The sequence below is a fragment of the Pinus tabuliformis genome, chromosome 3_1, assembly GCF_031772625.1.
Source record: "Pinus tabuliformis cultivar Carrire ecotype Pingquan chromosome 3_1, CPIR1, whole genome shotgun sequence".
In the NCBI taxonomy this organism is placed as follows: domain Eukaryota; kingdom Viridiplantae; phylum Streptophyta; class Pinopsida; order Pinales; family Pinaceae; genus Pinus; species Pinus tabuliformis.
In genome coordinates this window covers 91,581,893-91,653,981 of record NC_142301.1, presented here as the reverse complement: position 1 = coordinate 91,653,981, position 72,089 = coordinate 91,581,893, and positions in this window count along the sequence as shown.

The window sequence follows — 72,089 nt, the reverse complement described above, 5'->3', positions numbered from 1 at the left end:
ATGTCATGAAGTTCACCCAATGCCGGGATGAGCTGGGAAGTGTGGGGGTGACTATCAATGATGAGGACTTGGTGAGCTTGGCTCTCCTTGGTCTTCCGAAGAGTTGGCATTCCTATCAGGACTCTATCAATGGTCGGGAGAAATTGCCAGGATGGGAGAGACTTTGGTTAGATCTTGTGCAAGAGGAGATTAGGCGGAATACCAGGGATGGATCTTCATCAAAGGCATCTGATGAATAAAATTGCGCTTTGGTTGCCAAAGAAAAGACGGGGAAGGAGAAGGTTTCTCTTTCCAAATCCAGTTCTTCCAATGATGGGAAGAAGGTGGACAAATCGAAAGTGCGATGCTTTCGTTGTCATGAGGTGGGCCGTTATGTTGTAAATTGTCCACGGAGGAAATCCAAGAAGGGATCCGGGGAAGGATCTGAAGGTGAGGCACTTACTTCACAGTTTGAGTTGGATTTCACACTCTTTGCATGCATGGTTTCATCCATGGTGGGAAGTGATTGGTTTCTTAACAGTGGAGCTTCTTTCCACATGATACGTGACAAGAGTTTGTTCAGTACTTTGGAGGAGAAAGATCTCTAGATACTCATAGTGATGGGTAATGATGAGAAGTATAGTGTCTCAGGTGTAGGCACGATTATTTTTTAGAGGGAGCATGAAGCTCACCTTACCTTGACTGGTGTCAAGTATGTACCAGGATTGAAGAGAAACTTGGTGTCGATCATGATGCTGGAAGACAGAGGCTATGATGCAGTCTTCAGTAAGGGAAAGGTTTTCCTTAGACACATCATCACTAGACAGGTGAAGCAGATTGGTTCACGGGTCAAGAACCTGTATGCTCTTGAGGTCCAAGATGCATGCAAAGCCTTGAGTAGCGAGGCAACTGATGGAGACTTGGTGATTGAGAGGGAGCATATATTACCTCTCAACATGCAGAGCCAGAAGAAGTCTCAAACGATTGTGGAGGAGCCACGATTGGTGCAGCAACTTCAGGAGGTTGTGGAGCAGCCACAACAAGGGAAGCTGAGAGGAGATCATGTAGAGACATCTACTCATGCAGAGACCTCCAGTAGGGGAAATTTCGAGCTAGGTGGGCTGAGGGATCACATGCTGCCATACCTCCAGGTAGGAGGTGGGGCGATATAGAGTGATCGTTCCAAGGAGGAGGGGCAGGATCCTTGAGGTACCCAACCTCTTGGATGAGAGCTTGCTACGGGAGCCCCGATGTGGAGTAGCAGGAACTGACTGATTGGGTAGAGACAGATGCAGATGGAGCGGCAGAGAGAGCGACAGTGTAGGGAATCCTAGGACAACGCATAGCTAGCAGGCTGCAGCAATGCGAGAGGCACAAGTGTTTTGCATAGTGCTAGGTGGCACAGAGAGGTGTGCAATGGTGCGAGATGCATGGAGATGTTGCAGCAGCGCAGATGTCAGAGAGGGAGCACTTGTCAGTAGTAGGTAGAGCTTCAGCATCAGAGTGTGTTCCTAGCCCAACACAGTGGTCAGTTGGGAGTGTTTTTGTTCCAAGTGTTGTTGGAGCAAGTGGACCAAGCAAATGTGTTGCATGCAGAACATTCCAGACTTGCAGGATAGGGGTTGCAGATAATCCATATCTTATTGAGAGGGAGTGTTGAAAATGCAACAAGATGATGGAGCTTAGTGAAAAGAAGTCGCCTTCACTAAGTGGGCCTGCAGGCTATTTTTGGCGCAAAGTCTATTTTTAGACATATGGATCATGGTCTATGAGTTGCAGGATGTTGTTTATGGATGATTGGTCATGTTGGTAAAAATAGATGGACTTCTATTTTTAGACATATGGGTGGAGTCTATTTTTAGACTGCCAGGCTAAAAATAGAACAGTCAAATATTATTAGCTCTTAATAATATTTGGACTATAAACATTATCTTATCCTCTTGGAGCACTTCAGTTCGAGCTACGAATGTGGCACATGAAACTGTGAGAAGGAAATACACTTTTCTTATGGTTCAGTTGATATATTGCATGATGGACTTCAATTAGAACTCAAGTGATTGAATTTGGTGGAGTTGATTGAGGAGTTGATGGAGTTGTGTTTAGTTTGACTTAGTTGAACTAGTTGTATTTAGTCTAACTACAGAATACACTAGTGATGAGTGATGTGAATTAACTATTAATTAATTCACTAATTATTAACTCATAAATCAACTAAAGAATACATCAATTAACTCAGTGCATGGACAGTTCAGTGGAGACAGGTGTTAGAGGTGGAGACCACTATCAGTTGTGACTATAGTTGTTCATGAGATTTGCACAATCAGTGATTGAGATTGCCAATGAGGATTGGATAGTACAAGCCAAGGGAAAACGAGCTTGGAAAGTAATCATTCTCACTTTGGATTGCACAGTAGAGGCAGGCAAACAGTGGAGGAGATTTGAACCAGTGACTTGTTCGGATCTGAGCTAGTTTGTGTGTAACAGGTGGAGATAGCACTGAGTACTTGTGAGGAGTATTGTACTATGTATTGTTACATGTTCTCTATCATTATAATATACATATAGTTGGGGGCTTTCAGTTGTATGTTTTCCCCAGTACATACTGTGTTAATGTGTGCCTGCGATTGATGTTTCATTGTTTTTAATTCCGCAAAATTGATGATCAACGTAAAGGAGGTTATGTATTATGCATGCATTCCAAAAATAGTGTATAATCAGGATAATCTCTGTGAATAAGTGTTATATTATTCAAAATTTCTACACTCTCCATTGACAACCTTCCTCACTTCGATTGTAATTGTACTTCTATGTCGGTGAGTTTTCTCAAGTGTCGCTTTCACGTTCACGACAGTTTTTTTTGCTTGATTTCACTTTCACAGGTGTCTTTTCATGTTATCTTTGCTCTAACATGTGTCACTTTCAATTTATTTAACCTTTGCAAATGTTGTTTTCACTTTTCGCTTACTTTCGCCAGTGTTGTCTTGCGGTTAGGGAAGTGTCACGTCTAGTCAAAGGGAGTCATTTGTACATTCTTTAAGGGTAGTTATGATGCATTCCATTTATTATTGTGTTATATCTATCATAAGGACATGCATTAGACACATTCCCAAAGTCTTGAGCATTGTTGCACTAGTGTTGTCACTTGTGTCGCAAAGTGTATCGTAAGTGTTGCACTTGGAGGTAAGTGTTGTCTCGCTATCATTTTGTTGAGGACATGTTGATTTTGGGTGAATACTTCATTATCGAATGGTTTATCATCTATAAGTATGTGATCATGTTCAAGTCATGTTATGATTCCATCTCTTTCCTCTTTGGTTCTACACTTAGTATTTTCTTGAAGATGATCCTTCCTTAGTTAAACTCCTCTTGGTCTACCTCCCTGAACTTCACATTGCGTAGTCTCAAGCCTCAGTCATCCTATCCTTTGGAACTGCAAAATGCGCAATCACTACCTCTGAGAACTATTCATTACATAGTCATAGTGCTCAACTATTGCCTCTTGTTCCGCATAATTGCACAATCTTGCCTCCTGGACAACCTCTTCCTTCCCATTATGCAGTTGCAAGTGGCATATTGTCTCCCTACCTTCCTAAAATGGATAACTACACAATCCACTATCTCCCTCTCCTTTATGAAATGTGTATTGCATAGTGACAATGGTAAATCTTTCCTCAATGTGACCCCCAACTACACAATCTTGTCTCCCAAGTCTCCAGTGCTATGCATTGTGCAGTCACAAGCATTAGTCCCTCACTCTTGGCCCTTAGAACTACACACTCCACAATCCCTTAGCATTCCTCCTTGTCCAGCTCAACTAATGATTTTTATGAAGCAAGATAGACTAGGATATTTCCAGACTGATGTCGTCCTATCATGAGTGATTTTCAGTTGTAGGTGTTATATCTTGATAGGAAAGGATGATGATCGAAGAGAGGGAGAAGAAGACGATGTTAGAAGAGACTTATGAATATATAACCATGAAAAATTCATCAAGCAAGAAGAAGAAGGCACACTAGCTTACAATAGAAGATCAATTATCAAGATTGCATGAAGACTCCATATCAATCAACCCCTTGGAGGATGAAGATGAAGTACATGCAAGAACATCCATGAATACATGAAGGAATCAAAAAGAAGAGAATCTTGGCTTGGACATATCATCATGAAGATATGAGTAATATTTTGCTAAGTCATTTCCTGTATAAGTGTCATCACATTGTCATATGTTTCAATGGGTCTTGCTACATAACGTGGAATGTAATTATGTATTTTCGAGGAAATTACAAAATGTAAAGGTGTGGAAGTCTAAGAGTCAAGTGTGGAATATGAAAATTCACATGTAAATCAAAGAGTCACTTGGAATTCTAAACCAGTGATGTGACTTTTTGATCAAACTATCCATTACCTATCATCCTCAAGAAAATTGGCAAGTGGATGTCATAAATAGAGCTTTGGAGAAAATCTTGAATAATTTTTTTAGCAATAGCAAGAAGGATTGGGCAACCTGACTGGTGGATGCCACTTGGGTGTATAATACCAACTAGAAAACCACCACTGGGCTCACTCCCTTTGAGTTGGTTTATGGAAAGAAGGAATTGTTGTCCATTGATTTTGAATACAACACCATAAGAATGGAAACACAATTGGATTTGGACATCACCAATTCTCAATGAGAGAGGATGCAACAACTCAATGCTCTTGATGTACTTAGATTGTAGGCCCTCATGCATACTGAGGTTATCAAATTGCAAAGGAAGATTTGGCATGACAAAAACATCAGAGAAATAACCTTCCAAGAGGGTGATTGGGCATTGCTATATGACTCAAGATTCAAGGAATTCAAGGGAAAGATAATGATAATATGTTTAGGCCCTTACTGGTGGCAAAATGTCATGAAAATGGATTTTTGCAAATCAAAATGATTTATGAAGAAGGAACTCCAGGTTTAGTCAATGGATACTGATTGAAACTCTACAAAATACCTCTGTCAAAGGAGGAGTTTACCAAATCAATAAGGAAAAAGATGAATATGGTTGGGGGTCTCATAGCTCTCAGTTCATCCAACCTTTGATCAGTATAAGAAGAAAAATATAAAGAAAAAAGAAAGAGAAAGAAAGAAAAAGATGAGCAAAAAATGAATAAGAATCCTAGGTGAAAACCTCCATGAGGAACCTAAGGAAAACCCTAGGACTGAAAACCTCTATGAGGAAGTCCAAAGGTAAAAAAAAATAATAAAAAAATAGAGAAGAAATAATGAAAATTTCCCTAGGTGAAAACCTCCTTTTTGAAGAAAACTAAATCAACTAATATTAACACACTCACTCATAAAATAAATATGTGAAATATAGAAAAACCAGACATGGCGAAAAAGACATGAGAGAATTTCTTGTAGTCTCTCATTCTCATGAATTTCGTTATTTAAATAATGTTCATGATACATATAAATACACGAGGAAGTTGTCTCAAGATAGTGCATCTATCTTGAACAAACTTTGTTGAGAAAATATCTCAACAACAGACTAATCTAGGAGCCTAACTAGTTGGAGAGAATCTCTCAACCAACTAAGCCTAAAATGACTCCTAACCATGAGGAACAAACTCAATCTAGAAAGGTAGGATTAAAACCTAACTTTCATGAGTTTAATTAATTTAATTATTTGGAATTAGGATTTTTTTTAATGTGAGAGTGAGGCTAACATCCCCCCCCCCCCCAATGATAAGTCCAAATTAAGAACCAGGAACCATCTTCCAAGTTCGCATGGTAAAACTGTTGATCCACAAAAAATATTTTCCTGCAAAACTGCCAAAGCTGAATGCTGAAGAAACTCTAATATGAAGAGACCATGAGTCAGCTACATTTTTGGTTCATCTCTAAATGTTACTTGATAACTCCATCACGTGCCAAGCTGCAAAAGGATCCATTTGTCCTTTGCTTGAAATCAGCATCCTGTGTCCATTGACAAAACATTGAGAATGCCCACTAGTTGATGATGTTGAAAAACAACTCACTGTTGCTTTTGCTGTGTTGAAAAATACTCACTTCTGACTTTGCTGTCGATCGCCCACTGGAGAATTTGTTGATGCTCACTCACTGATGAAAATTCCCATTGGTTGCTTCACTAATTTTTTCAAGACTTTTAGTCTGACAAACATTGTCAATTTCATTGACATTTTCCCCCTTTTGTCAGCTGAAAGGAGAGACAATTTTCTTCAAATTATTTATGATCTCCCCCCCTTCAGGTGTAGGAGTGTTTCACTAGCGTACTCCCTCGTTCAATTACATGAGAGTACCATCTTCATTTTTTATGTTGGCTGCAATATGTGTGAGTGAATTCGATTGTAAAACTTATACAATCTTCTAACCATGATGACCATTCCTAGGAATCAATCCATGAATAATCGATCTTCAATCTGCTATATTGTTGTTGTTTGCTGCATTGTGCTGATGAATGACTTGACTTGCCACAATGGTGACAAGGATGGAGATCAAAACACTGATCTTCCAAATGACTAGTTCTTTGACAACGAAGGCAGTTTAGTTTGACTGCAAATTCAGTTTGTGTATATTTTTGTTTGTCTTCAACTTTCTCATGGCTTGTTGATGTGACTTGTGCAAGAAACCCTACACTGACAAACTTAATGGGCCTTGAATAATCTGGGATATGCAAGTTGGCATCATCTTTGACATATCCTAAGCCTCGTCGATTTCTGTTACTTTGGATTTCTTCCCATGGCTTCATGATTGGTTTGGAAGAAAGTTGAACTGGATCAAGGACCACTTCGACACTTGAAGTTGCTTGGATTAGTGACTTGGAATCATCAGCTGTATTTGTATTGTTCAAAGACTTGGAAGCATCGCTCTTCTCTAGCAACTTAGTTCTTTGTAGTCACAACTCCAGTTGAAGGAACTCAATCATTTCATGTGCATGTTGAAGATGCACTTGAATATCAACAAGAGTTATTCTGTTGATGTTCACCATGTCACCAACTGATGATAAAATCAAATTGTTAAGAATCTTTAATAACTAAATTCTTTTCTCCATGTGAACTTGTTGGAACTCATGCTCGCTTGCTTTTAATACTTGCTGGATTTTTAGAACTCACTTGTTTGATGTTTGGTTGATTGTTGTACGCTCACTTTAACTTGTTTTAACAATTGATTGTTTGAACTCACACTCTTGATTGATCAGAAGAAGGGTGTCTAATACTATCAATAATGCACCCAAGAAAAATTCTTACAATGATTTGAATGACTCAGTTAAAAAACAATGGATTCATTGGGTTTAATTGATTCCCTATCAATTCAAAGCTCGGGTGTCGATTTCAACCAAGAAAGCACCCTTTCAACTCAATTTGTCTTTGATTACAATCCAACTTACAAATTATGATTTGCAAGTTACAGTTTTGTATTGAGCTTATTAAAAAATGGTGCAAGTGCAATTGCCAAAAAATTGTTGTTGAATTGCTACAAAAATTGTTGATGTAGGAATGTCTTTGACAACTTGATTATGTATTGTTTCTTCTTGATTGTTTGTAGTTTGCTTGATTACATAAGCTTGAATGGAATTGATTATGTGCATGCAATTCATTAATTTTTTGTGTGTACCATATTAGAAAGATACCATAGGAAGGTTAGTGTCAAAACTAGACACAAAACAAAAACAATATCAAGAACCATGTGCCATCACAAACATACACATGGTGTACCTAAGATCCCCTTATTTAATTTCGGGTGGATCTAGGACACAATCACCACCAAAAAGATATGTTTTTATTTAAATATGGGAGTACGTCAACCTTCAACTTCACAAGCAATGATAATGCCAAACTCATAACCCTTTGAAGCAACTTGTCTTCAAATATGTATGTTCACTAACTCAATCTCTCTCAAAGTAAAATATTACTTTGGAGTACAAAAATGACTTTTCTCTAAAAAAGGAATTCACTTATCACTCCAAATTTACAAAATATGCACCTTATGACTCCACAAAATCACTCATGACTCCATTACACAAAAAATTACAAATACTCCTTATCTCTCCAAAACTTAACACTCCAAAATACAAAACACTTATTTCTCCAAAAAAAAAATTACCAACATTTCTTATCTAAAAAAAAACTCCTCTCTCCAATAATAAAATTTTCCTTTCAATATTTTTTAAACTCAAGAAAAAATCATGAAATCACTTCGACCATAAATTACCTGTGTCTCTATTTTGAGGAAGTGTATAGTTAAGCCTAAGCCTAAGGCAATCATACATATATCACTTTCCATTAACTATCAAAAACTTGAGACCCTGTCCCTCAAATTAGGCACGGGTATTTGGGGGAATTATCACGGTGTTATTCTCTCGTTTGCCTGTATATAGAGGCAGATAACATAAATGATGTGGATATTCCGATAATGAACATTGTTGCGGCAAATAGGAAATTGAAAGAATTTAGCTATGTTAACAGTTTGGTACTCCTTGGGGACTCTGCTTCTTTAACCATCATGCATAATTGTCCAGATTTGGAATGCCTTTGTTTCCATATTAGCAGCCAATCGCTCAGTGTTCTGGCCTAATCGGGGATCCAATTGAAGGAGATTAATGTGATATTCAATTGGGGTAGGGATGCTATGATACATGACCAGGGGACTTCGGATACAGAGCTTGAATCATTGATTTCTCTAACCAACAGTTAGAGAAGATCAATATGCAACGTCAGGTTGCCCCTCTCCAATCGTCTGTGCAACTGCACCATTGATCCAGATTTCTTGGCTAGAAACCCTTGGTAGCAACTCCCTCCTCTTAGCCTTTCCTTGTCAGGTACTGTTCTGACTACAGTACCTCATAAGCTCCACTCTGCAATTTTCCCACAACCTCCTAAACCTCAGCAACCTGAAGATGAGAGCTCCTAGGCTCTGCGCAATCCCGGCACCAGCGACTCGGCCTCCTCAGCCAACTGCATCAGCCCTCCTAGCTTCTGTATGGCTCTGCGTGAGTCTCCCTTTCCCTCCCTTAGCCTCTGTGCTGCCTCTTCCTAGCCCACCCTTGATGATGCAAGCACTGCATCACCCTTCCCTTATTGCTTCTCTACTAGAAACAACTTCTATCACTTGGGATAGCTATTTTCTGTTGCTATTTCTCTACTCGGCTGATGTCCTCAATTCTCCTGTGATCTACAACCACCCTCTGATACCATGTTGAAGTTTCTAAGTCTACGAGTTAGACACCCTCCATGCACTTTATTGATTTATTCCTACCTACTTGTTCCGTTACTTAACGAGTAATTTACAATGTAAATACTGAAAATAAACACTTGTGAATGCTCAACATATTACAGATCATCAACTGAAGGAAACAAAAATAAGCACACACAATGACACCGTTATTTTTGGACCAATGTCCCCGGAAAAACCCAATGAGGGAAAACCGGTGCAGCTGTCTCATGGTTTTCTTATTAAGCAATTTCAGAGTACAATCTGGGTGCCAAATTGGGCTTACCCAATCGAGAATTTCCTTGCTAGTAGTACCTCTTAGTTTGAGACAAATGTCCCGGCTAAAACCCCAGATAAACCCTCCAGGAACTCCTCAGCTCCAATCTGCCCCAGAAACCCCAACGTCTACCTCTCTCTACCCAGCGTTGGCCCTGTGACACCCTGAATGGGCTTACATCAACCTCAAGAGGCCCTACGTCAGCCTTTTGGCCCTCTGCGTCAGCAACATTGGCCTCTCTGAAGCACTGTGCAGCTCCTCGCTGCCTCTACGTGGCCCTACGTGAGCCATGGCTACTACCACGTCACTCTCTCTGGCTCCTCCGCTGATCTCTCGACACTATCTCTACCTCTTTGTCTCTTTGTAATCAATGCCCCTCAACTACAACTTTGATCACTAATTCTATCTCTCTTAGCAAAGCTTGCTCTAGAGAATAGAATGACTGATCATCTGGTATACTCTCCAAGTGACCCTCAGGCCTCCTCTTATAATTTTTTCATTGACATATCAACGACCGAGATTAAGTCCCTAATCAATGGCTAAGATTAAATCTGGCTTGATCCATGTCTTTTGGACCATTCTAACACTTTTTTATATTAATCCACATTAATATTTTAATTTTCCTAAGTTTAGACTTAGGGACTCCATTAAAAATATTAATTATTTTAATATCTCCCTAACTGTTTAGAATCTACCCAAACCCATTCTAGGTATTGGATATCTCATGTGCTCCAATCTCTCCAGCAAATTTTGTGGCTATAGCACATTCGATGCTACCCCAAATCAACACAAAGTGCATAGTACCATCTAGCAGACTACTCAACATAAGATCCAACCTCTTTGTAGATAAAACATGCCATGATACCATATAAAGTGGTATCTGTTGTTAATATGTAAAGTCCAGGATTCTCTAAATCCTACTCAACTATGGAGATTACTTAAATGGCCATGCTGGATGCTTTACTCATTCAGTCTTAATGGAGTTCCTAGAGTCACAAACTTCAGTCTAGCAATGATAATAGAGTCATAGGGATATCTCAGTGAGAAATTATCCAATATGTGAGGCTTATCCACAAACATAAATGGGGATCCACAAGATATATGAATGCAAACCAATAGCTTTTAAGTGCAAGGAATAGTGTATCAAGGTTAAGTCTTTCCTCTTGACTTCAAAAGTTAACTCCCTCTGAAGCATAGCTCCTTTTGAAAATTTGAAAAGATACCTTGCCCAATGAGTTGTCTGCAACCAGTTATTAGTCCTTATTACATGGACAACCTTCTTGAAATAATCAATGAGAAAGAGGATTTATTAATCCATTCAACCATTTATGCATGAAGAGGAGCTGACACATAACTTTTCCCAGTTTTCTAAAATACTTCTACTCCCTTTGATCTTCCAGAAGATATGGTCGAAAAAGGGTGGAGGAAGACTGTCATCAACTACTGCTCAAGTTCAATCGCATCATCATAGAAAAAGGACAAGATCATTGCTGCCATCTCCTTTCCTTGGTGAAGCTTGTAAATGAAGGCTTGAACAATATCTACTGAAAATATTTCTTAATTGATTCAACTCTTTTTCTTTGAATTCCTCCAGAGATTCGGATATAGATACACCCACTAGATGGTAAGGGTCTATCAGAGATTGAGTAAAGTGCACACCCCCATTTCTTACTATCTGCTTCTGTACTTCATGGTCAAAGGCCTGAAATGAGATGCCAAGATCTTGATCTTCAACAAAGAATATTCCTAAGGTACTTCTCCCCTTATCTAGGATGCCAAAGTCGAAGGTACTGCAATAGATAGTGCATATAAGAACTGAGTATACAGGTGCAAACATATTGTTGACCATCCTCAATTTGATTCAACAGAGTTCTAGCTTCAGATCATGAATACTATTATTTAGGAAATGCCTTGCCTTGAGGTGTCAAACTGGAGATTTATTAATATCATAATAGGGATGATGAAATTTCTAAGTCTAACCCGTTAGAAATTTTCCTGCACTATCTGGTTTATTTCACCTACTTGTTTCATTACTGAAAAAGTTATTTAACCATATAAATACTGAAATAAACACAAATGTTGTCTCAACCATCTACAAATAATCAACTAAAAGAAATAGACAAACACACAAGGGACACCATTATTTTTGGACAATCATCCCTGGAAAAACCCAACTTGGGAAAACTGGTGCAGCAATTATGAGGGTTTTATTATTAAGCAACTTTTCTTGAGTACAAATGGGTGCCAAACTAGCTCACCCGATAGAGAAATCTATCTGGCAGTAATACCAATGTTGTGAAAATAATGATCAGGATTAAATCGGCAAGGGGAAACAATTGGAAAAAATCGTAAAAATCGGGAAAAAATCGAGAAAAAATCGTAAAATAATTTTTTTTTTTTAATTTTCAATTTTTTTAATATCTAAAGCATATACAACATAAAATAAATACACTGACACATAAATATGATAAAATAACTAATATATAAGATGTGTAATATCATTTCTAGTGCTACATCATACAAAACAGTGAATGATGTCCTGAATAGTAAGTCCTAACTCCTGAGTCCCAACTCAACCTCAAAATATCAACAAAAAATATAATATTGTATCTCATATCATAAGTCATAATGTAGTATACAATGAAATTAACCAAATAACTAATACTACTGAGCGAGAAAATGCAATAGCTTTCCCTTTCCCTCTAGATGTATATGATGGTGGAGTTGGCAGTGGAATTTGCTATGCTCTAGAAGCTAAATAACTAGGACCTACAGGAGGTAGACCACGTCCTCTACTGGTGGCAGGGGTAGCATGGGTAGGTGGTGTCACCTCCTCCTCCTCCTTCCCCTCTATGCCTTCCACTACCTCTTGCTCTAACCAATCATCGACAGACTCCATGAGAGGCCTCTCAGCCTCAACCCTCCATGGAACAGTGGTGTCAATCCCATCCAATGAGATGGCCTCCATATCAGGTATCCTCTCAAGTTTCCTCACCCACAATCGAATATTGTAGTAGATGTAGACCATGTCATTAAGTCGTTGGGACTCCAAGTTGTACACAGATCATAATATAATGATTATAAAAAAAATATTATTTAATGAATTCAAAAAATTAATTGGAAATTTGGAATATTTTAAGTTTTAAGTTTAACCTGTTGTGCTTCTTGTTGTGTATTTTTCAAATACACTCCAGTTGCGCTCACATCCTGAGGAGCTACATGTTTGGCTGAGGATTCGAATGGAAAGATTTTGCAGATGGGGTACTCTGGCACCATAGTGAGTCCACCATGCATCTACAACAAAATTACAAATAAGATAAACATAAGAAAAAAATGAAATTTGAAAGTTGAAGCAAAGTATGAAGTTATGAACTTGAAGAGACAATGAAATTTGAAACAAACTAAAAAATACCTGGCATTTTAGTCTTCCTATCAACCACAACCATCTGACCATCCTCTAGGTTGGGTTGGGGCACATGAGATCTCCAATACCCATAAAGGGTTTGGGTAGATTCTAAACAGTTCACGAGAAATTAAAATAATTAATATTTTTAATGGGGTCCCTAAGTCTAAACTTAGGGAAAATAAAATATTAATTTTTATTAATATGAAACTGCATTAGAATGGTCCAAAAGACATGGATCAAGCCAAATCTAATCTTAGTCATTGACTAGGGACTTAATATTGGCCGTTGATATGTCAACAGGAAAAGTATAAGAGGAGGCTTGAGGGTCACTTGGAGAACACATCGGAGTGATCAATCATTCTATTCTCAAGAGCAGGGTTTTCTAAGAGAGATAGACTTAGTGATTAGGAGTTGTAGCTGAGGGGCATTGAGTATAGAAGAACAGAGAGGTAGAGATAGTGCCTGGAGAGCAATGTAGTGGCTGAGGAGAGTGACACATTAGTAGCTAGAGCTCACGCAGGGCCACATAGAGGTAGCCAGGAGCTGTGCAGAACTTCAGAGAGGCCAACATTGCTGACAAAGAGGGCCAGAAGGCTGACGCAGTCCCATCAGGGGTGACATAGTGCCAACGCTGGGTAGAGAGGGGCTGATGCAGTCCAGAAAAGGAAGACGTTGGGGTTTTTGGGGCAGATTGGTGCTCAGGAACTGCCTGAAGAATTATCTAGGGTTTTAGCCGGGAAATTTGTCTCAAACTGAGAAGTATAACTACCAAGGAAATTCTCTATTGGGTAGGCCAGTTTCGGTACCCAAGATTGTACTCTGATATTGCTTAATAAGAAAACCCTCAGATAGCTATACCGATTTTCCCACATTGGGTTTTTCTAGGGACATTGGTCCAAAAATAATGGTGTCATATGGTGTGATTGTTTCTGTTTCATTTAGTTGTTGATCTGTAATATGTTGAGCATGCACTAGTGTTTATTTTTAGTATTTACATTGTAAATTACTTGTTAAGTAACAGAACAAGTAGGTAGGAATAAATCAGATAAAGTGCATGGAGGGTTTCTAACTAAGTAGACTTAGAAACTTTAACATGGTATCAGAGCATGATTGTAGATCAAAAGAGGACTGAGGACATTAGCCGAGCAGAACAATAGCATCAAAAAATAGTTCTCTCGAGGTGACATAAGCTGTTTCTAGGAGAGCAACAACAAGGGAAGAGTGATGCAGTGTCTGTGTCATCAAGGGTGAGCCGAGAAGAGGCAGCGCAAAGGCTAAGGAAGGAAAAGGGAGCCTCACATAGATCCACGAAGAAGCTCAGAGGGCTAACGCAGTTGGCTGAGGATGCTGGGTTACTGGTGCTAGGATTGTGCAGAACCTAGGAGCTCTCACCTTCAGGTTGTTGGGGTTTAGAGGGCTGTGAGAATATTGTAGAGTGGAGCTGGTGAGGTTTTGTAGTTAGAACAATACCTAACAGAGCAAGGCCAAGAGGAAGGAGTTGCTACTAAGGGTTTCTAGCTGAGGAACCCGGATCAGTGGTGCAGTTGCATAAGATGATCAGAGTAAGGAGCATCTCGACAGAAACAAAAGTATTTCTAGGAGGGAAATCGAGACTCATAGGGAGTCTAGAAGAGAACTTCCAGACAGGAAGTAGAGACTCAGAGGAGTCGAATAGAGAACTTCTAGGAGGGTAGTATAATAGCATCATGGCACTATATGGAGTAAGAGAGTAGGATGGATTGGACGGAGTGTTGACCTTCGTAGTCTGGAAGGCCAGAATCTTATCTATACTTGACAGAAATCGTGTCAAGATCTTCGGCTTGAAGGTTATAGCCATTCTAGTCAACCCCAATGATAATGACAAGGATGAGAAGGAAACGGCGAGGGCCAAGAGCATCATCCTTGATGGGGTCAAGGATCACGTAGTACCACAGATTGCCGAGAAGGAAACATTGTTATGAGATATGGGAGGCCCTCAAGAAATTGTACCACCATACTTCTGTGTAGAGAAGGACGTTACTAGAGAATCAATTGAGGTCATATTATATGAAGAAAGGAGAGTCGATTGACACCTTCCTCGGAGGATTGAACAAGATCTGAGACTAGTTGGCTGCTATAAAAGCCACGCCGGATCAGGAATTGATGGTGAGGATGGCCCTGAATGCAGTCTCAGAAGACTGGGAGGTATTTGTCTAGAGCATACTGGGCAGAGGGACACTTTCACCTTGGGATGATATGTGGGCTGCTCTTCACCAAGAAGAGATCAAACGATAATCGAAGATGGGTAGCAGTAGCAAGGGGATCAAAGTCAAGTAGGAGGAGGAAGATGTTTCGCTAGCATTTGAGGGAAAGCAGGAAAAGCGGAAGAAGAAGGATCTCTCCAAGATCAAGTGCTTCCATTGTGGGGAGCTCGGTCATTATGTGACCCAGTGTCCAAGGAAGAAGAGTAAGGGAGAGTCTTCTGAGACTAAGGCAGTGCCAGTAAGGGCAGAGAAGGAAGTTTTGATAGACGATGACTATGCCATGAGTGCACACACACCACTTGAGCGGGAGTGGGGAGACATCGAGCTATAGTCAGGTGGACTACATGCGATAAGGGGCAGGATCATCGAGATACCCAACCTCTTGGATTAGACCTTGCTATCGGAGCCCTGAAGAGGAGTAGCAGGACCAACTAATGTGGGTAGAGATGAATGCAGATGGAGTAGCAGAGACAGCTACAGTGTAAGAGTCTCGAGACAGCACGAGGCTAGCAGGCTGCAGCAGTGCAAGAGGCACAGGAGAGTTGCACCAGTGCAGGATGGCACAGAGAGGTGTGAAACGGTGAAAGATGTAGGGATTTGTTGCAGCAGCGCAGAGGTCGAGAGGGAGCACCTATTAGCGGTAGAGGGAGCTTCAGCATCAGGTTTCTACCCCAACAGGGAGGTCAAGTTGGGAGATAGTTACTTACTTCTCAATAACTGAGTTGCAGTGCATCAGTGGGCAGCACGATGCAACATGATGAGAGGAGGTGCAGTGCGGATGCAGTGCTGGGAGAAAGGACCATCAGTAGCACTAATGTAGAGGGAGTTGTTGTACAGATGCAGCAGTGGCAGTGGAAGAACCATGGGTAGTAGTACAGGATACATCAGTGCAGAGGATGGTGGGCAATAGGCCTAGCACCAGCACACGTACCGATGCCGAATGATCAGAGTAATACTCAGTGAGGAGTATTGCTAGAGCATAGTGCTCACTAATAGGGAGTGTTGATTTGTGGTAGCATCGAATGTGATCTAGCCACGAAATCTGGTGGTGAAGTTGGAGTACATGAGATCTCTAATACCCAGAAATAGTTTGGGCAGATTCTAAAGAGTTTAAGAGATATTAAAATAATTAATATTTTTAATGGAGTCCCTAAGTCTAAACATAGGGAAAATAAAATATTAATGTGTATTAATATGAAACTATGTTAGAATGGTCCAAAAGACATGGATCAATCCAAATCTAATCTTAGCCATTGATTAAGGACTTAATCTTGGTCCTTGTTATGTCAACAGGAAAAGTATAAGAGGAGGCTTGAGGGTCACTTGCAGAACACACCAGAGTGATCAATCATTCTATTCTCTAGAGCGGGGTTTGCTAAGAGAGATAGAATTAGTGATCGGGAATTGCAGTTGAGGAACATTGAGTGTAGAAGAACAAAGAGGCAGAGATAGTGCTAGGAGAGCAGCACAGTAGCTGGGGAGAGTGACGCAGTAGCAGCGAGAGCTCACGCAGGGCCATGCAAAGGTAGCTGGGAGCTACCCAGAGCTTCAGAAAGGCCAGTGCTGCTAACGTAGAGGGCCAGAAGGTTGACGCAGACCCATCTAGGTTGATGCGAGGCCAACGCTAGGTAGAGAGAGGTTGTTGCAGTCTAGAAAGGGCATACGCTAGGGTTTCTGGGGTAGACTGGTGCTGAGGAACTTCCGGAAGAATTATCCGGGGTTTCAGGCAGGAAATTTGTCTCAAAATAAGAGGTATTACTGCTAAGGAAATTTTCTATTGGGTAGGCTAGTTTTGGCACCCAGATTGTACTCTGATATTACTTAATAAGAAAACCCTCATATAGTTGCATCGGTTTTCCCACATTGGATGTTTCCAGGGACATTGGTCCAAAAATAATGGTGTCATATGGTGTGATTGTTTATGTTTCCTTCAGTTGTTGATTTGTAGTATGTTGAGCATGCACTAGTGTTTATTTTCAGTATTTACATTGTAAATAACTTGTTATGTAATGGAACAAGTAGGTAGGAATAAATCCAATAAAGTGCATGTAGGGTTTCTAACTAAGTAGACTTAGAAACTTTAACACTCTAAACAAAGGTTAAGAATCCATCCATGATCTCAGCATCAAATAAGAACCCACATGGGTAAGAAAATGTGAGGTTCAGGTAGATCCCTGCAGCATGAATGGGATGATGGAATGTGTTGTTCCATTGTTCATCAATCACTTCCCATAGGAGGAGTTGTTTCTGAAACCCCTCATCTCCCTTATCATCATAGTAGGCCCGAATGGATTCTTTGGCCATGTCCATGGCCTCATACAAATAGCCCATTTCAGGCTTGTCACCATCAACTAACTGAAGAACCTTTACCAAAGGTTCAGTAATGTTGCACACCTCTTGCACTCCCGCCCAGATGTTTTCTTGATACGAAACTAATATACATATGGCCTCTCCCTTTGGTTTGCAGCTAAATGTCAAAGCACGCTACTCATCTGAAAGAAACAGTGTCTCCATGTCCCACATAGAATTCAAGAGGGATTGAAGACATATGAAACTAGTGGAAAACCGTGTAATGGCAGGGCGCACGAACCCATTGTTGTTGTTGAATTTTCTCATCAAGCTAAGCATAGATGCATGATTATATATAAATTTTGTAATGCCTTTTGATGAGTCAACAATATTTTTGATAAAGGAAATTTTTCCTATGTCCTCCATCATCAAATCAATACAATGTGTAGCACAAGGTGTCAAAAATAAAATAGGATGCCTCTCCATAAGCATATTGTCAGTAGCAACATAATTTGCAGCATTGTCTATTATGACTTGGACAACATGTTCTGCAACCACCTCCAAAATAAACACATCCAGCAAATCACATAATCATTTTGCATCTTTGATATGTGAAGATGCATCAACAGATTTCATAAACATTGTCCCCTTGGGACAATTAACCAAGAATTTTATAAGGTTTCTCCCCTTTTGGTTGGTCCAATCATTTGAAATCATAGTGCATCTTGTTGTTTGTGCCCATGATGCCCTAAACTCCTCCAATCTTTTGGTGCAGACAACCTTTTCATCTTGAAGAATGCATTCTCTAAAGTCATCATAAGAAGAGATTTTTTACCCTAGGCCAACAATTACAATAGCATCAACAATAGGCTGGAAAAAAGGATTATTCCTTGCAACACTGAAAGGAATATCACTCCAAAGGAGAAACTTGCCCAACAACATGTCATCTTATTCTTTCTCCTTTTTTTAAGCATTGAAGTGATAGATGGTTGTGAACCATTTGTGGTTCTAGGAACAAAAAATGATGAGGTAGCTACAGGGTTGGTTGTAGACATTGACACTGAAGTATAACCAGTGCCACTTTCATATTCATCTCCTAACACTCTCCCTGCCAGTTGCTTCCTCAGATCTGCTTTGGACACTTTGTCTTGCTCTAATTCTTCCAATGATCTAAGGGCTCTTTAGATGATTTCCGCATTTGTATTGCTGCAAGGCCATACTTCATGTCTAGGGATTTGTGCAAGGTGATACTTCAATCTATAGACCCCTCCTGACATATGATGCCCACACAACTTGCAAGACAAGTTTGATCTATCAAACCCTCCATCAGGTTCACCAAATTCCCACAGAGGGTCCAATTTCCTTGGCATGCTTGTAACTTGGTTGAACTCTTGAGTTTTAATGTAAGATGAAGTTTGAAGTTGAACCTATGGCACAATAAGAATTGCAAGTTAAAAAAATAAAAAAATAAAAAATAAAATAAAATTATATACATGTCACAACACATTGAATGTTTTACAAAAAATAAGTACCTCAACTCAATCCAACAATAATAGAAAAAATGCACATTCAAACCCAATAAAAAATGATGCAAAAAAATAGAGCACAAGAAAAAATTAAACTAATAAATCTAACAATCAAGTTTTTCCATTTTTGACCAAAATGATCCTTCTCCACTCTATGCAACAGAAATGAAAAAAAAAACATCATCAAATGCACTCAAAAATCATTGATAATCAATGGATTATAGAAACCCAAGAAAAAATAAGAAAGAAAACAAAACAAAATGGCCAAATTTGGTTCCCATAGTTGGAAACCATGGTTTACCGAAGAAATTTGGTCCAAACATGAAGTTATCTTGCTTGGGATGCTAAAATCTCCCGTTTTTCTCCTCCTCTGCCCTATTAGACACCTTCTTCTCCTCCTCAACTCTCAAACAAGTCAGTTGTCTGCTAAATATGAGAAATAAAACTTATCAAATCGCTTATAAAATGCACTGTCCCAGTGCCCCCCGATTTCTTTCGCTCGAATAACGATTTTTTAGGAAAAAAAAAACTTTATAAAAATTGGGTGATAACATCAGCTGATTCAAAAAATCGTCTTTAAATCACAATGTTTGCAATACTAAGTAATACTTCTCTTCAGAAGTAGATATTCTAAAAGTTTGCTCCACGAAACTCTCTCCAAGACCTCTTAGGGTCAACCCTCCTAGCCTCTGCGTCAGCCTAGAACCCTCTACGTCAGCCTCCTGCTGCACTGAGCAACCTCTCTGACCCTATGCATCATTTTTGCAGCCTCTGCGTCACTCACGCAAGCCCTCTGGCCCTCTACATAGTCGTTGTTGGCCTCTGCGTGGCTCCTGTTGGCTTTGCATCTGCCTCTCTACCTCTACACTAATCATCTGACACTATCTATGCCTCTCTGCTATGCACTCACTACCCCTCGCTACAACTCTAATCACTAGTTCAATTTCTCTTAGGAAACCTTGCTCTAGAGAATCGAACTGACTGATCACTCTAGTGTATCTCCAACTAATCCTCAAGCCTCCTCTTATACTTTTTATGTTAAATCTTCAACGACCGAGATTACATCTCTAATCAATGGCTAAGATTAGATTTGGCTTGATCTATGTCATTTAGAACCTTCTAACACAGTTTTATATTAATACCCATTAATATTTTTATTTTCCTAAGTTTAAACTTAGGAACCCATTAAAAATATTAATTATTTTAATATCTCCTTCACTGGGTAGAATTTCCCCAAACCATTTCTAAGGCTTGGAGATATCATGTGCTTTAGCCTCTCCACCAGTTTTCATGGCTAGAACACATATGATGCTACCCCAAGTCAACACCCCCTCTTAGCGAGGATTGTGCTCTAGTAATACTCCACCACTTATCATTATCCTGATCATTTGGCACCGGTACCTGTGCTAATGTTTGACCTTGCTACCCAACATCCTCTGCACTGCTGCATCCTGTACTGCTACCCATGGCTCTACAATTGCCACTGCGACATCTGTACGACAACTCCCTCTAAATTCGTGTTATTGCTAGTCCTTTCTCCCTACACTACATCTGCACTGCCACCCTCTCTCCTCATGCTACATCATGTTGTCTATAGCACTACCACTGCTACTGCTGCACTGCAACTCAGTTACTGAGACGATGGTAATTGATCTACCCAACTACTGTCACCCTTGTCAGGCTAGAAACCCTCCTGATGCTGAAGCTCTCTCCACTGCTATCCTGTGCTCCCTGTGTTTCCTTTGCACTATTGCAACAACTTTGTGCCTCTCGCACTACTGCAAACACCTTTGTGCCTTCTTGCATTGCTGCAACCTCCTCTATGCCTCTCGCACTACTGCAACCCCCATTTTGCTACTATAGATTCCTACACTCTAGCACTCTCTGTTGCTCCATCTGCATCGGCTTCTACCGACATCTGCCTTCCTACTACTGTGAATTGGGGTTCCCGTAACTGGATATGATCTGAGAGTTTGAGTACCTCAAGGATCCTGCTCGACATCCCTTGTAGTCCTCCTGACTACAGCTCAATGTCTCCCCACCTCTTCTCTAGAGGTACATGAGCACTCGTGGCACTATCATCATCATCCTCTACCTTCTTCTCTGCCTTAGCCGGCAACTGCCTTGGAGTTAGACACCTCTCCCTTATTCTTCTTCCTAGGACGCTAGGTTTCATAGTGGCCCAGCTCCCCATAATTGAAGTACTTTATCTTGGAGAGGTTCTTTTTCTTCCTCTTCCCTTGCTACCCCACAGATGCTAGAGTCGCATCCTCTTCCTCCTCTTTCTTGACCCGGGCTCCTTTGTTGCTACTTCCCGCCTTGGTTAGCTGTTTGATCTCTTCTTGGCGAAGAGCTACCCACAATTCTTCCCATCCTGAAAGAGATGCTCTGCCCAAAATACTTTGGATGAATGTCTCCTGCTCCTTGAAGATTGCATTCAGGGTGATCCTCACCATTAAATCCTGATCCGACATGGCCCCTATGGAAGTCAGTTGGTCCCAAATCTCTAGCAACGTGCTGATGAAGTGATCTATCGGCTCCCCCTTCTGCATCTGGTATGACCGTAGTTGATTCTCCAGTAGCATCTTCCTCTGCACGGAGGTGTCCTAATATAATGTCATCAAAATGTCCCACATCTCCTTTGCCATATTCTTCTCGTAAATATGCTGAACTACATGATCCTTGATCCCATAAAGGATTATGCACTTTGTCTTGGCCATCGCATCCTCATACTTTCGTTATCAGCTGGGTCGACTGGGATAGCCATGGTTCTTAAGGCGAAGGCCTTGATGTAATGTCTATCTAGAACAAACAAGATCCTGGCCTTCCAGATGACAAAGTTGGATGCCCTTTCCAGCCTGTTTTGATCCCTCAATCCGTTCATGGTCATCTCTCCTCTTATTTTCAACTCTTATGAGTCTCTACTTCCCTCCTGGAAGTTTTCTCTTGGACTCCCTCTGAGTCTCTACTTCCCTCCTGGAAGTTCTCTTCTAGACTCCCTCTTCATCTCGATTTCCATTCTAGAAATCCTTTTGCCAACAGTCGAATTGTACCTCTATGATCCCCTTTGCTCCTGCAACACTGATCTGGATTTCTTGGCTAGAAATCTACCTAGGTAGCGACTCTCTCTACCTTATTTCTGTCCTGTTACGTATTGTTCTACCTCAACAGCAACAACACCCCACTAGCTTCACACTTTGCAATCTACCCATAGCTTCCTATGTGCTAGCAATAGAAGAAACTGAGCCTCCTGGCTTTGTGCAATCCCAGTAGGGCTGAATCACTCTTCTGGCCAACTGTGTCACTCCTACCTGGCTGAGTAGGATGATGTGGTTCCTTGTGAGCCTTTTCTGCCTTACTCTGCCTCTGCGATGGCCTCTCTCTGGCTCGAAATGATGTCGTAAGACCTTCTATGTCACTCCTTCTCTGCTGCTTTCTACTTAGGAACAACCTCTATGTCTTGGGACAGTTGGTTTTGATGCAAATTCTTTGATTCAGCTGGTGCCTTCAGCTCTCCTGTGATCTGTAATGCTCTGATACCATGATGAAATTTCTAAGTCTAACAGGTTAGAAATTTTCCTACACTATCTGGTTTATTTCACCTACTTGTTTCATTACTAAACAAGTTATTTAACCATATGCTAGGCCGTTAATATGCCATTATTATGATCAATTTTGAACACCTATTTCATCCATTTCTACTCATGTCATTTATCATGATTTATCATATAAGTCCATTTTATAATGATTTATGCTCTTATGGATAAATATTATTTATTCTCCTTTATTTTTAATAAATTGATGATTATGCATGATTTTACCAATGATGGGGTATTAATAAATTGTTTGTAACATTACTCACCATTTTTAGCCTCCAAGATATTTTCCAGATTGAAGATTTGATCATTAGATGTGCCAACTTAGAAATTCACTGGAATAAGAAGTGACAATTTTGTATTGAATGGTTCGGGAAAATGGAGAAGAATCCGGAATATCTGAAACATGGGTTTTGTTCAGAACGGACCAAAACAATTTTTTCTTAAGTAGTTTTCCCAAATTTGGTTCGTACTAAGATAAATGGAAGGTTCTCTAAAGACATTTTTCTTAGATTCACTGTGTGGCCGTTTTCCAAATTATGCCAGTTGCAATGCCAAATTCGACCTGTTCCTGTTGAATGCTGATGGAGAGATATCTCAGAGATGATTTTGCTTATCAATTTGTTGAGAAAAATCCAATTTTGTAATAGAAATCATAAATTGTAATCATATCTGTTGTAACTTCTCTTTGCTCTTTGTGTATTTAAATGAAAACAGAGAATAGAGAAGGGGATTCAGAATTGAGGATTCATGATTCATGATGGGATAGGATAGGATAGGAGGAAAGGGGGGACTGTTGCATTACCTTTGTAATTCTCAAGGCTTTTGCTGTTGTAAATATTTCACAGTTTGATGATTAATATATAATTTGGGGGTTGTTGTTCATTCGCCTTATTTGAAGTAACCCAGTAGCATTCGCTGGCGGCTAAGGGCCCAGCCTCTGGTCGACTAAGCTACTGCTCTGTATTATATCTTTATGCTTCCAGTCGTGTGATGGGTTGATTTAATTCTTACTTCTTTGAATTTCATTGCTTTTCAGTTTCATGTTTTTACAGCATGCTGTTCTAATATTTTATGAAATTGTTTTATTGCATAAGTTGTGATTGAATCGTGTGGTCATTCCTTTCCATCATAACAAATATTATTATCTTTTTCAACTTATATTGTTATGATATTCATTTCAAATATAAAGCTTCGCTGTTCATTTCAGACTTTGATGTTCACTACATGTTGTTGTTCATTTCTAGCTTTGTTGCCCATTCCTACTAAATAAACTTTGTTATTCATTTCTTTCCTGCAAGTATTTTCTTTTGCTTTTAAGTATTATTGTAGTGAGCATGTTTATTCCATTTCCATTAGTAGCATTATTGATTTATCATTTCCAGTTAATTGCTATAGTGTGGATTGTAAGATCAACAACTATAAAGGACATGGACTATCATTGTCTAAGTTCTCAAATTGAGGATCTTGTTTCATTTCATTTGCATCAGTTGATAGAGGAAAGAGTTATTGCTACTACATCTTTGACTGATGATTGTTGTAGTTTCTTGAGTGAATGATCTAGTTTCAGAGTATTAAGTTTCTTGCCATTGCAATTAGATTGTATTTCAAGCATCTGTTTACTCTTGTATTTGAAGCACTGTACTACAATTTAGAAACATTACTCTTGAGTAAATAACTGCCTCAGACTGAGTACACTCTTGAAATAAAAAATCATCACTGGGTTGACAATTAATGTGAAAATAATTAGGAGTTAAAAAGACACCTTTTATCACTCAACATTTTGGCGTCGTTGCCAAGGGGAGTGTAGCCATTTCTAAAGAATAGTGTGCATCTGATGAGTGCCTGTTAGGAAAGAATTGGGTATTAAAAATGGAAGGTGAGAACCTGCGTACGAAGCATGTAAAAGCCCTACTCCCCCGCTCGCTTTCCAACATAATTGTTAAAGAACTTAGGGTAGAAATCAATGTTTGAATTTTTGTGTGAATGACTAAAAAAAAATAGAAATTTTGAAAAACAAATTTTATGATTTCACTCAAGTGTTGATGTAAGCACCACCCATTTCACTAACCAATTGACAGGAGCATTTGAAGAAGGAGCCTCAAATAAACACATGAAGAACATCTTTATGGTAAGAAATGGCTCACATTTCTACTTTTGAATTCCCTATCAAAGATCTAGGAGGAGTGACACAAATGCACATATTTCCCCCATCTTCTCTACCAAATTTTCATGGTTTGACAAATGAAGATCCAGATACATTCTTATTTGAGTTTGAAGTACTTTGTAGAGGATATGATTATTGTACTAATGATCAAAGGTTGAAAGTGTTTCCTCTTACTATAAAAGGAGCAACTCTCCGATGGTTCATGAGCCTAGGTGGGAACTGCATCCAAACATGAGAGGACATGAAGAACATATTCTTGAAGAAGTACCAAGACTATTGCAAATCCAATAAAGATATTTTTGATATAATACAAGGGGAAGATGATAGTTTGGAGGACTATGTAGAGCGATTTCAATATAACCTTCAAAAATTAAAACATAAGCATTTGGAAAAAGAGATCTTAAAAGCACTCCTACTCAAAGGAATCAAAGTTGAATTTTTAGAACTCTTAAATCTGATAGGAAAAGGTGATGTTTTTCAGTTGTCATATGATGATGTTTGTGAATTGTGCATAAGGTATTCAAGAGGAATCTCCAAGGCTGGTAAGAATTTTAGAGAATTTTGTTCTTTCTTTTCCAAATCTGCTACAAGAAAAAGAGACATAAGAGCTGAAATCAATGATTTATTTGGACATTTTAAAATTGATTTTATTAGCTCTCTAAATTCACAATTGGATGTTTTGCAGGTTCAGAAAAATCAAGAAATTAAAGAAGTGGTTTTCCCTCATTACCAAAAGGAGCATCCCATAGATAGTTGTTCTTCCTTATCTAGGAGGGAAGTAGCATATCAAAGAGATGAGGAAGCTGCAACAAGGTCAAAACAATGGGAATCAAGGCCTACAAGTATGGTTCAAAACACTTCTTCTCGATTATCTTACATGCATAATCCATTATGGAATACTAATATGTTAAGGTAGCCGTGTCAATCTCAATATAACGACCACCAATCTTGTCTACAAGTTTGGCATGGTTCACCTTATGATTGCATGACTACTCTCCCTCATCTTGTAGCACAAATACATTCTCCATATTCTCCATCAGCTCTTCCACAACATCTTGTTTGCCTATCAAACTCATCCACTCAACCCAATCAACTACATCATCAAAATGCTCCATTCCGTACACAATTTCCTGCTCAACTCATTCCACACCCTCACCATAAGAAACTAGTACAACATGATTAGAATGTTGAACTGCAAAATTTACCCACCCCTCCCACCCATTCTATCTCATTGGAGAAAACTTACAATGAGATTCAGAATGTTTGAAATTCAAAAATTGTAGAAGTTATGGAAGAAAATGAGGTTTCTTCTAGTTTGCATCAACAAACCATTTCAAAAGCTCAAGAACTTCATTATATGATGGGTATGGGAAATCAAGAAAGTAAAGGATATATTGAAGATTTTTTTCACTCCATCACTTGTTTGCAGCATCACTCCATACTTCAACAATTTTTGACACCATCTTTTCAAAGGAAGTTGGCTTCTCATACCCTAATATTCATTAATATGCATTTTTCAAATTTGGGTATGTACATACTTGAAGCCTTATTTCGTAAATGGTTCCACTGGAAGTACTCTTATACGTAGTCATATTCATTTTTCAATCAAAGAAGGTTAGTGTAGAAAATAAATAAATAAGGACATAAATAAATACATTTTGTTTTTATGTAAAACTAGTTGTTTTTTTGTTGCAACACGCTATGAAAATCAACATTGATGATAAATGTTTTAATCCATTTGTGTACGTAGATAAATTATAATGGAAATAACAGTTCTACAAACACTCATATTCATTTTTATCACCAATTTGGAAAAAATGCTTGAATATCATATTTTTTGGTTTGTGGGCTTGATGAAATTTCTGAAAACATAGATGGAACAGTTAGTTTTTGGAAGCATAAATGAATATTTTTAAAACATGTTTCTATCCTAGGTAGCCCTTGATGTCTACTTTCCAACCCAATTTGAATCACTCAATTTTGATTTGAAACGAAAACGTTAGAACCAAAACATTGACTGGGTGTCTAGCGCGCAACTCATAAATAGAGTTGGGACAGTCGGTTTTTGGAGGCCTAAATGACCATATTTTTAAAACATATTTCTATGGTGTATTCCCCTATGAATTTAGTTTACAATTCAATTGGAATCACCCATTTTCAATAATGTATGAGGAAGTTATGATCAAAATACTGACTGTCTATCGTAAATCAGCACTCTTAAAACTCTGTCTTTCCGGCTATTCCTTAGAGTATTTTACCTATCAATTCTTCTTGTTTTATAAATGTGTTTCTATTGGACATAAATAAATGAATCTACTTTCATTTCCAATTTGAATAATTTGAATCCAACATCAAACGAAGAATATATGCTTAAAATATCCACTGTTGTTCTAAGTAGGGTAATCGAAAATGACTCTGTTATGCAGGTTGTTCTAAGTAAAATTGACATATCATATCATTGAATTTTTAAGACCTATTTCTATTGGAGATATACCTTTGAATTAGCTCTCATCTGGCTTTGGAATCACTCAATTTGGACAAAAAACAAATAATTTGTAATTAAAACACTGCTAGTTAGTATGGTTGACCACTGCTCTCCCGTAGGTGACAAATAAATTTTACTTTGTTATTTTCTCAGTGAATTTGTTATACAGAGTAATTATTTTTTGTTTTTTTTGCATAATTCTTAGATTAGGGGAGCCGGATCACCTCTTTTTCTCCATGATTTAATGTTTTATTGCAGATAGAGACTTGTTTTTTGCAGGTCCTTGGAGAATAAAGAAGGTCAATTTATGGACGAGCGATTCTTGAAAGAAATTTTAATGAAACAAGGGAATTTCATCCAATCAATTACCCAATGGATTCATAACAGAAGAAATGAAGAATTGATTTCTATTTGAAGATTCATTTCATGTCACTACTACTAAAATAGTTTTCAAAGAGATCATTTTTTTTGCATAACATCATAGCTGCTGTAACATAATTTATTTATTTACGTACTGTTTTTCAATAAAATGTTGTTTCTTTTCTGATTTCTCTTATATTTTTGTGTTTCAGGTGTTGCTTCCTTCAAATTGTGACCCATCCTTAGCATCAATGCAGTGAACAACTAATTCGTTTTTTGCGTGCCTGCATTTCATGATTGTGCATTTTTTATGTTCATTTCTGAAGGAACAACATTTTCGCATTTTTGTTGTTCATTTTTGAAAAAACATCACTTTTGCATTTTTGTTGTTCCTTTCCGAAGGAACAACACTTCTGCACTTTCGCATTTTTTCTATTCCTTTCCGAAGGAACAACACTTCTGCATTTTTGTTGTTCCTTTCCGAAGGAACAACACTTCTGCACTTCTGCATTTTTCTGTTCCTTTCCAAAGGAACAACACTTCTGCATTTTTGTTGTTCTTTTTCGAAGAAACAACACTTCTGCATTTTTTCTGTTCCTTTCTGATGGAATAGCACTTCTACACTTCTGCATTTCTGATGTTCCTTTTCGAAGCAATAACACTTCTGCATTTTTGTTGTTCCTTTCTTAAGGAACAACAATTCTGCACTTTTGCATTTTTGTTGTTACTTTCAGAAGAAACAACACTTCTGCATTTTTGTTGTTCATTTCTAAAGGAACAACACTTCTGCATTTTTGTTGCTCCTTTCCGAAGGAACAACACTTTTGCATTTTTTCTATTCTTTTCTGAAGGAACGACACTTCCGCATTTTTGTTGTTTCTTTCCGAAGGAACAACACTTCTGTATTTTCGTTGTTCCTTTCCAAAGGAATAGCACTTCTGCACTTCTGCATTTTTGTTGTTCCTTTCGGAAAGGAACAACACTTCTGCATTTTTGTTGTTCCTTTCCAAAGGAACAAAACTTCTGCATTTTTGCTATTTCTTTACGATGAAATAGTATTTTCGTATTTTTGTTGTTTCTTTCAAAGGAACAACACTTTTTCATTTTTGCTATTCCTTTCAAAGGAACAACACTTTCGCATTTCTGCTGTTTCTTTCAAAGGAACAATATTTTCACATTTTTTTTTGTTCCTCTTAGGGAACAACACTTTTTCATATGCATTTTTTTGTTGTTCCCTACAGGGAACAACACATTTTCGTGTTTATTTTTGCTTTTTAGTGTGCATTTCTCTTGTTGTTCCCTACAAGGAACAACACTTTTTTGAGTGTTTTTTTTGTTCCTTCAAAGGAACAACACTTTGGGAGTATTTTTAAGAACAACCCTTCCTTTCTCTTGTGGGATTATTCCTAATTCATCTCAACCATATTTTACTGATTCCCTTTTATGGCATGAAGTACAATACTTCTACGAGGACAAGAATTATGGATTCTATTGAAGCGAATTAATATCATTCATGTTATGATCTTTAATAGGACAACTCCTTGATGATAGATTATTTTCAAAAGGGACACAATTATTTATATACTACTTTACTGCATCGTTTTCTGCTGTACATGATACTGATTTATCATCTTAATACCATGCTAGTTCCACCCTTCTTGGTTATAATTTTCTCTGTCTGCACTAAATGAGATTATGGGTATATTCTTTTCTATTGACAACTTCAACTTCTTCCACCATCCCTGCTCTTAAGGAGTACTGCGCCTCCCTCTTTTTATCATAAAAATGTGTAATAACAACAAAATTTGTTCATAGATGGAGGATAGGGGGTCTCATTACGAGCCAGCCTACCATGTTCATAAGGTTGTGACAAAGTGAAATTCTCATTATGGCCACCACACCAGGGTTATGATCCATTGGATAGCCAAATTATTCTTGGAACAGGAGGTCTTATCACAAGCTGGCCTGATCATTTTTGCTACATTCTAGTGAATGGCAATGTAGTTATCTGGTTACCATGCCAGTGCACTGATCTCTTCTATAGAACAACACTGTAACTCTCCATTTATAAATTGAGGATCCTGGCTCATATGGGTTAAAAAGCAACCCTGTTGAGGCTATGGACGCCTGCTGGCAACAGAGGCTCTGCTTATGGTATTGAAGTTATACCTTATCGTCAATTATTACTATAATACCCTTTTCTTATTTTCTCTTTTTATCGGAGAAGTTATTTCCTTAATTTTTTTCCCTGTTTTAAACCTTCACGCATGAGAAATTGTTTTCAGATCAATCGCATCATTTTCAGCTAGAATACCGTCAACAAAGCATATTTTTGGCATATTGTTGTCCTTTTTCTTTTTCTCATAGCTTATCATCAATCCAAAGTGTCATATCTCTTATTCATAACTATCGTTATACACTCTGCTCTCATTATAACCATAACTCTCGCTGTCTTATCATTGATATGTGTACTCTGCTTCATTTACTACTATATTGTTCATTCCCTTGCCTTGCCATCAACATAACACCTTTCATAGGATTTATGGTCATGGAATCCCTTTTCCAATTGGAGGGGGGAATGTATGCATTATGGGATAGTATGCGATATGATTACTGCACTCTGCGATAATTTGTTGATTTGACAAAATATTAGTATTGCATGTATACAAAAGTTTTTCTAATTGAAATTTTGGCATGCATCTTATCTGTTGATATTCAAAACTAACACTGTGGATTCAAGAACATTGTATGCAAAATAGTGATTTGTTTATAGGAGAACAACAAGTATGGGGAGGGGGCAACTCTATTCGTAGCATGACCACACTATTTCAACTAACAGAAGAGGTTCAAGCAACTCGCAAACGTGAACAATTGTTCATACACAATGTGCTTGCCTGGATTCCACCTTTTGCATCACTTTCAGCACCAACTCTGCCTACATCAGCTTTAACAAATACCAGTCCATACATGTCATTTTGCATTCTTTTTGGAGGTAAAACTTGAGGTAATATAGCATAATTTTATGATACATTATGAATTTAAGAGAATTTCATGAAAATCCATTAAGCATTATTTATCATCATTCATTCCACATCTTTACCACTTCCCATTTTTCAGAGACATATCATCTTTTAGTTTGAGGGAGTGTTGCTTTCATTCATTTCTTTCTTATGACCATGTCATTAATATTCTTTATCATCCATTGATATTTTTATTCATTCTCAACACCTCCCGTATTCCATGTTTTTTTACACCAAGCATAGCATTCCACAGATGGTAGTGACCAACTCAACTTGATTTCTAGCATTGCATGAGGGCACGCTAATTCTTCAGTTTGGGAGAGGCATTGCTACGCATGATGGATGTTTTCTACTTTCCTTCTCATTTAAGGCATACCATTTCACTTTTACACAGTGCAGAAATTGATTTCCATAATAATTTTAAAACTATGAACTCAATTCTTGTGATTTTTGGAAAACACAAACGTATCATTAAAATATACAAACACAGAAAATTTCAAATTAAATTAGTTCGTAATATTTCGGAAATCATGCACTCTTACCTACAACCATTTTCTTTATATCTCATGATACATGCATCGAAACGATCTGATTTTTGGATCATAGAAGCATTAATATAGTAGAAATCTACTTGCAAAATTTCAACAATATCTGGTTTGTTGTTTTTGAGAAAATGGTTAATGAAGTTTGCTATTACTTATATCATATTTTTCTGCAACTTCATATACACATAACTTGAACGTCAATGGAAAAATTGTTATGCTTTCATCAAGATTGCTAAAATTAAATATTCATTAATTGAGGAAGAATTCATTTGTTTTATCCATTTCATGAGTTGGGATGAACAAATTTTTTATTGCTTGGTTAACACATGGGTTTTGTCTTTGGGTTGCATGAGGACATGCAATATATTTAGTTTTTTGTTGCATGAGAACATGCAATATATTCAGTTTTGGGTTATGTTGGGCTGTTAATATGTCATTATTATTATCACTTTTTAACAGCTATTTCATCCATTTCTGCTCACGTCATTTATCATGATTTATCATATAATTCCATTTTATAATGATTTATGCTCTTATGGATAAATATTATTTATTCTCTTTTATTTTAATAAATTGATAATTATGCATGATTTTACCAATGATGGGGTATTAATAAATTGGTTGTAACATTACTCACCATTTTTAGCCTCCAAGATATTTTCCAGATTGAAGATTTGATCATTAAATGTGCCAACTCAGAAATTCATTGGAGCATGAAGTGACAATTTTTTATTGAACGGTTCGGGCAAATGGAGAAGAATCTCGAAAATCTGAAACATGGGTTTTGTTCAGAACGGACCAAATTAGTTTTGTGTTGAAAAGTTTTCCACAATCTGGTCCGTACTAAGAGAAATGGAAGGTTCTATGAAGACATTTTTCTCAGATTCGTTGTGTGGCCGTTTTCCAAATTATGTTAGTTGCAATGCCAAATTCGACCTGTTCCTATTGAATGCTGATGGACAGATATCTTAGAGATGATTTTTCTTATCAATTTGTTGAGAACAATCCAATTTTGTAATATAAATCATATTGTAGTCATATCTGTTGTAACTTCTCTCTACTCTCTATGTATTTAAATGAAAACAGAGATCAGAGAAGGGGATCCAGAATTGAGGATTCATGATTCATGATGGGATAGGATAGGATAGGAGGAAAGGGGGATTTTTGCATTACCATTATAATTCTCAAGGCTTTTGATGTTGTAAATATTTCACAGTTTGATGATTAATATATAATTTGGGGGTTGTTGTTCATTCGCCTTATCTGAAGTAACCCAGCAGCATTCGCTGGCGGCTAAGGGCCCAGCCTCTGGTGGATTAATTACTGCTTTGTATTATATCTTTATAGTTCCAGTCGTGTGATGGGTTGATTTATTTCTTATTTCTTTGAATCTCATTGCTTTACAGTTTCATGTTTTTACAACGTGTTGTTCTAATATTTTATGAAATTGTTTTATTGCATAAGCTATGATTGAATCGTGTGATCGTCTCTTTCCATCATAACAAAGATTATTATCCTTTTCAACTTATATTATTATGCTGCTGTTCATTTCAGACTTTGATGTTCACTACATATTGTTGTTCATTTCTAGCTTTGTTTCTCATTCCTACTAAATAAACTTTGATGTTCATTTCTTTCCTACAAGTATTTGGTTTTTCTTTTAAATATTATTGCAGTGAACGCGTTTATTCCATTTCTGTTAGTACCATTATTAATTTATCATTTCCAATTAATTGCTTTAGTGTGGAGTGTAAGATGAGCAACTGTAAAGGATATGGACTATCATTGTCTAAGTTCTCAAATTGAGGATCTTGTTTCATTTCATTTGCATCAGTTGACAGAGGAAAGAGTTATTTCTACTGCATCCTTGACTGATGATTGCTATAGTTTTTTAAGTGAATGATCTAGTTCCAGAGTATTAAGTTTCTTGCCATTGCAATTAGATTGTATTTCAAGCATCCGTTTACTCTTGTATTTGAAGCACTGTACTGCAATTTAGAAACATTACTCTTGAGTAAATAGCCACCTCAGACTGAGTACGCTCTTGAAATAAAAAATCGTCCCTGGGCTGACAATTAATGTGAAGATAATTAGGAATTAAAAAGATACCTTTTATCGCTCAACACCATATAAATACTGAAATAAACACAAATGCAGTCTTAACCATCTACAGATCATCAACTGAAAGAAATAGACAAACACATAAGGGACATAGTTATTTTTGTAGACTCGTCCCCAGAAAATCCCAACTTGGGAAAACCAGTGCAGTAGTTCTGAGGGTTTTATTATTAACCAGCTTTTCTTGAGTACAATTGGGTGCAAATTGTCTCACCCTATACAGAAATCTATCTGGCACTAATACCTATCTTCAGAAGAAGATATTCTAAAAGTCTTCTCTGTGAAACTCTCTGCAGCACCTCTCTAAGGCTCAGCGTCAAACCTCTTGGTCTTTGCATTAGTGTAAAACCCTCTGCCTTAGCCTCCTGGTGCATTGCACAACCTCTCTAACCCTCGGTATCACTTCTGCAGCCTCTGCGTCACTCACGTAGGCCCTCTGGCTCTCTGCGTAGTCACTGCTGGCCTTTACGTGGTTCTTGTTTGCTCTGCGTCTACCTCTCTACCTTTGCATTGGTCTTCCGACACTATCTCTACCTCTCTACTATGCACTCACTTCCCTTCACTACAATGCTGATCACTGGTTCTATTTCTCTTAGCAAACCCCTCTAGAAAATCGAACTGATTGATCACTTTGGTGTATCTCCAACTAACCCTCAAGCCTCCTCTTATACTTTTTCTGTTGAGTCTTCAATGACCGAGATTACATCTCTAATCAATGACTAAGATTAGATTTGGCTTAATACATGTCATTTAGAACCTTCTAACCCAGTTTTATATTAATTCACATTAATATTTTTATTTTCCTAAGTTTAGACTTAGGAACCCATTAAAAATATTAATTATTTTAATATCTCCTTCACAGGGTAGAATTTCCCCAAACCATTTCTAGGGCTTGGAGATCTCATGTGCTTTAGCCTCTCCACCAATTTTCATGGCTAGAGCACATTCGATGCTACCCCAAATCAACAAGGGATACAGTTTTTCCTGCAGACATTGATTCACAAATCTTTGCCTGATGTTCACACTGTTACCATTGTCATATTGATGTCACCTTATGCTGTCAATTCTAACATAGGAGCACTGACATCAATGAGTAGAGATCAGTGAATCATAGATATATATCATCATAATCTAGGTTATTTCCTCTCTATCATAGTCTATGTCAATCCTTCTAGAAAAGCAATGCCCTAGAGTACAAGCGATGACACCTATGGATAACAAATGTATAACAAGGTTTCAAATGAACAAGGTTTCAGTTGTCCCCTTTTGGTTCTTGAATTTCTAAGTACAAGGTTACTTCGAATTTTCAGATTTCACAAATTGTTTATTGTAAGCAAGGTAGGAACTAGTAAATATATATATATCTTGTCTCAATGTTTCAAGCTTTCCAATTGAGTTCTATTTCTCCTTCTTTGCGATCTTCGACTTTCAGTTCATCCTTGTTATTTTGTTACTATTTGATGAGACTTCCTAGTGACAATAGTTTTTAAGACTATGTTGGGAAACTCTGAAAATCATGCCAACAACCAATTTTAATTGCTTCAATTCCTTTAGGTGCTTTAGAAAGAATGACATTTCCTTTCATAGGCGTCAAACCCACACATCAGATAATTAAAAAATAGCGCATTGGATAAACTTATTGGAACTTGCCAAACTCCAGGATTGAAGGAACATAAATGGAACTAGAAGCACATATTGTAAAGGTCATAAAGGCCATTTCTCAGTCATGGTCAAAGGCACCTTGTTATTCAAGAAAGATTTTAATGCTATAATACTTCAAAATGATGCTATAGTACGAGGGCATCATACATGTATTGCAGAGATACATTGACTTGTAGTGAGGATGCCATACATGAAACATAGAGATACCATTTGTAGAGGATGTTGTACCTGATGTAGATATATTATATGCAATGATACCATAAGCAGATGATGCCATACATAACACAAATATGCCATATGATACATATAGTGAAGCGATAGCCATGCGAGATCATACTGAAGACCCTGCCAAGTGAGACCTTATACAAATGCGAGATCACAGAGGTCGAAACCATATGCCATTACAGTGAACCATATGATATTATAGCCATTACAGTGAGACTATACAAAGCGAGATCATATGCCATAGCATTCATACTCGAGTATGCAATTATAGTCCTGAGTGCAAGATCACAATGCGAGAGACATGTAGCGAGACTTCGAGTCCTGTAGTGAGAGTGCAAGTCATATGCAAATTATAGTGCCTTAGACATGCGAGAGAGAATATCTTTATTAGTGAGTTCATATAATGTGAAAGATCCATCATTCTACTGAGATTTATGATTGATCATGAGACCATATGTGAAGAAGATCCTGTGTCATTATCACATGAAGATAAGCCTCATGCAAACATAAACTCTGTGTTAACCAAGCAAAGATGACATAGAGAGAAATCTGTAACATCACCCCTCTGTAAAACTATCACTAGTAGGGGAATCTTCCATGTTTGTGAATTTAGGTGATTCTTATGAGCTTTTGGAGATTTCTGGACTCTCTCGTCATCAAATAAGTGTTCAATCCCTTCTTGTGTGGCTAGTACATACGTTCTTGTTGATTTGGGATCGCATCAAATGTGCTCTAGCCACGACATTTTGCGGAGATGTTGGGGCACATGAGATCTCCAATACCCAGAAAGGGTTTGGGTAGATTCTAAACAGATAAGGAAATATTAAAATAATTAATATTTTTAACGGAGTCCCTAAGTCTAAACTTAGGAAAAATAAAATATTAATGTGTATTAATATGAAACTTTGTTAGAATGGTCCAAAAGACATGGATCAAACCAGATCTAATCTTAGCCATTGATTAGGGACTTAATCTCGGTCATTGATATGTCAACAGAAAAAGTATAAGTGGAGGATTGAGGGTCACTTCGAGAGGACACCAGAGTGATCAGTCATTCTATTCTCTAGAGTAGGGTTTGCTAAGAGAGATAGAATTAGTGATCAGGAGATGCAGCTGAGGGGCATTTGAGTACGGACAGACAAAGGTAGAGACAGTGCCGGGAGAGCAGCACAATAGCCAATGAGAGTGTTGCAGAGCCTGCCAGGGCTCACATAGGGCCACATAAAGGCAGCTGAGAGCCGCGTAGAGCCTCAGAAAGGGAATCGTGACTGATGCAGAGGCCCAGAGGATTGATGCAGGGCCTCCCAAGGCTGACGCAGACCCATCCGGGGTTACGCAGGGCTAGCGTGAGGCAGAGTGTTATAGCTCTGATACCACTTGTTATAGATCTGATCCAAAAGATATATGAGAATAGAAATAACCCAAGAACAATAAGATCCAAATATAGAAATGATTCACTTTATTGATATCAAAACCCTTATGGTAGGGCAACACCATACATTCACTCCTTAAGGAAGGAGAGCACTCCACAAGCCATATGGATGTTCATACAATAATCCTTCACTATATCCTTGACTTGGAGTCTCTAGCCTCTATATAGGCCTCATACATACAATACCATGGGTCATTACCATGGTTCCCTCATACCATCAACTAATACCATGGGCCCATTACATTATTATTAACTACCTTATTTATTACTATTTTCCATCCCATTATTACATTATTACCTTGGGTACCTCCCTTAGTACCCCATATTATCCCCCCTAGGTATATAACACTCCACCCCCCTTAGCATGTTTCATCCCCGAAACATGGGAAGAACACAAATAATAAGATCTACTCAAAAGAGTAGTCCATTGGTACCATGCACATGCATCTAGCCATCCAAGAGAAAGGTGAACCCTCGATCTCGCTGGTGCCTCGCTCGCTTGAGATGGAAGTTGACCATAGCAGCTCTTCTATGTTGATGTGTAGTAGGTGGATCTTCGCTCCTCGCTATCTGTCATACGGGGGTTGTTGTCCTTGTGGCTAATTGGCTGCCATCTTGCAGGGTGATGTGGGTGATGATATGTTTAAGTTTTAACCCACGGTGTCTTTTTCTTTAACTCACCCTGTTGTGGTGCCTGTTGTGGTGTCTTCTTTTCCAATATGACTTCAACCACTGAGCCCTCCTCTGATGTATCAGCACCTGTAACCTTTTCTGCTTCCGCCCCTGTTTGTGTTTGATGGTCTATCATCATTGGCTCATCATCTAATATGTCAGACCCTGGAACATCTTCTGCTTCAGCCTCCTCGCACTCTACCTGTTTATTAATAGAAATATCATGTAATGTAATTTTCTTCTTTTTTATATCAGAGCTTCAGGAATTTCTTCTGTACATTAATATTGATAGTACCCACTGATTCCATCCAAGGGTATCCGAAAACAAAATCTATGTTATCCATATTTGAAGCATAAAAATCACTATGCAACACATACTTATCCATAGAAATCTTCAAATCCTTGTACACTTGAACATTCTCATCATTAACCTGTGTATTTTCAATGTGTTTTGTTGGAATTTGCAATTTTTTTACCAAATTAACATTCATAAAATTATGCTTGCAACTAGGATATATAGAAACAATTATCTTCTCTTTCTGAATCAATCCATGAACCTGCAATAAGGATATACCAGTAGGAAATAGCCCCACATGTTTCTCTTTATCTTGTTTTCTGGCATGAGACCATCTGTCTAAAAGTAATTTTTCAAATTCTTCATCGGGCAGGTTGGAACACTTCTTTTGGTTAAGTAATCCCCACCATGTGGCTACCTCATCTTCAAAATTAAACACTACAAAAGTCCTCCAATTATGTTTCCATAATAACTTGTTTGTTTTTATGTATTCTTCAATAGTAGGACCATTATCTTTTCCTGTAAAACATAGAACCACCATGAAGAGGGTTTTGAAAAAATTCACTTACTTGGCGAAAATTTGAAATTGTCACAGTTTAGTCAATATTTCTCAGAATCCCTATTATGACTTGTTTTCAGAAATGGAACAATCATTCTTCATCTACCCATGGGATAGAAATCTTGATCTCGGCACTAAAATTTCAGATCTGCACTGCAACTCTCCCACCGTCACCAAAAATTTCTGCAAAAAAACGCTGATTTTAAATCAGCAATATCTCCCTCATCGGACTCCAATTCGACTGATTTTTTTTTGAAATTAGGTATTTTTTTCACAAATATTCCAGATCTACAATTAGATTTTGCATATCATGCACTAGGACGTCCAGATCTGCGCCGCAAACTCGCTGCCCTGGAAAATTGTCTGCAACCCCACTGATTTTTAGATCAGTGATATCTCCTTAATCCAGACTCCGATTCAACCGATTTTTTTTTTGAAATCGGCTATTTTTTCACAAAGAATATAGATATGCAATTAGATTTGCAGATTTTGCACCAAAACATACAGATCGGATCTGCAACTCGCCGCCCCCGAAATCCTGCAAAAAATTAAAAAAAATTCTCCAATTTTGTGCCCAAGAAAGTGCTCCGATACCACTTGTTATAGCTCTGATACCACTTGTTATAGATCTGATCCAAAATATATATGAGAATAGAAATAACCCAAGAATAATAAGATCAAAATATAGAAATGATTCACTTTATTGATATCAAAACCCTTATGGTAGGGCAACACCATACATTCACTCCTTAAGGAAGGAGAGCACTCCACAAGCCATATGCATGTTCATACAATAATCCTTCACTATATCCTTGACTTGGAGTCTCTAGCCTCTATATAGGTCTCATACATACAATACCATGGATCATTACCATGGTTCCCTCATACCATCAACTAATACCATGGGCCCATTACATTATTATTAACTACCTTATTTATTACTATGGCCCATCCCATTATTACATTATTACCTTGGGTACCTCCCTTAGTACCCCATATTATCCCCCCTAGGTATATAACACAGAGAGGGGCTAACATAGTCCAGAGACAGGCTGACATTGGGGTTTCTGGGGCAGATTAGTGCTTAGTAGCTACCGGAAGGATTATCCGAGGTTTTAGCCAGAAGATTTGTCAGAAACTGAGAGGTATTACTGCCAAGGAAATTATCTATTGGGTAGGCTAGTTTTGGCACCTAGATTTTACTGTGATATTGCTCAATAAGAAAACCCTAAGATAGTTACATCGGTTTTCCCACATTGCATTTTTCAGGGACATTAGTCCAAAAATAATGGTGTCATATGGTGTGTTTGTTTCTGTTTCTTTTAGTTCCTGATCTCTAATATGTTGAGCATGCACTAGTGTTTATTTTCAGTGTTTACATTGTAAATAACTTGTTAAGGAAAATAACAAGTAGGTAGGAATAAATCAGATAAAGTGCATGGAGGATTTCTAACTAGTAAACTTATAAACTTCAACATTGTATCAAAGCGTGATTGTAGATCACATGAGGACTAAAGGACATCAGCTGGACGGAGCTATAGCAGCAGAAAATAGTTGTCCCGAGGTGACAGAGGTTGTTTCTAGTAGAGAAACAACAAGGAAGGGTAACATAGTGCCTGCGTTATCAAGGGTGAGATGGGAAGAGGTAGTGCAAAGGTGAACGAAGGCAAGAGAAGCCTCACGCAGATCCATGTAGTAGCTAGGAGGGCTGACGCAGTTGGCTAAGGAGGTCAGATTGCAGTACCGGGATAGCGCAGAGCCTAAGACCTCTCACCTTCAGGTTGATGGGGTTTTAAAGGCTACAGAATATTACAAAGTGGTTCTGGTGAGGTACTGTAGTTAGAATAGTACCTGACAAAGCAAGGCCAGAGGAGTTGCTATTGAGGGTTTCTAGTCATGGAACCCGAATCAATGGTGCAGTTGCATAAGACGATCAGAGTAGGGGGCATCTTGATAGTTGTAGAAGGATTTCTAGGAGCGAAATCAAGACTCAGAGGGAGTCCAGAAGAGAACTTCCAGACGGGAATTAGAGACTCAGAGGTGTTGAATAAAGAACTTCTAGGAGGGAAGTAGAGGAGCATCATGGCACTACATGGAGTAAGATACCAGGATAAACTAGACGGAGCATCGAACTTCACAGTCATAGTGCTGGGAGAGGCAGATATAGTGCTGGGAGAGTAGCGCAGTAGCCAAGGGGAGTGACGCAGAGCTAGCCAGGGCTCACGCAGGCCCACGCAGAGGCAGCCGGGAGTTGCGCAGAGCCTCATAGAGGCTACCGTGACTAATGCAAAGGCCTAGAGGGCTGATGCAAGCCCTCCCAAGGTTGATGCAGACCCATCCGTTGTGATGCAAGGCCAGCATGAGGCAAAGAGGGGCTACCACAATCCAGAAAGAGGCTAACATTGGGGTTTCTAGGGCAGATTGGTGCTGAGTAGCTGCGGAAAGGACTATCTGGGGTTTTTACTAGGAGATTTGTCAGAAATTGAGAGGTATTAATGTGAAGGAAATTATCTATTGGGTAGGCCAGTTTTGGCACTCATATTGTACTCTGATATTGCTTAATAAGTAAACCCTCAAATAACTGCACCGATTTTCCCACATGGGTTTTTCCGAGGACATTAGTCCAAAAATAATGGTTTCATATGGTGTGTTTGTGTCTACTTATTATAGTTGGTAATCTGTAATATGTTGAGCATGAACTAGTGTTTATTTTCAGTATTTACATTGTAAATAACTTGTTAAGGAAAATAACAAGTAGGTAGGAATAAATTAGATAAAGTGCATGGAGGATTTATAACTAGTAAACTTAGATACTTCAATAGTTCCATCTCCTTCATCATGAAAAATTTTGTATACAAGGGGTTTAACACTTTCTTTTAAACTCGAGGCATCTTGAGTGTGCCTTGCAAAAACTCAAAATCAAGTGTGCCTTTCCTGTTGTTTATCACTGCCATGCCAAAACCAGAGTCGCTTCAAAGTCAGATTGACAACAATGCTTGAGACTGATTCGATTAAAGTTGAGAGGCAACCAAAGTTCCTAAACGCATTGCCCTAGAATACTACAATACAAGCCTCAAGGATTCTGTCATCTGAAATTGTACGACTGATCAATTTAACTCTTGTTTGGGCTTGACTTCTCCCAGCTTTGATTCCAAGTTAATTTTTAGTTAACATGTTCTTTGCATAGGATAGTTACTTCAGGGATTCAAATTAGCCCAAGTTTCCATTAGCCATCACATAAGAAATTATTGATCTGAAAATGGAATGTACTTGAAAAAGGGTGCAAGGTATCCATTTTCATTTATGTAAATGAGTGCACAAATACTCCAAGTTTAAATCTGCAAATATGTGAACTTCTTATTTATAATACAGAGATTGACTGTAGGGGAATTTATTGGATATGTCACCTCTAAAGAGAGGATGAGGTACAAAAGCTACCTGGCCCTCTATAGACTCTAGCTAAAGAAATAAGAAGTAAACACTCAGATTCAATTAAAAACAAGACCTTGCTTAAACTTGACATTATGAAGAATTTTAGCTTGAAAGAGGTGTATGTCTTTTCTTTTGTTGATGTGCTTTAACTTGATTTGTTTCAGCCGATATTAAACATATATATCAGACATATAAGGCAGCGAATAAACATGACACATAACAACAAATTTAATAAGGAGTTCACCCCAATCTCGTGGGCTACGTTTCCTGTGAGCTCTAGTCAACTAGACTTCGCTCTTTGGCATTATGGCTTAAATTATTTTACAAGTTCCACACTCAAATCCAAAAGGTTACTAACTAAACCTATGGGTTTATAAAAACCATATATATCCCTGTCATGGCTGTCCTCCTTGTGCAGGCAGATCTAGGCTCCCTTGGACTTGATTCCTTAAGTAGGTGCACTAAGCTTCCCTAAGCTTCTTAATGCCACAAACTCCTTCAGAATGCTTCAAATGTATCTGAAGCCTCTGCTATTGTCTCTAGAACATATCTAACATAAACAAATTACTGTTCATTTGCTCAAAATGAGCACTGCATCCCCGATATAGGCCTTCTCCCATGGATGGCTCTAAGCTACCTAAAACTTCTCTTTAGCATCTCAGCCTTCAGAAGTCTCCAAATGCTTCTAAGAACACCTTCAATAGATTCAGAAGGTTCCTTACAGTAGAAATAGGCTTTTGTTTCACCTCCAATAGATGAACCTATCCCAGCACAGCTCAATCACTGATGGCTCCTAGAACTTCCACGAAGAAAACTCACCTACAAATGACCTCTATTGGCTGTGAAACATATTCCAATGGCTTCAAAAGGTTATAGAGACTCAAAATCAAAAAGAAAATCATTCAAAAAGGACTTCCCTAGCCAAAGTTATGGCCCATTAAAGAACTGCCAGTGTTGCCCTAGAAAAACTCCAGTTAACTAACTGTAGAAGGCTAGTTAGGGCTGCCAAATATGGCGGGCTTGCAAATTTTGGTGCCCTCTGCCAAATGTGCCACCAACTAAACCTTAACTGTTTGTTGAAACTGTAGTGGAGTTATGGTGCATGTGCCCATTTTCTGGCGGTGGTTAAGCTGCATTGAATAGCGTGTTGGCGGTTCTGGAGACGGGCAGTTAATGTGGGGTTAGCTCCCAGTTTACCTGCATGTGAACACCACGTAACCATTAACCATTATGCGCCGGCGGTTATACGTTAAGCCCCTAGTTTGTGGGCCGTGGTCATTTGCTATGGGGGTTGGCCCCCTTCGGGTCCTGCTCCACATAAGTTTAAAAGTTATATAGCATTTGTACTGCACAATAAACAAAGCCGACCCTTGTGGCGCGTTGGTAAAGCATATGGCTATTAGAGCAGAGGTTGTGGGATCAAACCTTACCACCACCAAAATTTTAAACAACGCCCATATCTCATGCTGATGTCATCCTGGCCACGTAGCGACCTCCGGCCTACCACGTGGTAGCCTTTTATTGGTCTGCCAAAAAGGAATATTCCCTGGAATATTATTTTTTTAATTTTTTTTGAAAAATTTCAAAAAATTAAGGGTCATTGGGCGATTTTGTTTTTGGCATAACTTCCTCATACATAGACCATTTTTCGAACCCTTCATGGCGTCGGAATTAGGAGGATGAGCTCTATCTGGTCGTTTAGGTTTGAACCAGTTCTGAGCACTTTTAGTTTTGAGCATTTTACGACACTTGGTCTTGAGCTCCTGATCAATTATGATCATGATAGAAACTCAAGAAAGAACATAGACAAAAGGTGCAAAAGACAAGCCAAGACAAGAGAACACAAAATATGGCTCAAGCCAGGGGAAAACCCCAAGATGGGGAAACCATTGATCAATTATTTGTTATTATTAATATCAAATGCTAAACAAAGAGAGAGTACAATAAAGTCAAGGTTGAATTGACATATTGAAGATAAATGGATGACCCAAAATTGTAATTCTGAAGCAGACTTATTTGAATTTCTGAGGCTGGAGATAAACAACTCAAACATCTTCATTTCGTTGCGGATTATTCAAGACAAATAAGGTGCAAGCCTGTGCTGAATCTAAGAGCTGATCTATGACCAAATTTGGTCCCTTGATCACTTTATCCATGTGGCCCATCCTGAAGCACTAGACCTACAAAATTTGTTAGGGCTTTTGAAGCATGTTTCTCTAGCCCTTCTTCATCACTTGTAGACCTTCACATAGTGTGGCTTGTTCTTCAAGCTAAGGTTCTCTTATTCTATGCAGACGTGACCTATTTTTAGGTCTCCAAGACACATCCAACAACCACCAATTCTTTATCGTTTAGTTTAGCGACCTATTCTAGCATCTCAGTCCCCTAAATAGGTGGTTCTAGGCCTGCGGCCTAGCTGTAGGAGAATCTCGGCATACTGCATACAGAAATACCACATAAAACAAACCACACCCACACATAGATTTTCCCTTGAACACAGTGCAATAATGATCCTCATCTGGGACCTGTAGAGACAAGACAATAACCCAAAACAGACCCAACCATACACAAATCCATCCTTGTTTAGCTTCGTTGCCTCAGAGATATATTTTCCAAGTTGGATTGATCGAATGAGGTAGGAGGATGCTTCTATTTATGTAAGATGGAGAGGGTGAAGAGACACGTCAATTGGGCTTGATGAGCTAACATAGAGATAAGGCCGACCTAGGTAATATTCATGAGAGAGAATAAATTCAAGGTCCCACTTCTACTTATCCCAAATTGATGATATTTATATCGATTTTGGTCCTCCCGAAAAGAGGAATTTAATGAAATAATTATCTTCATCAAATGAGTTGTCCAAAGTGGAATTTGGCCCTAGTTGCCAATTTTAATAGGTTCAAATGTAGGTAAGTGTTGAGCTACTATAACCATGCCCTAGTTGAACTCTTGATAGACCCATCAAAGTTTGGGAGTGTAACCTTCCTTGTCAAATCCTGTGTGTCTTGATTTTGGTTATGCTGTCTCCCTCTATGAGATGACCCAACTCTATTTCTTCACCTCTCTTTAAGGTGAATAAACTCCCCAAGTGAGATAGGCCTCTGAATCCTGGTGTCTAACCCATCATAATCCTCAACCCTTGTAATGGAAGACCTCACCAAGTCCTCAAGGGCATCTGATTCTCTCTCCCTCTCAGGTTCATCGATGAACTAAGGAATAGTGGGGCGTTTAGCTTGTCCACGTACAGGCGTGTGGGGTTGTTGGTTTATACACATGCACGTGCTCCCTTATCCAATCCCAAAACCACCATATCCATGATTGGTGTGAGGATGTTGATTTTGTATGAGTGTCCCGATCATTTGAGTCACTACATTGATCATCTACCTATTCTGTCTCATGAACTCCTCCAAGGTTTTATTATTTACTCTATTGTCGCCCTGCTTAAATCCCTCCTTATTCTCCATATGGTCCTCCACCCAAATGTCACCTTCTATAGTGTTTTTGACCTCTGTATCTGAAAAGGGATCAAGCTTGCATCCTCTATTGTGAAAATTCAAATACCAGAGTCCTATTGCAACAACTAGAAATTATTCTCTTAATTGTTAATTTTATTTAACAATTTATTTGTTGTTTGTTGCAGCAAATACTAAATAAATCACACTGCAACCTTCAAAAATAAAACTGGAGAAATTAATCGCGTTAGAACCGAGAAAATGCTAGCACACACACACACATAAAAATAACACCATTGTTTCTGAACAAAAGTCCTCAGAAGAACCCAGTGTGGAAAAACTGGTGTAGCAGATGAGGGTTTTATTTTACTATGCACTAGTGAAAATCGAAGTACATCTATGGATACCCAATTGGCAATCCAAACATCAAGAATATCTGGGCAAAATTACTGAAGGGAATTACCCTTCCTCCACAAGTAATCCTGGGAAAACCTACCTTCAGAAAGCTCGGCCTCTTGAATCCTATGCATCAGCCTCTATGCTGCTCTACGCAGTCTCTTTGACGTCAAGCCTACAATAAGTCTCTAATGAAGTCATTCTACCTGAATCTAATGATAAAATCGTCCCTCTGACACTCTAGAACCTTTGCCCAACCTCTGGAGCTGAGAATGAATTTCTCTCCAACAAATCGAACTGCCAATCTAAAGCAACTATGCAATCCTCTTAATGTTATTGCCTCTCTGAATCTGGAAAATGTCCTCCAAACTCACTATCCCTACCCCTCACTCACTGCTTCGATCTCTATTTCTCTGGCAGCTGACTGCTACTACTCTAGAAATCAATATGCCAAGGAAATTGAATTTATGTTGTTTTCAAGTATATTCTCCAAGTGCCCATCGACTTCCTTTTATAATCCATTGTTGGAGCTCCAAAAACCAAGATTAAAACTTAATCGATGGCTAGGATCTTCTTGGAATCAATTCGTGTGAGTTTCTAGATGATTCTCACCTTGACTTAATTAATACTGATTAACTAACCATTTTTCCTAAGTTTAGACTTAGGAAACATTAAAAAATTAGTTAATAATTTAATTGAGCCACTTCTCGGTGGAATTTCCAGAAACAATTTTGGGTCTTGGAGATCTCATGTATTCTAGCCTCTCCACAAAATTTCATGGCTAGAACACATTCGATGCTACAAAAACTAACACTCCCTTTTAGCGAGGAATGTGTCTAGTGCTGCACATCCTGTCATAATACTTTGTCTTTGTATTATCTCCTGTCATGCTGCTAATGCCTGGCTAGTGTTTCCCACCAACTATTGCACAACTTTGATGCTGCATATGTGCTGCTGCTGACACTGCGATATTGTTGCTACATCTGTGCTGCTACTGACACTGCCATACTGTTGCCAACACTACATATGCACTACAACTCGCTCTCATCTGTTGTTGCTACAACTGCAACATCTGCAACTGAAAATCATCCAAAATACTAAATCAACTATGTTCAGTATGATGCATCCGTCTCCTGAGTCTCTGACTACTACTCGCCTCTGCACTATCACTAAAGTATTTGCGTTGCTGCTAACTCTGCACTATTGCTAACTTTGCACTACACTCCTCAATATCTGACTACTACTAGTCTGCAACTATCACTCTGGAATTAATTGCATCGACTACCACTGATCCATCCCACTATTGAATATTATGGGACCCTGTAGCAAGGTACTAATCCATGAGGTGGACTCCTCAAGGACCCTGCCCAAACTCTGTAGCTCTTTGGGGCTACAACTCCAAGTCACCCCACCTCACTCTTGGAGGTATGGTTTCCAACATCGCGAAGTCTTCCTCCAACTTGGAGGACGTCGATCTCGGCAGAAGCTGCCTGCTAGTCCTGCTTCTCCAAGCTGTTCTTCTTTCTGAGAGGACACTGCATGCTGTAGTGATTTTTGTCACACAAAGTGTCCAGGCACCACGACAAGGCTCAGAGTAAGGGTTGTCACCTCTAATCCTTACTCACTCCGTTTAGACTCTCTCCTAGACAAGTCAAGGTGGGTAGTCCCTAAGGTGAATGGATGAGGGTAGCATGTATAACATAGACTCTAGGAGACTTAAGGATGAACAACTTGATGAATGAAAACAAGTCTGGGCTAACTAACGTTGATAGATCTAGTAATTAAGACAAGTAAGACACAAGATAGAAATGCTTTTGGACCAGTGCCTTTATACTCAACTAACCATACAATAAATAAAAACAAGTTATCCAGAGTAATTTATAAATGTGACGAATAGTGACTATCATGAATGATTAAATGTGAATTCTCAAAACTTTATCATGCAAGAATTTCTAGCAATTCAATCCTAGATCTAGAAGAATTTATCTTTCTCATCTAGTCAATCTGATTTTTAAAGCATTAATCACACTTGACAATAGAGAAATCACTACCACAAAAATTAAAAATTTACATTTAACACCAAAGACACCAAGGAACTTTAAATTTGAATGTTGATTATCATTTAAGTAAGTGCCAAGATTATGAAGCAAGGTTTAATGTGGTAAATGAAGAAATCAAATGACTAAAAATCAAATCAAAAGACCTTAGTCAAATTTAAATTTTTATGGGCCGTAGGCCACATAAAAATAAAAATTTCTTAAATCTAAAAGCTTGAATTCCTCTTTTGATTTAATTCCTTAGCCATCCTAAATCACAAAAATGATTTTTTTTTAACTTTTTAGATTTTTAAATATTTTTTGAACGTTTTTTTTTTAGATTTTTAATTTTTTAAAACAAAATAAAAAAAAATAAAAAAATCAAAATCAAAACATAAAAAAAATTAAATCAAAAATAAAAATGAAAAGAAGACACCCAAAACAAAACAAAACAAAATTGAATTAAAAAAAAAGTCTAACCAAAGTTAAAAAAAAAATTAAAGGAAAGAACCTAAAACCCTAACCGCATAATACAAATGAAAAAAAAAAAGAAAAAAGAAAAAGTTGAATGCTTTGCTTTATTGTGCAGGTCGATGACAGATGGATAAATGAACAACGTTTGGATCGGTAAGGAGGAAAATATGATACGTTTTTTCAGGTCCGCTGGAAGGAGATGAGGGCAGTGACAAAGGGCCAAGGGACGCGAATGGGTGAGGAGCTCGATGAGACTTAGAGGAAGGAGCCACAGGTATCTTGTAGAGGAGAACACAGGTTCGAAGGAATGCGTTGGAGATAGAAAAGGATGCGGGGGATGAGGAGGAGCGACGGGATGAGACGCAGGGAGGTTAGAGCTTCAGAGAAGGATAAGGCAGTGCTAAGGGATGCAGGCAAAGAATGGAACAACAGAAGTTCTGGGTAAGGATTCGGGCAACATTTTGGTAGATGGTGCTTGAGCTTGGACGTAGGGTTTACAGGGGTTTCGAGCAGTGAGGGAGGAAAAGATGCGATTTTTGCAGGAAACAAGCAGGAGGAATGCAACAGTGAAGATAGGAAGCCGTGGGTAGCAGGGCTAAGGATTGCAGTTCGATGAGGAGAAAGGTGAGGGAACAACAAAGATAGGTAGTAATCGAGCCACAATAATGGAGGAATAAGGGGTCTCTAATTTTTTTTCGAAATTTGCAGAGAATCGAAAAACCCAGTCAGCAGATTAGAAAACTCAGTCAACAAATAAATGGTAGCCAAAAAACCCTTTAAAAAATTTCCAGAAATTTTGATTAAAATGCTGAATCCCTTTGCTTCAGATTTATCCCTAAAACCCTCATGAAAATTTCTAGATCCAAGAATTTTAAACCCTTGTACTGCAAAAAATTTGGATATCCATAGAAAATTATGTTGATAAACCCCATAGATCTAGATCTTATCCTCCAGGGCTTAGATCTAGACTCTACGCAAATTTCTTTCTCAAATCTATAGTTGCACGTCAACAAGAAAACACCCAAACGATATATACAATAATAAAAACTAAAACCTAGAAAAACCCAGGTTAGAAAAATAATTACAAATTTTACGAACTACAGGCTGTAATTAGCTAGATCTATCATTATGCCACACAAAAATTAAATTATTAAATTTTAAAGGAGGTGCTAACTCGAAACCCTTCGTGTATCACCAACAAAATCTTATGATAAGTTTGGAGCTAATTTGGCTGGGCTCTTCAAGAAACACAGGTCGGAAGTTGGCTGGTCCAATTGAAAACTTCCCCTAACACCCAAGGATCTAAAATAAAGATTTTCCTGCAAAACCCAATTCGTCTATCAAAATATAGAGTGAAGATAATTATAAAATTCAGACAAATAGAGATACTTGCTATTATGTTCAAAATTTAAATTATTATTCAAACCCCAGCGATTGAGCAAGATACTTGTACTCAAATCACTCTTCAGAAGCTATCATCAATGGTTTTAGAAAAAATCATGCATGAAAATAAAACATCTTACAATATTTCCATGAAGAGTAACACCAACAGAATTTAACCCTAAAGTCTTTCTTTATTATCTATAAAAAATATTGCACAAGAGCTTCTTGCTAAGCACACGACTCAGAGATCGGATGGATCGACTGACAAATGACTTCCTATTTAAAGATAAATCCTCCAATGGCTAGTTTGAGTGATCGTCGTTAAAGCAATCTCGACTGTTGATGAAGATTAAAATTTCTTTTAATCTTATCCGTTGAAATATTTAAATATTTGGGGAAATTCGAAATTTTTCATTAAATGCATTTTAATTAACTCAAAAATATTTTTTTTGAGTTAACTTTCCAAAACATTTGACTTTGATTTAACCCCCAGGGGTTTAAAATTTAACAAAATAATTAATTTACCTTAGTCCCAGGACCTTTTAAAATTTAATTTTTTAGGACTGCCGAATTTTTCCTTTGGAGAATTTAAATTTACCTAGGACCTAAAATTAGTTAAATTTCTGGCTTAGGATTTTAATTAATTTTTGGCCAGAAAATTTAATTAATTAACCTATGAGGGGATAAATTATTTTTCCAACCCTCAAGACACTTTACATCATGATTTTCATATTTTATACATCATAAAGGGGGGAAAACCATTTCTAATAGACCCTCACAGACTACCCATTTCTGCTACACAAATATAATCCAGCAGACGAAACAATTTTTAATAAGATAACCTAACCAAATAGTTAGGATTATTCCCAAATCACTTTTACATAGACTCGATCTAGAACACTAGGACTCGCCTAAGATTCTAGTGACGAAATTCATTCCATCTTTGGGGTAAGACTTGAGGAAAACTCCGCTGACCATCCGAGAATGGATTGGTGAAACAAAAACCTCCAGGAATGGAGATCGTCATTAGAAGGATAAGTTTACCTAGGTTGTTACATACATGACACGGTTCTGCTAAGATTATTTACATCATATAAATGCAGAATGGGTTTACATTAAAACATAATGATCAGGTCGATGATGATAACTGGATGGCACAGACACATCGATCAGGCATTATCCCTTTTGTGAAAAAAGAGGGTGTACTGCTATGGGTCGTTGACATGTAGTGGTCAACAATGACCAAGCTCACCACACCTGAAGCACTTGACTTTTGACATGTCTTTCTTCTTTCTTTTCTCCCCCTGCCCCTAACTAGGACCCTTTGATGTGAGGGCCACATTTTCCTCCTCGTTCACCACCTTCGGTCCACTGCTATTGCTACCACTGATGGAGCTCTTTAGGATGCCTCGCCTCAAATCCTCTTGCCATAGATCAGCCCAGATCCTATCCCAATATGGTAGCTTGTCTCTGCCTAATATACTTTGGACTAAAACTTACCATTCCTCATAGATACTATTTAGTGGCAATCTCGCTGGCTTTGTTGGTTGAGACGTGACTCCAACAGCTGCAAGCTAGTATCAAACCTCCTAAATCCTAGTGAGGAAGGGATCTATGCCTTCCCCCTTCTGCATCCTGATGCATCTTAGCTTCTCCTCTAGGAACATCTTCCTCTGCTCAGAAGTGCCCTGTTATAGTGTGGCCAGATCATCCCACATCTCTTTGGCAGTATCCTTGCTAGCTATGTCTGAGACTATATGGTCCCGGACCCCATCCAAGATCAACCACTTCACTCATGCCATCTCCTTCTTGTATTCTTTCAGTTGATCCACATCTTGGGGAACTACCACAACGCTATCTATGTAGAAATTTATGCCATATTCATCAAATGGGAAGGACATCCTGGCATTCCAAATGACATAGTTGGAGGAGCCATCCAACCTATCCTAATCTCTAAGTCTTGCTGTGGCCATCTCTGATATGGTTTAAAACTCCCTCTTTCCTTGTGCTCAACTGCTACTCTGCTACTCACACTCCCTTCTAGAATGTGTGGTCTTGCGAGCTGCTAATGCCAATCTGCAATTGGAAATTTGAATTTCCGAAACTTGAAGTTCCATGAGGAAAATTTTCCCTCTGCTGTGTGCGATTTTATCTTCCAACCGATGTTGGTTTTTCTCTAGCAAACTACTACAAAACCCTCTACGTCTAGCCAGAAACCTGCCCAATGAAAAAAATGAGTTGCTCCCTCTGTCTGCTGGAATCACTCAATCTGGGAAGTCAATTTTTTTTGCCGCTCTACTCTAAAAAATTGAACTTCCAAAAGAAACTCAGCCTGCTTGGCAAAGGACTGTGGTGCCCCTAGGAATTTCGGCTTGCTTCTCTTATTGAACAACAAAATTCCTTCTTTTGCTTCTGAGCTCCCTGATTGATCAGTCACGCTCAGATACCATGTGAAAATTCCAATACCGTAATCCTATTGCAGCAAATGGAAATTATTCTCCTAATTGTTAATTTTATTTAAAAATTTATTTGTTGTTTGCTGCAGCAAATACTGAATAAATCAGACTACAACCTTCACAAATAAAACTACGGAAAATAAATAACACTAGAACTGAGAAAATACTAGCACACAAACATAAAATAACACTATTGCTTTTGGACAAATGTCCCCGGAAAAGCCAATGTAGGAAAACTGGTGTAGGAGATGAGGGTTTTATTTTACTATGCAACAATGAAAATCTAAGTACATCTATGCATGCCCAACTGGCAATCCAAACAACAAGAATATCTAGGAAAAATTATTGAAAGGAATTACCCTTCCTCCACAAGCAATACCGACACAACCTACCTTCAGAAAACTCGACCTCATAAAGCCTCTGCGCAGTCTCTTTTATTTCAAGCCTCCAATCGGTCATTGATGAAGTCGTTTTACCTGACTCTATTGAGGAAATATTCTCTTCGAAACTCTGGAACCTTTTCCCAGACTCTAGAGCTGAGAATGAATATCTCTCCAACAAATCAAACTGCCAATATAAAGCAACTGTGTAGTCCTATATACTACTTCACTAGTAATAACTCAACCCTCTTGCTACTGCCTCTCTGGATCTTGAAATTCCCCTCCAAACTCATTGTCCCTGCCCCTCACTGACTGCCTTGATCTCTGGCTCTTTGGCAGTTGATTGTTGCTACTCTAGAAATCGATTTTCCAAGGAAATCAAATTTCTAGTGTTTTCAAGTGTATTCTCCAAGTGCCCATCGACTTCCTCTTATAATCCACTATTGGAGCTCCAACGACCAAGACCAAAACTTAATCGATGGCTAAGATCATCTTGGAATTGATTGTTGATTTAGGGTAGCATCAGATGTGCTGTAGCCATGAAAATTGGTGTAGAGGCTAAAGCACATGTGATCTCCAAGACCCAGAAATGGTTTGGACATATTATACCCGGTTTGGGAGATATTAAAATAATTAATATTTTTAATGTAGTTCCTATGTCTAAACTTAGGAAAAATAAAATATTAATGGGTATTAATATAAAACTGTGTTAGAAGGTTCCAAAAGTCATGGATCAAGCCAGATCTAATCTTAGCCATTGATTGGAGATTGAATCTCGATCGTTGATGAACCAACGGGAAAAGTGTAAGAGGAGGCTTGAGGGTAAGTTGGAAAATACACCAAAGTGATCAATCATTCATTTTGCTAGAGTAGGGTTGCTAAGCAAAGTTGAATCAGTGATCAGTAGCGAGGGGCAGTGAGTACGAGGCAGAGAGGCAGGGAAAATACTATGAGACTAGCATAGAAGCAGAGAGAGCAAGAGAAGTAGTCAGTCTAGGCTATGCAAAGCCCAATAGAGGCAACATAGAGCCCAAAAGTACTATGTCATCCACGCAGAGGGCAGAGGGAGTGACACAGAGGCTCTCAAAGGTTGGGCAGTGCCTCAGAGGGTTGATGAATAGGGTCCTGGGGCTGATGCAGGTCAGCAGGGGGCTGACGTAGGTGAGCAGGAGGCTGACGCAAAGGCCAGAAGGGCCAGCGCAGAGCTTCAGTTATGTCGGAGAGGGTTTCGTGGGACAAGTTTTCTGAATACCTATTTCTGATATAGAGGTATTGTTGCCATGTATTTTTCTCTGTCAGGTGAGCTGGTTGGGCACCCAGTTGTACTCAGATAGACTAGATAATAGTATAATCCTCTGAATAGCTACATCGGTTTTCTCGCATTGGGTTTTTTGCAAGGACATTTGTCCAAAAACAACGGTGTCACTTGTGTGCCTGTTTTCTTTTAGTTGATGATCTGTAGATGTTGTGACTGTATTGCGTTTATTTCGGTATTTAATGTATTAAATAACTTGTTTGATTTTAAACAAGTAAAAGAAATAAACCAGTAGAATACAGATTAATTTTCTAATCGATAGACTTAGAAAATTCAACATGGTATCAGAGCATGGTTGCGGATCACATGATAACTGAAGGCATTAGCTTAGTAGAGTAGCAGATTTAGCTGTCCTAAGTGATAGAGCTAATCCTTGTAGAAAGTGACAAAGGAAGGAGTGACGTAGAGGGGTTGCATCATCAATCTAGGCTAGAGAGAGGAAATGCAGAGGTTGAGGAGGGCAAAAACAAGCTCACATAGAGGCCAGGTTGGCTGACGTAGTTTGCTGAGGGAGTTGTTTTGTCAGTGCCGGGATTGTGCAGAGCTAAGAGGCTCAATCCTTCAGTTGCTAGGGCATAGGAGGCTGTGGGTAGTTTGCGGAGCGAAGCTGGTGGGGTACTGTGGTCAGAACAATACCTAACAGGGCAAGACCAAGGTGGAGGGAGTTGCTGCCGAGGCAGATTTCTAGCCAAGGAATCCGGATCAGTGTTGCAGTTGCACAAATGATCGGAGTGGGGCAACTTGACGTTGGCAGAAGGATTTCCAGGAGGGAAATCAAGACTCAGAGGGAGTCCATAAGAGAAATTCCAGGAGGGAAATAGAGAAACTCGGAGTAGTCGTCAGAGAAGAGCAACGAGATGGTTGTGAATGGGTTGAGAGATCATGACAAGCTAGACGGAGCATCCAACTTTGTGGTTTGGAAGGCCAGGATCTTGTCCATTCTAGAAATACATTGCATCAAGGGCTTCTCCTTTAGAATGATGGCTATCCTAATTGACTCGGTAGAAAATGATAGGTATTAGGAGGCATTGGCTAAGGCAAAGTGCATCATCCTTGATGGGGTCAAGGATCATGTGGTACCACATATTTCCGAGAAGGAAATGACAAAGGAGATGTGGGACACTTTGAAGAAATTGTATTAGCATACTTCCATGTAGAGGAAGATGCTCCTGGAGAATCAGCTAAGGGCATACCAGATGTAGAAGGGAGAGCAAATAAATGTCTTCCTTGGTAGGTTGAAGGAGATCTGCGACCAGCTAACTTCCATAGGGGCCATGCTAGATGAGGAATTGATGGTGAGGACTGAACTTAACGCAGTCTTCGAGGATTGGGAGGTATTTTTCCAGAGCATACTGGGCAGGACGAGTCTTTCAGATTGGGAAGAACTGTGGGAAGCTCTTCATCAAGAAGAGATTAGACGACTGACCAAGGCGAGGAGTAGAGGCAAAGGTTTTAGGATCAAGAAGGAGGAAGAAGAGGATGTGGCTGTAGCATCTACGGGAAAGAAAGAGAAGAGGAAGTAGAAGGACCTCTCCAAAGTCAAGTGCTTGCATTGTGGGGAATTGGGTCATTTTGCGAACCAGTGTCCGAGGAAGAAGAATAAGGGAGAGGCTTCTAAGTCCAAGGCAGCGCCAGCAAAGGCGGAGAAAGAAGTTGAGGAGGATGACGATTGTGCCATGAGTGCTCATGTGCCACTTGAAAACAAGTGGGGAGACATCAAGCTATAGTCAGGAGGACTACAGGCAATGAGGGGCAGGGTCCTTGAGCTACCCAACCTATTCGATTATACCTTGCTATGGGAGCCCCAAAGAGGAGTAGCAGGGCTGGTGAATGTTGGTAGAGATGGATGTAGATGAAGTAGCAAAGAGTGCTATAGTGCAGGAGTCCCCGGGAAGCACGAGGATAGTAGGTTGCAACAATGCGAGAGGCACAGGAGTGTTGCACCAGTGAAGGAGGGCACATAGAGGTGTGCAACAGTGCGAGATGTAGGGAGTTGTTGCAGCAACACAGAGGTCAGTTGAGGGAGCACTTGTTAGCGGCAGAGAGAGCTTCAACATCAGGATTGTTTCTAGCTTGAAAGGGATGTTAGAATTTGGGTGGATTAGTTACTTAGTTCTCAGTAACTGTGTTGCAGTGCAGAAGCAGTTTGTAGTAGCATGATGCAGCATGATGAGAGGGGATGCGTTGCAGATGCAGTGTTGGGAGGATGGACCAGCAGTAGCATGAATGCAGAGGGAGCTATCGTGTGGATGAAACAATGACAGTGGGGGGGCCATGTGTAGTAGTACAGGATGCAACAGTGCAGAGGATGTTGGGTGGGGAGGCCTAGCATCAACATAGATATCGGTGCCTGATAATTAGTGTGATGGTCAATGAGGAGTATTATTAGAGTACAATCCTCACTAAGAGGGAGTGTTCATTTGGGGTAGCATCGGACGTGCTCTAGCCATGAAAATTGGTGGAGAGGCTAAAGAAAATGAGATCTCCAAGACCCAAAAATGGTTTGGACAGATTGTACACGGTTTGGGAGATATTGAAATAATTAATATTTTTAATGGAGTTCCTAAGTCTAAACTTAGGAAAAATAAAATATTAATGGGTATTAATATAAAACTAGGTTATAAGGTTCCAAAAGTCATGGATCAAGCCAAATCTAATCTAAGCCATTGATTAGAGATTTATTCTCAGTCGTTGATGGACCAACAAGAAAAGTATAAGAGGAGGCTTGAGGGTAAGTTGGAGAATACACCAGAGTGATCAATCATTCATTTTGTTAGGGCAGGGTTGCTAAGAAAAGTTGAATCAATGATTAGTAGTGAGGGGCAGTGAGTACGAGCTAGAGAGGTGGGGACATACTGGGAGACCAGCACAAAAATAGAGAGAGCAAGAGCAGCAGTTAGTCCAGGCTACACAGAGCCCAACAGAGACATTATAGAGCCCAAAGAGAATGTGTCATCGACGCAAAGGGTAGAGGGAGTGACGCAGAGGCTCCCAGAGGTTGCACAGTGCCTCAGAGGGCTGACGCGGAGGGTTCTGAGGCTGATGTAGGTTAGCAAGAGGCTGATGCAGAGGCCAGAAGGGCTAGTGTTGAGCTTCAGCTTTGTTAGAGAGGGTTTCATGGGACAGGATTTCTGAATACTTGTTTCTGGATATAGAGGTGATGCTGCTGTGTATTTTTCTCTGTCAAGTGAGCCGGTTAGGCACCCAGTTGTACTTAGATAGAATGCATAATAATATAACCCTCTAAATAGTTGCACCAGTTTTACTGCATTAGGTTTTTCTGAGGACATTTGTCCAAAAACAATAGTGTCACTTGTGTGCTTGTTTTCTTTTAGTTGATGATCTCTAGATGTTGTGACTGTATTTTGTTTATTTCGGTATTTAATGTATTAAATAACTTGTTCAATTTTAAACAAGTAGAAGAAATAGACTAGTAGAATACAGATTAATTTTCTAATGGATAGACTTAGAAAATTGAACATCGATTTATGTGAGTTTCTAGATGATTCTCACCTTGACTTAATTAATATTGATTAATTAACCAGTTTTCTTGAGTTTAGACTTAGGTGTTGGAATTTCTAAGTCTGACATGTTAAAAACCCTTCATGCACTTTACTGATTTATTCCTACCTACTTGTTCTATTAATTATCAAGTTATTTACCATGTAAACCCTGGAAATAACTACAAGTACATTCTCAACACATTACAGATCATTAACTGAAGGAAATAGAAGCAAGCACACAAGTGATGCCGTTGTTTTTGGACTAATGTCCCTGGAAAAACCCAATGCAGGAAAACCGATGCAGCTATTTGAGGGTTTGATTTATTAAGTAGTTTCAAAATACAATCTGGGTGCCAAATCTGGCATACCCAATAGAGAAAAATCTCGGCAATAGTACCTCTCCACTCGGAAGCAGATATTTCGACAGAAACCCTAGATAAACGCTCTGGCAGCTCCAGCGCTCCAATCTACCCCATGAAATCCCAACGTCATCCTCTAGGGACTGTGTCAGCCTCTCTCTGGCCCTGTGTTAACCCAGCGTCACTCCGTCTTGCCCTGTGTCAGCCTCTCGAGGCATTGCGTCAGCCCTTTGGCCCTTTGTGTCACCCACGTTGTCCCTCTGAGACACTGCGCAGCTCCTGGCTGCCTCTACATCCCTCTCTCCGGCTACTACACTGATCCTCCCAGTGCTATCTCTGTCTCTCTACTTCTGTATTCACTGCTCCTCAGCTGTAACTCTAATCACTCTCTCAACTTTCTCAACAAACCCAACCCCAGAAAGTTGAAATCTTGATCTCTCGGTGTGTTCTCCAAGTGACCCTCAAGCCTCCTCTTATATTTTTCTTGTTGACAAATCAACAGCCAAGATTATGTCCCTAATCAACGACTAAGATTAGATCTGGTTTGATCCATGACTTTTGGACCATTCTAACACAGTTTTATATTAATTCACATTAATATTTTATTTTCCCTAAGTTTAGACTTAGGACTCCATTAAAAATATTAATTATTTTAATATCTCTCACACTGTTTCAAATCTGCCCAAACTCTTTCTCGGTATTGGATATCTCATGTGCCTTAGCCTCTCCACCAATATTTGTGCCTATAGCACATCTGATGCTACCCCAAATCAACACTCCCTCTTAGTGAGTACTGTGCTCTAGTAATACTCCTCACTGAGCATCACTCTAATCATCCGGCGTTGGTCCCTATGTTGATGCTAGGCCTGCTACCCAACATCCTCTACACTGTTGCACCCTGTACTGCTACCCATGGCCTTGCCACTACCACTTCTGCATCCATAATGCAACTCCCTCTACATCCGTGCTATTGCCCATGGCCCTACCACTTCCACTATTGCATCTGCATTGCAACCCCTGTCGTCTTGCTGCATCGTGCTGCCCATAACATTATTACTGCTAACTGCTGCACTACAACCCAGTTATTGAGAAGTCAGTAACTGATCTCCCAACTCCGACGTCTCCGTCAGGCTAGAAACATTCTTGATGCTGAAGCTTCCTCTGCCACTGACAAGTGCTCCCTCTTTGACCTCTGCGCAGCTGCAACAACTCCATGGCACTGCCACTACTAAATGCTGCACTGCAACTCAATTATAGAGAAGTGAGTGGGTGACTTCTCCCAACCATCGACATCCTAGTCAGTCTAGAGGCCTCATGACGTTGAACTTGCCTTTGTTGCTAACCCATGCTCCCTCTACTACCACTGCATTGTTGCAACCTCTTATGTGCCTCTCGCACTGCTGCAACCTCTACTTTGCTGCTACAAAACTCTACACTCTAGCCTTGCCTTGTTGCTCCACCACACTTTGCTCCGCCCGACACCTATCATCATGCTACTCTCGTTAAGGGCTCTTGTAGCCGGATGTGATCCAAGAGTTTGGGCACCTCAAGGATCCTGCCCTTAGTATGTATTCCTCCTGACTATAGCTCGATGTCTCCCCACCTCTTCTCTAGAGGTGCATGAGCACTCATGGCACAATCATCATCAGTCTCGACCCCTTTCTATTGTCTCCCTTCTCAAACACATTTGTAACAAGGTGCTCCTACACAATTTTGCACAATTTTGGCTAAGGAAGAGAACCCATCATTTTCGACTTAGGGACTTAGGAGGCAATTTGACTTAATTTGGTTATTAGTGGAATGTGGGGGCCACCCATATGGGAATTTGAATTGGCACATTCGAATAGCTTGGAGGGAAAATTGAAGAGGTGGATGGAGGGGCCCACATGAGACAAGGGAGGCCGAAGGAGTTATAAGGAGGGATCAATGCTCATTTTGGGAATCATTCATACATCTTGCAAACAAAATCACTTGATTATTCACTTTGCTATTTAGCTGAGTCAACTGGCTATTTAACCATGAATCTCTCAAGTGGGAAATTCAACCTCTACTTCAGGGGACCATCCGTGCCCGCCCTAGAGAGGAAATTCTATAAGGATTTCAGGTGTTTCGAGGCAGTGACATAGCACCACCAACCAGAACAGAGCAGGAAGTGTGTATTTCTGGGCAACCAGATAATACGCAGAGGGAGATAGAGGCCAAAAAAGATCAGATTGTTTTCCAAAGAGTTAGAGAGCTGAGATAGCAGCAATAGACCAACTGAGTTTTACAGCCAGCAGAGCCAACATTCCAACAGTTCGAATTGCTAGGCTAGGGGACAGTGCAGAGGCCACTCAATAGTTTTTGTGGAGATTAGGAGCAGGTATCTTAGGCCAAGAGCTCACCCAAGAAGTCAGGGATTGGATAGAAAGGGTCAACTCAGCATTTTGGGTGCATTTCCAGGAGGATTTATAGGTAGTTTCCAATAGGCCAAGTTTTGCAGTTGTAGTTGAGGTTGGGCTCCAAGGGGGTCGAATTTCAGAAGTCTAAACGAGCCAAAATCCTTTTTGAGTTTTTCTATGTTTTTGACAAGGATCCCAAATATAAAGCTTCATAATTTTTTGAACATCGGAGGTGGGGTTTGAAGCCATATCTTTGCAGTAGACAATGTAGAATTAATGGGGATTGAATGGTGCCTTGGGGGTTGATTTTGGGAAGTCAAAATATGGTCAAACCATTTTTGGGTTTTTGTGAGTTTTGGCTAAGGCGTTTGTGGCTGAAGTTTCATCATTTTCTGAGCACCGAAGGGGGCATTTCTTGCAGTCCATTTCCAAGCAATAGTGAAGTTTTCTAGGCAGCGCAAAGCATTAGAGGAGTAGTCATTTCCAGCATTTGAGATCCATTGAGGCAATGATCTAATAATCACTCTTGAGTGACCTCAGTTAATTTATTAGTGAATGAAGGTATTACAGACTCCTATGCTAGTGTGTGTCTATGTTATTTTAGGCAACGGATTGATCAGATTGCAAAATACACAGACACTAGAAATATGGAAAACAGTAAAGAAACACAGTAAGCAAATACAAGAACACAACAATTAATAAGGAGTTCAACCTATTCTCCAGGGCTACGTCTCTGATCTAGCTTTCATTGGTGGCCTTCTTTTATTGTCTTTAAAGCAGAGAATTACAATGAGGAGCTCAAATTGAGTCTCCTGAAACATAATGATGTTTGGTAGGGTGGTTCTTGAATCCCCCAAGCATCTAAAGTACATAGACTCTTTTCCTTTCCAGAACTTGACCTCTCTGGTCTTTAATGGGAGGAGCCCAATGTGGTGCTCAGTTCTTGATAGATCCTCTCTGGGATTGTTCAATACTACCTCATGCTGCAGGTCAGCTCGGCTCTCTGTCTTTCTGCTTCTTACTTTACTGTCTTTCCTTTTCTCTGTCTTTGTCTTCTTCTCTCTGGTTCTTCCTCTTGGTGTCCTTCTATTTTATGTCTCTATTCATGGCTTTAAAGCCAATCGATCTCATGACTGTTCACTTCCTCTTCTTCCTCCGTCAGATCACCTGTTGCTGCTCGCTTGGAGTTCCCTGTCTTGGCATCATCATCAACGGCTCACAGGGAGGGGCCACTTGTCCTCTTATGAACTACACCAGCTTTTCCTCGTCGGTTCGGTTTTCTTGTTACACTATGGAATGAGTCATCCCTCAACTCGGTGGTCAAATCAGATGTCAAGCTTCTCTCTGTCATGGCTTGATCCCCTATTTAATTCAGTTCCTCCATCGGGTGCGATCTCCACCGTCAGATCTGGATCCCCTAGATTCTACGACATTTGCTCATTTTGCGTGGTTGACTTGCTCGACCGTTAGTGTGTGATGAGCGGTGGTTTTCTCTCTCATCTGCCTGCCATGCGTAGGGCGCTGAATGGAATTGCTTATTTTTCTCCAAATCTGCTTACTACCCAAGGGTGTCCCCGATATACTGCCGGTTTTGGAGCGCAGGTCTCGCCTTTCGCCTTAGCACTTTCCCCACGGTTTTCTCGACTTCCATGTGACTGAGCGCTTCAGGACCTTTCCTTCTTAAGGGGTTTTGCTCAGCAGTGCGCTAATCGCACATAAGAAAAAACCTTCTTTTCCCAATCTGGGCTTCCTAAGTGCCAGTTTCACCTCTTGTGCAGTCTCGATGGGCCTCAGTCAGTGCGCTTTGACTGAGGTCCTTGTCATTCCTCACTAGCTGCCAACTACCACTATTCAGAGGTCTTCCTAATCGCTCTATGCTCTTGAATTCAAAGTTTTGTCCTGATTTGATACAGTCATGGTGCTATGATAATCTTCATGGATCCAATTCAGATCACAACCTTCCCACTGAAAAATCTTTTGGACCACCAAAAGTTGGTTTTCAAGCGTCGACTAAGTGGAGGTATTTTTGTCTCACTTGTCCAATCTCAATCCACTTTGCACTGCTTGGCTTTGAACCCTTGAGCCCTACTCTAAGGTTCTCAACATCTCCTCTACGCGTTGTCCTCACCTTCCTGTCCAAAACTGTGTCTTTCTGCAATTCATTAAGATATTCAGGTAGCAAGCCATCAATAGAAGGCAGTTGACTCTGCTCATTTGGATCCTCAATTAGTGAGGATTCAAATAATCTCAAGCAATATTCATTCATGACTGAGTAGATGTGCATGTAAGCTGGTAGATCAAGGTGAAAAGCATTTTCACCAATCTTCTCAAGTATCTTGAAAGGTCCATACTTGATAGGCTTTAGCATTTTACCTTCACCTTGCATCTTGTCCTTGGTGATATACAGCCAGACCTGGTCACCAACTTGGAAACTATGCTCCATCCGATGCTTGTTATGCCTAGCTTTGTATTTGGCTTGACTCTTTTCTAGTTGTTCCTGTACTGCTTAGCGGATCTCCTGGATTTGTTCAATGAACCTAGTTGCCTTGTCCACATCACTATGTCCATCAACTGTGGTATCTTTACCAAAGACAGAATCCAAAGGAGACCTTGGTGTGAAACCAAAACAAATCTTGAAAGGAGATCTCTGTGTAGAAGAATGTTTTGCTCTGTTGCACGCATGATACACATAACACAAATGTTCATTCCAAAGCTTAGGATGTTTGCTGCGATATCCTCTGGGTGACTGGATCACTATCCTGTTAACTAGTTTTGTCTGGCCATCAGTTTGTGGATGAAAAGTTGTGCTTTTCTGCAGTTTGGTGTCCATCATTTCCCACAGACGTGACGAAAACTTCCCCACAAATTGGGTGTCTCGATCAGATACAATGGAAGTGGGTAATCCAAAATGAATCCATACATGTTCAAAGAACAATTTTGTAGTTTATTCAGCTGTAATCTGCTTATTACAAGGTGCCAAAATACACATTTTTCTGAACCTATCCACAACAACATATAGATAATCATGACCTCTCGTCGATTTAGGCAATCCTCCAACAAAATCCATGGAAACACTTTCCCAAGGGTGAGAAGGTACTGGTAATGGAGCGTACAAACCTAGTTTTCTGTCGCTGGGCTTGCTTTTGTAATATCCCTCCTCTTAATAATAAATAATAAATAAATCACTTAATAATAAATAATAAAAATAATAAATCATAAATGTTAAATAATAAATGATATTAAAAATATATACAACGAAAATAAATAAAAATAATAAAAAAAAATAGTAATAACCATACTAAAGCTCTAAATAAGAATAAATAGAAATAAAACAAGAAAGCTAAAAATCAAAAGAAAGTTGCATGTAGACACATGGAGTGTGTGCATGTGGTTCCCCTTTCAATGTTTGTTCTATTTAATAGATGGTGAGGAATATGAGAGGCATTCTTGCATTCCATCATTCTGAGATTCTATCTTTCATTCTCTTGGGAGAATGGTATTCTAAGACTTAGGAGTCACTAGCAGTAGTATGTTGATTGAGGGCTCGGGGGTGGCCAATTGTAGAAAACCATTGCACAATTGAGCCTACGGTTGGGTGGAAAGTCATCCCCAAAACCTTGTTGTCCTCTGGCAGAGAGTGATCATAGGTAATATAGTTATGTACTTATTTGTTGATTCCAATTTAATTGGGAAATTAATTTTATATTTACTTTGGATTGTTACATATGGTACCAGAGCATAAGCTTAAACACTTAGGGCCTATGGGCATTTTAATGTAGAGAATTTTGATTATTTCTTGATATTTACTACTTTCATGATAAAATATTCTCTAAAAATTTAATGGAGAAAAATCGTATTATCATTTTTTATTATTGTTTACAATAATTATCAATAATATTATTTTATTGAAAAATAAAATCAAAGATTCATAAAAATATTTTAATTGAAAAGCCAAAGCCAAAGCAAAACTTAAATCTTAGTTGAATCTATATACAACATTAGGATATATACACAATCTATATATATCTATATATATATATATATATATATATATATATATATGCTCTCACAGAAGCAGGATTTACTTGCAACGACTTTCGAAAGTGGACTGGAAGAACACCAGAAACCCATTTTGGAGAGGTAAGAGAGACATGGAAAATTTATGAAGCTATTAATTGTATTCCATGCCCATTTGGGGTTTCTTTTTTTTTTTCTTCAAAGGAGAATTAAATGATTGAAAAAATAAAATAAATAATTAAATACCCATTTTTTTAATGGTTCAGAAATTAAAATGAGTAAATACCCTTATCAGATAGCAGTGGTGATAAGGGTTTGCCCTGTTTGCCCTGTTTTTACTTCAGATGTGAAATGGGTCACTATATATTTATATTTATATTGTTTGCGTTGCGCATGGTCTACAAACCCTTCATTTTTATTGATTTTCGAGCTTCTTATCTTTTCTTTGCAGCGGATTTTGAATGAAATTCAAAGTAGATGTGCCAGAAGTTTTTTTGTTTTTTTGTTTTGGGCTCTAATACCACTTGGATTTTACTGTTTTCTTTTCATAATTTAATGGAGAGTGCAACTGTGTTTATTTTCGCCATGGATCTAGTTTGGGAAATGAGTGCTGTAAGTGGGTTTCTTATCAACTCTAAACATTATCCTTGTCTTGACGATGGATGTAGCTGGTGATCCAAAACATTGACATAATTTTAATATGGCTACCATGGTTCTTCTGAATTATTCCAATTATACAGATATTTTAGATTTTGGTTCCCACAAAAACGTGCTTGAATTGACTAACAGTGAGTGTCATTCTGACTTTTGATTAACAAATAATTGCATCATAAAAAGAAACTTCCAGAATGACAGAGACAACATAAGTTTCTACCCTTGACTATGCATCTGCTTTTAAAATCACAATCAACACCTCCTGAAAAAAAATGTTATCTAGCCTTGACAGGTGTACAGTGTACACCGACAGTTTGATCAAGGGCTTCTATACTCCAGTGGAAGCTAGCAATATTACAAATTTACAATGAAATAATTGTAGCCCATCAGGTATACCTGGAGAATCTATGAGCTGTGCCAGTGATTTAAAACGCTGTATTTTTTTGACAGTCATGGGAGAAGGTTTCCATCCGAGACACCTTCCACTTCTATGTGCACACTTCCCAAATAATCAGAAATATCGAGTAATAACATACTGTAGCATGGTGAACATCTACATGAAGATCCCTTTGATTTGTGAAACCAAAACACTGCCAACCTGCCACATGGTGGTAAATTCCGCTAACTATGACAAAAGGTGTTGGATCGGGTGATGGGTTTCCATAAATCAGCCTAATCCGTTAAATAGAGAAAATTAAGTGTAATTATGATTTAACGGTGTTAGTAATGATTGGCTGCATGCATGGAAGTTGCTGATCATTATGAGCATTTCCCGTTAGACATTTGCCAAGCCCTATTTAGTGGGACACTGGGAAAAGATAGAAGATGTCTCATTAGCATGATTTGTTCCCCGTACCCTTGCCAATGGCCATACATAGAATACAAAATTGGAGGCAATTTTTCAGAAAACATTTTTTAACCGCAGAACAGAGAGTAGAGTACATCCTGTGTTCCTAACGTGAATTGGATCAAGGATGAAGTGGCATATAAACAAGCACAAGCACAGGGTTGTCAGGCGGAAAGAGTCGATAGTGCGGACACAACCAACCTCCCTAGGAGCCTAAGACTCTCTAGTGACAAACAAGACAAACAAGAGCAATCCTTCTCTAAACATGCATTTACTATATAAGAAATCAAGTGTTTAGATCCTACCTGTAGTCCAATGCTGTTGTAGCAGTCCAGCTCCGCTGATCCGGATGAGCTCCTCCTTCACTTTGAAACCTGCATCCACTAACAATCAAATGATTAAATAGCACTTGATAATCTCATAGAATAAAACATATTTAACACATAGACCAAGGAGTACATGAAACAACTCATAAATAACAAGTTATTGAGAAGAATGGACTCATTTGCATTAATAGGAAACAAAAGGAACAATTACAACCTGAGCCTTGGTGTTGTGCAAGTCCCTCCCAAGGTCCATCAAGGGTTCTCCTTTACTTTGACAAAGCTCACCCACTTCCAAATAGAACAAGCAAAGATGGCAATCTCTCCTCACAAGCTTCTAAATGGGAGTCCTAATTCCAGCAGCATCTACCCTTAGAAATGTTTAGCTTCCAACCTCCCCTCCTTCTGGCCCAATTCCTGTATTTATAGTGGTCTAGAGGAAGTTATTCAGGTCCACCATCAATGGGATAATCCCCTCTTTGGATGGGATAGCTCCCTCATTGATGGGATAAGTTCCTCTTTGTTAGGGGTACATGAACCATCTGGAGGTGCTCAATACACGTCGAACAACCTTCTAGAATGCTCTAGAAATGACCACAAGTAACTTTTTAAAGATGAAACTTGCGCATTTTGACCTTTACAGGGGGACACACCAGCCCATTTACATACAGAGCGTACAAGTACGCAGCTTTTTTGAACATTGGGTGCATACCCGCAGGTAAGGTTGAGAGAACCTGCGTACCCAGAGATAAATACATTTATAAAGACTTTCTCTCTTTTTGGAGTTTGACATGGAGAGCAAAGGCATAAGACTTGCCTAAGAGGGTAGCATGACTGTTGATAGAGCCATACTAACTGTAAATAGTCATGGTGACATTTTTTAGTGTAACAGATTGCCCCCTAAAGTGCGAAGCCTGTAATAGATTAGGGTTTTGTATTATATAGGAAGGGTGAAGCACTTTATCATTTCAAGGATTATCTCGTGGAGAGCCTGGTCAGAACCTGCAATTTTCAACAAAAAATACATGTATAAGATTATATCATCACTGAGGTAGGCATTCCCATACTCAGATCAAAACTTTAACTAACAGACTAACTACTCTGATACATGAATGATCTTGCAGTACATCATAATCATAGACTTTTGTAGACACAGTATGGGCGCAGCCATCTGTTTATGATTAGTCTACTTAGATAATGAATACAAAACTCCTCGCAGCCTGGATGGTGGAAACTAGATCCAGGGTCTTCATTTCTGCTTCCTGAATTGGTACGATTCTAGCCATGCGAATAAATGAGTTGATGTCGAACATGGTAGAAACCACTTGATTACCAGTCGATGATGTAAACTGTTAACAAGTGTGAGAGAGACCACCAGTAATGTCAATGGTTCTCAAAGTACCTAGTACAATCCATGAGATGTGAATGAATGAGTTGATGTCGAACATTTCACGGAATCCTTTAATCGAAAGTCAATGATGTAAACTGACGTCAAAGGCGAGAAACCTGCCATTGATTCATGTAGACTTCAAGGTACTGACGATTTCTAAGTCATCTCTCTAGATAATGTGTTGATGTCGATAGAAAGCGACCCATTGCAGGCAAGCCCACAACACGAAATCATTTGTTCAAGTTGAAGAAATGTTGCTGTAAGGACTGACTCAGAGATGGTCAAATGGATGACAAGTATTTTGCAGATGAAAGTTTTGTTTGTAGACCTCTTGAACACATAACGACACAAAAGATGGTTTGGTGATGAATGACTCAAAGTTAATCCCCAGAACCCGGCTGAAGTCTTTCAAAGTGGTTTGATCAACTGTGAGATAAAGGATTTCCCAACCCAGGTGAATGAAAAGTGTCGTGTCCAAGAGTGGTAATAAAGTTTCTTCTGAGACAAAAGATAACAAATAGGCTCATTCTTCTCTCTTTACCCCCACCATTTCTGGCAAGTACCTCTTTATTTTTAACAAGCTTGAGGAGGATAACATATGCTTGATTATAAGCTCATCCTTCGGATGAGTCCAACCTAGTTTTGATTCGAACCCTAGGAAGGAGTGGTTCGTTCCTGTTTGTAATTGAACAGGTCCTTTACTGTGAAATTTTAACGAGTCCAGTATAGGAGAAACTCGGCGTTTTTCAATTTTAGAGAGTCTGAAAAACTTAAGAAGACTCCAAGTTGAACTTTTTCGTAGATTTGTGTCCGTCAAGCCCGAAAAAGTATAAAATAATACCTGGGGGAACCGCTTGATCTTGCGACCAAGGAGTATTTTCATAATTAGTGCCACTGACCTAAAAAGTAAAAAGCGATCAAGGACACGTCGTTTTATTTCCAGTATCGAGTTTGAAACGACAAAAACCCGACAATCTTTTCCTGATTTTACGGTCAGAAAAGAGCTATAAGGGGACCGTCTTTTAATTCCGTTTTAACGAGTGTAAAAGAAACGCTCGGCAATCTTTTCATATTTTAGGAGTCAGAAAAGAGCTTAAAAGATGACTCTGACGTGAAAAATGATAATTTACCCTAAGGTCCCTTTGTCCTGCACAGAAACAACACATTACTCATACCTGTTTAAGATGGGCAAAAATACATTGAAAAATATCCTTCCATGGTGAAAAATAAACAAACCTAGCATTCATTCATCCAAAAAACCTATAAAAAGACTTTTTACCATGTCATTTTTACCATTTTACTGTTGAGGTTGAGAAAAGGGCTTTTGGCAAGAAACTTCCCGTGGTCATTGCGGAGAATCCGACCGTCAGAATCGAACGCCGTCTCTTCCAGGTATTTCACAACATCCTCCTCTTCAATTTCATCTGATTAAAATTTTGTTTTAGGTTTTAGTTTTGGTTTTTTGGGTGGTTTTAGGTTTTAAAAACCGCTCTGCGGGGTACGCAGGTGCCCTAAGGGTGACCTACATCCCCCGACCTTTTCCTACACAGGAAAAAGGTCAGGGTACGCAGCCCACCTTCAGGCCAGCTGCGTACCGACGCTCTGTGTCCTAAACGCGGGGTGCGTACCCCGCGAAGGGCGGAATTTGAAACCCCAAACCCCAAAAATAACCATTTAAATTTTCCCAAATTAATTCTAATCTTTATGTCTTGGTGTGTAGGGCACTCACCATGTTGGATTGGAGAGAAAGAGAGCATGAGGACGTTGATTTAGCCGCAATTGGTCACCAACCTTCCATTAATGCCCTAAAAGCATGCGGACTATATAAATACTGGGCCATACCTGGCATGAGGGCTCAGGTGAGATTCTTGGAGTGGCTGGTTGAGAGATGGAACATTCATGAGCAATGCTTTTACATCGGAGGGCACCAGCTCGAGATAGAGCCCTCTGACATATACTTTCTCACTGGCTTGCCAAATAGGGGCGAGCAACTCAATCTAGCCGGGACTAGGCCGGGTGGCCAATCCCTTGCTAGTCTCTGGGCAAATTGGTGCATACCCAATCAAAACCATGTGAAAGGCATAGAAATCAAATACATCTCTCGGCGTGAACTCATGGTTATAGCTTTCACGGTTACCAGAATTTACGGCGCAGTCGCTTTACATATTGCCACCGGGTCCCAAATGCAGATGGCGATTGACTGTTTTCGAGGCACCATCTTCAACTGGTGCGATGCTGTGTCGGCCAACATGAAGGGCCAACTGTCTAGGGCAAAGAACAGACAACTGAAGACCTTTGGATATGGGCCTCTAGTTGTGATCTTTGCCTTAGAGAGAGTTCCGATGCTGATCCCTCAGCATCTCACTGTTGATATCTTGGGTCCTCGGGAGCCAAAGCTGATACGATGGGTTACGGTGATGGCTCGGCATCCTGACGAGGGCGCGGCAGTTATTCGATTCCCTGCTGGTTATTTTCACTGGTTAGAGGACCAGGTCTTTGCTATTCAGGACTTTCCTTATGCCAGAATGGATTTTCGGAATGATCCGGACATGGTTCTTCCACAGGGAGAACAATGGGACGACAGAGGTATTTCATTTTTCACGAGTTTTCAAATTATATATTTTTTTTGTTTTTATATATATCGCCTCAAACTGACAGTACAAATTTTCAAAATGCAGATGTAGGTCCACGGTGTCCAGCCAACCTCCGGGCTTTTGAGAGGAGAGCACCAGCTGTACTAGCACCAGCCCCACAGGATGCGGCCGCAGAGACCTTGGCCGAGCTGGAACAGGATCTAGAGCGTCTGACGACGGATATACCAGAGACCACCATAGATGACATTCCCATTCGACTTCAGCGCTATGTGGTCGCAGTCCCAGGACCTTTTAGGAGGTTTTTGTGTAGGGTAGCGCGGGCAGTGGTCTCGTATAGAGAGCACCACCAGTGATTGGCTAGTCACTTTTGTAGACACATATGACATTTTTGGCTTTTTGTACTTATCATTTTTGTCGATCATAAGGTGTTTTTCAACCTATGATCGAAGACGATGTATATTTTTTGACACACTCCTATCTATATATATATCATTATCACCGGCTCATTTTGTTTAACATATGTGATGAAATGTTTTTAAATTTACTTGCATGATTATTGTAAATGTCTGTCCAACATTCGAGAAGCAATTGCATCTGCTAATGTATTTAAAGACCTTGGAATATGTTGATATTCAATGTAATCAAATTCACGTTCCAAGAGACGCACTCTCAAAAACAACCTTAATAACACATGATTTCTAATGGCATATACTCTATTAAGCTGTAATACAACAAGTTCAGAATCTAACCTCACTATCAAACGTCGAATTCCAAATGAAATAGATTCAGATAATAATTCAACCACTGCACTGTATTCTGCAATGTTGTTCGTCGTTTGACCGAGGCTTACCCCATGCATAGAAACTAACTCGTCAGAGGGCGAATAGATAACCCAAGCTGCGGAAGAGATATTCCGTGTATTATGACAAGCACCATCAGCAAATCCAATGTATGTTTGGAGAGGCGTCGACATCTGCAATATCAAGAGTAAAACCAAGATAAGCCAGAATAACGACGAAAAACACACTTTCTAAGCTAAGCACACTAACTAAACTAACAAACATACTAGCTAGAAAGAAAACCTAACCTAACTAAAAATTCTCCATACCCACCATTTAAGCATAATACCTCTTTAGGTAAAGTCATTTCTGGGTTTACCCAAAGAGTCCCCATCAAAATCTACCAGCTCATAAGCCCCTTTTGCTAGCTTTCGCTTTACAATGTAGGGTCCATGCCACATAGGAACGAATTTTCCAGCACCTAGCTTATCATTAGCTTGATCATATAATAGCACTAGGTCTCCCTCCGAAAAACTTCGAGGGGTCACATTTCTATCATACTGAGCTTTCATTCGCTTCGCGTGAGTCTCGATTGCCAATGCAGCGTCACGTCGAGTCTCATCTAATTTAGCTAAGTATAATAAACGCTTCTCCTCTTCGGAAGTAGCTGGAAGTAATTCGACAGCCATTTGAAGTGATGGGATTTCGCATTCAATGGGTAACACAGCTTCCAAACCATAAACTAGCTGGAAAGGAGTGAACCCTGTTGAAGTTTTCACTGAGGTTCGGTATGCCCATAGCGCTGAAAATAACATGTTGTGCCAATTCGACCGATGAATACCAATGGTTCGTCGGATCATGATAACCAGAACTTTGTTGATAGACTCAACCAAACCGTTGGCTTGCGGATAATAAGGAGTAGAGCTATCGTGGCGCAAACCAAGCTGGCTTGTAAGCTCAGTCATCATGATGTTTCGAAAATGGCTCCCATGGTCAGTGATGATTGCTTGTGGGACACCAAACCTAGTTATAATATGATTGAATATGAAAACTATAGCTGTTTTGCCGCTTGCGTCGAATGTAGGCATCGCCTCGGCCCATTTAGTAAAATAATCAACCGCGAGGATGATATAGGCATGCCCCCCGGCCGAGTGAGGGTTACAAGTAATAAAGTCGATACCCCATTTGGCGAAAGGACCAACGGCAATTATAGGATGGAGGGGAGCAGGTGGTGCGCGCATCTTGCGATCAAACACTTGACAGTTGTGGCACTTCCGGACCGCAATGATACAATCTTTAAACATAGACGGCCAGAAATAGCCAGCGCACAACACCTTATGAGCTGTGGCATACCCAGACATATGACCGCCACATGCTCTAGAGTGACAATCATTCAAAACCCTCTCAGCCTCTTCGTGAGTTAAACAACGTCGAAAAATTAAGTTTGCCCTCCGGCGATAAAGTGTATCTCCAATAATCTTGTATTGCTGGGATTGAAACCGAATTTTTCGACGTTCCGACTTTGAAGCTTCAGGCCGAAAGGTTTGGGTTTGGAGATAGATGATTATATCCCCGTACCACGGATCTAAAGTACTGATAAGAAACAAAGATTCGTTCGCAATGGACTCCTCTGCCACAGTTTCTGTATCAGCATGCGGGAAATCACACATCAATTCCGCAAAAACTAAGGATTTCTTAGACTTGGACTTCTCAAACTCCAAGTCGAACTCTTGCAGGATAACGATCCATTTAGAGTACTTGCCCCCTAGCAGTTGTTTTGTCAAAATATAAATCATAGGGTTGCAATCCGAAATAACTGTAGTTTTACGGAGAAGAATGTAGTGACGAAAACGCTGGACA